The sequence below is a fragment of the Scyliorhinus torazame genome, chromosome 5 (assembly GCF_047496885.1).
Source record: "Scyliorhinus torazame isolate Kashiwa2021f chromosome 5, sScyTor2.1, whole genome shotgun sequence".
NCBI lineage: Eukaryota > Metazoa > Chordata > Chondrichthyes > Carcharhiniformes > Scyliorhinidae > Scyliorhinus > Scyliorhinus torazame.
This window is the reverse complement of record NC_092711.1, coordinates 50,052,131-50,123,760: the sequence shown is the minus strand read 5'-3', so window position 1 is coordinate 50,123,760 and position 71,630 is coordinate 50,052,131.

Sequence of the window (71,630 nt, the reverse complement as noted above, 5' to 3'; positions counted from 1 at the left end):
TAACAAGGTGCTTGTTACAGAACGGTGTCACCTCCTTCAGCACGGCCTAGAGCCTGACACCAGGCTGTGGATGGTCCTGTCAAACTGGTATAACAAGGTGCTTGTTACAGAACGGTGTCACCTCCTTCAGCACGGCCTGGAGCCTGACACCAGGCTGTGGATGGTCCTGTCAAATCTGATATAACAAGGAGTTGGTTACAGAACGGTGTCGCCTCCTTCAGCACGGCCGGGAGCCTGACACCAGGCTGTGGATGGTGCTGTCAAACCTGATACAACAAGGAGATGGTTACAGAACGGTGTCACCTCCTTCAGTTCGGTCTGGAGCCTGACACCAGGCTGTGGATGGTCCTGTCAAATCTGCTACAACAAGGAGCTGGTTACAGAACGGTGTCGCCTCCTTCAGCGCGGCCTGGAGCCTGACACCAGGCTGTGGATGGTCCTGTCAAATCTGATATAACAAGGTGCTGGTTACAGAACGGTGTCGCCTACTTCAGCACGGCCTGGAGCCTGACACCAGGCTGTGGATGGTCCTGTCAAATCTGATATAACAAGGTGCAGGTTACAGAACGGTGTCGCATCCTTCTGCACGGTCTGGAGCCTGACACCAGGCTGTGGATGGTCCTGTCAAATCTGATATAACAAGGTGCTGGTTACGGAACGGTGTCGCCTCCTTCAGCACGTCCTGGAGCCTGACACCAGGCTGTGGATGGTCCTGTCAAATCTGATATAACAAGGTGCTGGTTACAGAACGGTGTCGCCTACTTCAGCACGGCCTGGAGCCTGACACCAGGCTGTGGATGGTCCTGTCAAATCTGATATAACAAGGTGCAGGTTACAGAACGGTGTCGACTCCTTCAGCACGGCCTGGAGCCTGACACCAGGCTGTGGATGGTCCTGTCAAATCTGATATAACAAGGTGCTGGTTACAGAATGGTGTCGCCTCCTTCAGCACGTCCTGGAGCCTGACACCAGGCTGTGGATTGTCCTGTCAAATCTGATATAACAAGCTGCTGGTTACAGAACGGTGTCACCTCCTTCAGCACGGCCTGGAGCCTGACACCAGGCTGTGGATGGTCCTGTCAAATCAGAGATAACAAGGTGCTAGTTACAGAACGGTGTCGCCTCCTTCAGCACGGCCTGGAGCCTGACACCAGGCTGTGGATGGTCCTGTCAAATCTGATATATAAAGGAGCTGGTTACAGAACGGTGTCGCCTCCTTCAGCACGGCCTGGAGCCTGACACCAGGCTGTGGATGGTCCTGTCAAATCTGATATAACACGGAGCTGGTTATAGAACGGTGTAGCCTCCTTCAGCACGGCCTGGAGCCTGACACCAGGCTGTGGATGGTCCTGTCGAATCTGATATAACAAGGAGCTGGTTACAGAACGGTGTCACCTCCTTCAGCACGGCCTGGAGCCTGACACCAGGCTGTGGATGGTCCTGTCAAACTGGTATAACAAGGTGCTTGTTACAGAACGGTGTCACCTCCTTCAGCACGGCCTGGAGCCTGACACCAGGCTGTGGATGGTCCTGTCAAATCTGATATAACAAGGAGTTGGTTACAGAACGGTGTCGCCTCCTTCAGCACGGCCGGGAGCCTGACACCAGGCTGTGGATGGTCCTGTCAAACCTGATACAACAAGGAGATGGTTACAGAACGGTGTCACCTCCTTCAGTTCGGTCTGGAGCCTGACACCAGGCTGTGGATGGTCCTGTCAAATCTGCTACAACAAGGAGCTGGTTACAGAACGGTGTCGCCTCCTTCAGCGCGGCCTGGAGCCTGACACCAGGCTGTGGATGGTCCTGTCAAATCTGATATAACAAGGTGCTGGTTACGGAACGGTGTCGCCTCCTTCAGCACGTCCTGGAGCCTGACACCACGCTGTGGATGGTCCTGTCAAATCTGATATAACAAGGTGCTGGTTACAGAACGGTGTCGCCTACTTCAGCACGGCCTGGAGCCTGACACCAGGCTGTGGATGGTCCTGTCAAATCTGATATAACAAGGTGCTGGTTACAGAACGGTGTCACCTCCTTCAGCACGGCCTGGAGCCTGACACCAGGCTGTGGATGGTCCTGTCAAATCTGATATAACAAGGAGCTGGTTACAGAACGGTGTCACCTCCTTCAGCACGGCCTGGAGCCTGACACCAGGCTGTGGATGGTCCTGTCAAATCTGATATAACAAGGTGCTGGTTACAGAACGGTGTCGCCTACTTCAGCACGGCCTGGAGCCTGACACCAGGCTGTGGATGGTCCTGTCAAATCTGATATAACAAGGTGCAGGTTACAGAACGGTGTCGACTCCTTCAGCACGGCCTGGAGCCTGACACCAGGCTGTGGATGGTCCTGTCAAATCTGATATAACAAGGTGCTGGTTACAGAATGGTGTCGCCTCCTTCAGCACGTCCTGGAGCCTGACACCAGGCTGTGGATTGTCCTGTCAAATCTGATATAACAAGCTGCTGGTTACAGAACGGTGTCACCTCCTTCAGCACGGCCTGGAGCCTGACACCAGGCTGTGGATGGTCCTGTCAAATCAGAGATAACAAGGTGCTAGTTACAGAACGGTGTCGCCTCCTTCAGCACGGCCTGGAGCCTGACACCAGGCTGTGGATGGTCCTGTCAAATCTGATATATAAAGGAGCTGGTTACAGAACGGTGTCGCCTCCTTCAGCACGGCCTGGAGCCTGACACCAGGCTGTGGATGGTCCTGTCAAATCTGATATAACACGGAGCTGGTTATAGAACGGTGTAGCCTCCTTCAGCACGGCCTGGAGCCTGACACCAGGCTGTGGATGGTCCTGTCGAATCTGATATAACAAGGAGCTGGTTACAGAACGGTGTCACCTCCTTCAGCACGGCCTGGAGCCTGACACCAGGCTGTGGATGGTCCTGTCAAACTGGTATAACAAGGTGCTTGTTACAGAACGGTGTCACCTCCTTCAGCACGGCCTGGAGCCTGACACCAGGCTGTGGATGGTCCTGTCAAATCTGATATAACAAGGAGTTGGTTACAGAACGGTGTCGCCTCCTTCAGCACGGCCGGGAGCCTGACACCAGGCTGTGGATGGTCCTGTCAAACCTGATACAACAAGGAGATGGTTACAGAACGGTGTCACCTCCTTCAGTTCGGTCTGGAGCCTGACACCAGGCTGTGGATGGTCCTGTCAAATCTGCTACAACAAGGAGCTGGTTACAGAACGGTGTCGCCTCCTTCAGCGCGGCCTGGAGCCTGACACCAGGCTGTGGATGGTCCTGTCAAATCTGATATAACAAGGTGCTGGTTACGGAACGGTGTCGCCTCCTTCAGCACGTCCTGGAGCCTGACACCACGCTGTGGATGGTCCTGTCAAATCTGATATAACAAGGTGCTGGTTACAGAACGGTGTCGCCTACTTCAGCACGGCCTGGAGCCTGACACCAGGCTGTGGATGGTCCTGTCAAATCTGATATAACAAGGTGCTGGTTACAGAACGGTGTCACCTCCTTCAGCACGGCCTGGAGCCTGACACCAGGCTGTGGATGGTCCTGTCAAATCTGATATAACAAGGAGCTGGTTACAGAACGGTGTCACCTCCTTCAGCACGGCCTGGAGCCTGACAACAGTCTGTGGATAGTCCTGTCAAATCTGATACAACAAGGAGCTGGTTACAGAACGGTGTCGCCTCCTTCAGCACGGCCTGGAGCCTGACACCAGGCTGTGGATGGTCCTGTCAAATCTGATATAACAAGGAGCTGGTTACAGAACGGTGTCGCCTCCTTCAGCACGGCCTGGAGCCTGACACAAGGCTGTGGATGGTCCTGTCAAATCTGATATAACAAGGTGCTGGTTACAGAACGTTGTCACCTCCTCCAGCACGGCCTGGAGCCTGACACCAGGCTGTGGATGGTCCTGTCAAATCTGATATAACAACGTGCTGGTTACAGAACGGTGTCGCCTCCTTCAGCACGGCCTGGAGCCTGACACCAGGCTGTGGATGGTCCTGTCAAATCTGATATAACAAGGAGCTGGTTACAGAACGGTGTCGCCTCCTTCAGCACGGCCTGGAGCCTGACACCAGGCTGTGGATGGTCCTGTCAAATCTGATATAACAAGGAGCTGGTTACAGAAGGGTGTCGCCTCCTTCAGCACGGCCTGGAGCCTGACACCAGGCTGTGGATGGTCCTGTCAAATCTGATATAACAAGGAGCTGGTAACAGAACGGTGTCGCCTACTTCAGCACGGCCTGGAGCCTAACACCAGGCTGTGGATGGTCCTGTCAAATCTGATATAACAAGGTGCTGGTTACAGAACGTTGTCACCTCCTCCAGCACGGCCTGGAGCCTGACACCAGGCTGTGGATGGTCCTGTCAAATATGATATAACAACGTGCTGGTTACAGAACGGTGTCGCCTCCTTCAGCACGGCCTGGAGCCTGACACCAGGCTGTGGATGGTCCTGTCAAATCTGATACAACAAGGTGCTGGTTACAGAACGGTGTCGCCTCCTTCAGCACGGCCTGGAGCCTGACACCAGTCTGTGGATGGTCCTGTCAAATCTGATCTAACAAGGTGCTGGTTACAGAACGGTGTCGCCTCCTTCAGCACGGCCTTGAGCCTGACACCAGGCTGTGGATGGTCCTGTCAAAGCTGATATAACAAGGTGCAGGTTACAGAACGGTGTCTCCTCCTTCAGCACGGCCTGGAGCCTGACACCAGGCTGTGGATGGTCCTGTCAAATCTGATATAACAAGGAGCTGGATACAGAACGGTATCACCTCCTTCAGCACGGCCTGGAGCCTGACACCAGGCTGTGGATGGTCCTGTCAAATCTGATATAACAAGGAGCTGGATACAGAACGGTGTCACCTCCTTCAGCACGGCCTGGAGCCTGACACCAGGCTGTGGATGGTCCTGTCAAATCTGATATAACAAGGTGCTGGTTACAGAACGGTGTCGCCTCCTTCAGCACGGCCTGGAGCCTGACACCAGGCTGTGGATGGTCCTGTCAAATCTGATATAACAAGGTGCTGGTTACAGAACGGTGTCACCTCCTTCAGCACGGCCTGGAGACTGAGACCAGGCTGTGGATGGGCCTGTAAGGGGCTGTTAACGTCACAGTTCCATTGTCCGTTTCTGTAACCGGAATTTAAAAACCCGTCTCAGTAATGGTGACCATTACACTGCGGGGGTTTGAGGCAACACTGCAGGGGCTCCTTGTGTCACACGAAAGGGGATTATTGAGAAAAAGTAAATGGTTAACTATATACAGCACAGAGGTCTCTGAAACAGCTTTTTAATTGGGGGCTACCGGAGCCACACTGCCTGTCCCCTGCTCCCAGGGATTATTGAGCAGTAAATGGTTAACTGTATACAGTCACAGAGTGCAGCACAATCAATCACTCACGAGACGAGAGGAGATGAGGAGTCGAACGATTTTCTTTATTATGCTGACTTGTTCCTCCCGCATCACAGTTCCAGAATGCGGCTGCTGGGAGAACCCGGGCTCTTATGCTCCGCATTACTGGGTGGAGCCTGCAGGCGGCTGATCCAATCGGGATCCAGTGTCTATCCACCAATAGCCTTTCGGCCTCACAGGGTACCTTAATTCCCCTAATACACACCACCACATTCACCCCTTGTTGAAAAAGAACCCGGCGGGGTCGTGGGCCGTATGGTGGTCGGTGTTTACAGAGTCGGTACCTAGGATGCCGCTAACACGGCGGTTATGCTCCGATTTCTTGCTTTACTATACTGATTCGATGATTCGAATGGGTTCCCTGGTCGCCTTACCGATGGGCTTAGCCCCGGTGGTGATGCAGACGCTGGTTCGGGCCCCGTCGTCTCTGGGAACGTCGCAATGCCTCTCCCCGCTCCAATATCCCTATTCGGACCGGGGGAAGGACCGATCCACCCGGGAAGGGGACGGCTGTGGGGTGCGCCGGTGGGAGGGAGGGGTGATTGGTGTTGGGGGGGGGGGGTTGAGCTCCAGAGGGGGTGACTGGTGTTGGGGGGGGGTGCAGCTCCGGTGGGGTCGGCTGTGGGGTGCGCCGGTGCGAGGGAGGGTGTGTGTGGAGCTCCGGCGGGTGCCGGGTCCCGCAGGGAGACCGTGTCCTGTCGGCCGTCGGGCTACGCCACGTAGGCGTATTGAGGGTTCGCGTGGAGGAGATGAAGCCTCTCGACCAACGGGTCCGATTTGTGCGTCCGCACATGTTTTCGGAGCAGGATGGGTCCCGGGGCTGCCAGCCAGGTTGGAAGTGATGTTCCGGAGGAGGACTTCCTAGGGAAGACAAGGAGGAGTCCCTGAGGTGTTTGATTTGTTGTTGTACAAAGCAGCGACCGGATGGAGTGGAGGGCGTCCGGGAGGACTTCCTGCAGCGGGAGACTGGGAGATTCCTGGACCGTAGGGCCAGCAGGACGGTCTTCCAGACCGTTCCGTTCTCCCTCTCTACCTGACGAGTCCCCCGGGGGTTGTAACTGGTCGGCCTGCTTGAGGTGATGCCCATGCAGAGCAGGAAATGACGCAGTTCATTGCTCATGAAGGAGGGCCCCTATCGCTCTGTATGTCCGCGGGGAAACCGAATAGTGTAAAGATGGTGGTGAGGGCTCTAATGACCGTGGCCACGGTCATTTCGGGACAGGGAATAGCTAATGGTAACAGGGAGTACTTGACAATCACGTTCAGGAAGTACTAGTTGTGGTGGGTAGAGGGGAGGGGGCCTTTGAAGTCCAGACTGAGGCGCTCAAAGGGACGGGAAGCCTTTATCACATGTGCTTTATCTGGCCTGGAGAAGTGTGTTTTGCGCTCTGCGCAGATTTGGCAGTTCCTGGTGGCTGTCCCGACCTCCTCGATGGAGTAGGGTAGGTTGCGGGTCTTTACGAAGTGATAGAACCGGGTGACCCCCGGGTGGCAGAGGTCCTCGTGGAGGGTTCAGAGACGGTTCACTTGTGCGTTGGCACATGTGCCGTGGGATAGGGGTCCAGACGGCTCGTTCAGCTTTCTGGGACGATACAAGATCTCGAAGTTATAGGTGGAGAGTTCGACCCTCCACGGCAAGATCTTGTCGTTCTTTATCTTGCCCCGCTGTGCATTATCGAACATGAAGGCAACCGACTGTTGGTCAGTGAGGAGAGTGAATCTCCTCCCGGCCAGGTAATGCCTCCAATGCCGCACAGCTTCCACTTTGGCCTGGGCCTCCTTTTCCACTGAGGAGTGGCGGATTTCGGAAGCGTGGAGGGTGCGTGAAAAGAAGGCCACGGGTCTGCCCTCTTGTTGAGTGTTGACTCCAGAGCTACGTCGGATGCATCGCTCTCGACCTGGAAGGGGAGGGACTCGTCGATCGCGTGCATTGTGGCCTTTGCGATATCCGCTTTGATGCGGCTGAAGGCCTGGCGGGACTCTGCCGACAGGGGAAAGACCGTGGACGGGATTAGCGGACGGGCCTTGTCCGCGTAGTTGGGGAACCACTGGGCGTAATAAGAGAAAAAGACCAGGCAGTGTTTCAGGGGCTTGGAGCAGTGGGGGAGGGGGAACTCCATGAGGGGGCGCATGCGTTCGGGGTCTGGGCCTATCACTCCATTTCGCACTACGTAGCCGTGGATGGCTAGACGGTCGGGGCTAAACACGCATTTAGAACATAGAACAGAGAACGATACAGCGCAGTACAGGCCCTTCGGCCCACGATGTTGCACCGACATGGGAAATCAAAAAACAAAAGCCATCTAACCTACACTATGCCATTATCATCCATATGCTTATCCAATAAACTTTTAACTGCCCTCAATGTTGGCGAGTTCACTCCTATTGCAGGTAGGGCATTCCACGGCCTCACCACTCTTTGCGTAAAGAACCTACCTCTGACCTCTGTCCTATATCTATTACCCCTCAGTTTAAGGCTATGTCCCCTCGTGCTAGCCATTTCCATCCGCGGGAGAAGGCTCTCACTGTCCACCCTATCTAACCCTCTGATCATTTTGTATGCCTCTATTAAGTCTCCTCAACCTCCTTCTCTCTAACAAAAATAACCTAAAGTCTTTCCTCATAAGATTTTCCCTCCATACCAGGCAACATCCTGGTAAATCTCCTCTGCACCCGCTCCAAAGCCTCCACATCCTTCCTATAATGCGGCGACCAGAACTGTACGCAATACTCCAAATGCGGCCGTACCAGAGTTTTGTGCAGCTGCAACATGACCTCTTGACTCCGGAACTCAATCCCTCTACCAATAAAGGCCAACACACCATAGGCCTTCTTCACAACCCTATCAACCTGGGTGGCAACTTTCAGGGATCGATGTACATGGACACCTAGATCCCTCTGCTCATCCACATTTCCAAGAGTTTTACCATTAGCCAAATATTCCGCATCCCTGTTATTCCTTCCAAAGTGAATCACCTCACACTTCTCTACATTAAACTCCATTTGCCACCTCTCAGCCCAGCTCTGCAGCTTATCTATGTCCCTCTGTAACCTGCAACATCCTTCCGCACTTTCGACAGCACCACCGACTTTAGTGTCGTCTGCAAATTTACTCACCCACCCTTCTGCGCCTTCCTCTAGGTCATTTATAAAAATGACAAACAGCAACGGCCCCAGAACAGATCCTTGTGGTACGCCACTTGTAACTGAACTCCATTCTGAACATTTCCCATCAACCACCACCCTCTGTCTTCTTTCAGCTAGCCAATTTCTGATCCACGTCTCTAAATCACCCTCAATCCCCAGCCTCCGTATTTTATGCAATAGCCTACCGTGGGGAACCTTATCAAACGCTTTACTGAAATCCACATCAACTGCTCTACCCTCGTGTACCAGTTCAGTCACCTTCTCAAAGAACTCGATAAGGTTTGTTAGGCATGACCTACCCTTCACAAAGCCATGCTGACTATCCCTAATCATATTATTCCTATCTAGATGATGATAAATCTTGTCTCTTATAATCCCATCCAAGACTTTACCCACAACAGACGTGAGGCTCACCGGTCGATAGTTGCCGGGGTTGTCTCTACTCCCCTTCTTGAACAAAGGGACCACTTTTGCTATCCTCCAGTCCTCTGGCACTATTCCTGTAGCCAATGATGACATAAAAATGAAAGCCAAAGGCTCAGCAATCTCTTCCCTGCCCTCCCAGACAATCCTAGGAAAAATCCCATCAGGCCCCGGGGACTTATCTATTTTCAGCCTGTCCAGAATTGCCAACACCTCTTCCCTACGTACCTCAATGCCATCTATTCTAATAGCCTGGGTCTCAGCATTCTCCTCCACAACATTATCTATTTCCTGAGTGAATACTGACGAAAAATATTAATTTAGTATCGCTCCTATCTCTTCAGATTCTACACACAACTTCCCATCCCTGTCCTTGACTGGCCCTACTCGTTCCCTAGTCATTCTTTTATTCCTGACATACCTATAGAAAGCTTTTGGGTTTCCCTTGATCCTACCTGCCAAATACTTCTCATGTCCCCTTGCTCGTCTTAGCTCTCTCTTTACATCCTTCCTCGCTACCTTGTAACTATCAAGCGCCCCAACTGAAACGTCACACCTCATCTTCACATAGGCCTCCTTCTTCCTCTTAACAAGAGATTCCACTTCTTTGGTAAACCACATTTCCCTGGCTCGACGCCTTCCTCCCTGCCTGATCGGTACGTACTTATCATGAACACGCAGTAGCTGTTCCTTGAACAAGCTCCACATATCCAGTGTGCCCAACACTTGCAGCCTACTTCTCCAACCTATCCCCCCCAAGTCATGTCTAATGGCATCATAATTGCGCTTCCCCCAGCTATAACTCTTGCCCTGCGGGGTATACTTATCCCTTTCCATCACTAACGTAAACGTCACCGAATTATGGTCACTGTCCCCAAAGTGCTCAACTACCTCCAAATCTAACACCTGGTGTTTCTCCCTGTTGTATGTGAGATTCAGGGCGTTTGCGGTCTGGAGGAATTTGCGGAGGTTGGCGTCGTAGTCCTGCTGGTCGTGGCCGCAGATGATGATGTTGTCGAGGTACGGGAACATGGTCCGCAAACCGTCCCGGTCAATCATTCGGTCCATCTCCCGTTGGAAGAACGAGACCCTGTTAGTGACTCCGAATAGAGCCCTTAAAAAGTGATAGAGCCGCCCATCTGCTTCAAAAGCAGTGTATTTGCGGTCGCTCGAGCGGATGGGGAGCTGGTGGTAGGCGGACTTAAGGTCCACCGTGGAAAAGACCTTGTGCTGTGCAATCCGATTGACCATGTCGGATATGCGGGGGAGAGGGTACGCATCCAGCTGTGTGTACCTATTGATGGTTTGACTATAGTCTACAACCATCCTCTGCTTCTTCCTGATCTTTACAACTACCACCTGGGCTCTCCAGGAGCTATTGCTTGCCTTGGTTATGCCTTCCCTCAGCAGCGGCTGGGCCTCTGACCGGATAAAGGTTCGGGCCTGGGCGCTGTACCGCCTGCTCCTAGTGGCGACTGGTTTGCAATCCGGGGTGAGGTTCGCAATCAGGGACGGTGGGTCGACCTTGAGGGTCGCGAGGCCGCAGAAAGTGAGTGGGGGTACAGGGCCGCCAAATTTAAACGTTAAACTCTGGAGGTTACACTGAAAATCCAACCCCAGGAGTGTGGCAGCGCAGAGGTGGGGGAGGACTTAAAGCCGGTAGTTCTGGAACTCCCACCCCTGCACCGTGAGGTTCACGATGTAGAACCCTTTGATCTCTATGGAATGGGACCCTGCCGCCAGAACATTTTTTGATTACTCGGGTGGATCGAAACAGCATCTTACCGTATCGGGATGTATAAAACTCTCCGTGCTCCCAGAGTTGATCAGGCAGGTCCGTACCCGTTTATAAATACTGTTGTTGTTGCTGTTTGGAGCCTCCGGGGCCGCGACTGGTCCAGGGTCACAGAAGCCAGTCGTAGTTGCTGCATTGGGGCGTTTTCTTCAGGCCCCGTGGGGCCGTCCATCCCGGGGTCCATAGCCGACAGCCAAGATGGCGGCTTCCACGGGTCGCACACGGTCGGGGGTGGACAAGGTGGCACCGCCCATGGATCGCACGTTGCCAGAGGAGCACAAAATGGCGGCGCCCATCCCTCCCGCATGGAGTCAAGGACCCAAGATGGCGGCGCCGGTTGGCCGCACATGGATTGCTGGGAGGTGAGGGGGGGGGGGGTTGAGTTTGGGGTTCTCCCCCGGAGATAGCGGCTACCTCCCGGGCCTGGAACACTGCTAAAAAGTGCCCCTATTTGCCGCACCCTTTACAGGGGGCTGAGCGGGCCGGGCAACACATTCGGGGGTGTTTCCCTTGCCCACAAAAGTAGCAGCGGGGCCCCCCTGGGTGATCTGCTGCTCTGGCAGCGCAGGCCTGTGGAGGGGGGGGGGCTGCCGCGCGGTCGGCGGCGTAGGCACGGGAGTTCTGCGATGCCACATCGAACGAGGCCGCGAGGGCCCGTGCTCTTTGAGGCCTAGTGTGCCTTTTTCCAGCAAGCGCTGGCGAATTTGGGACGAAAGCATACCTGCCACGAACGCATCTCAGACCAGCAGCTCTGTGTGTTCGTTAGCCGAAACCGATGGGCAGTTGCAGTTTCTCCCCAGTATTAAGAGCGCACTGTAGAATTCGCCCAGCGATTCCCCGGGGATTTGCCGTCTCGTCGCGAGCTGGTGGCCTGTGTAGACCTGGTTGACGGGCCGAATATAGATTTCTATCAGCATGGCGATCGCCGTCGGGGAATCGTCTGCGTCCTCTATGAGAGTGTAGATTTCCGGGCTCACCCTGGCAGGACCTGCAGTTTCTGGTCTTCTGTAGTCATGCAGATGCCCGTTCGGAGGTATCCTTCGAACCACGCGAGCCAGTGTTTAAAAGTGCCCGCTGAGTCTGCCGCGTGGGGGCTGATTCGCAGACACTCCGGAGTGAGTCGGAGCTCCATGTCCTTTAAGTCTGCGTAATAAATTGCAGCACAATCAATCACTCACGAGATGAGAAGAGAAGGAGTCGATCGATGGCTTTATTACGCAGACTTGTTCCCCAGCAGCACAGTTACAGAATGCGGCTGCTGGGAGAACCCGGGCTCTTATACTCCGCCATACTGGGTGGAGCCAGTAGGCAGCTGATCCACTCGGGACCAAGCGTCTATCCACTAATAGCCTCTCGGCATCACTATATACAGCACAGAGGTCACTGAAACAGCTTTTTAATTGGGGGCACCCGAGGCCACACTGCTGTCCCCTGCACCCAGGGATTATTGAGCAGTAAATGGTTAACGATATACAGCACAGAGGTCTCTGGCACAGCTTATGAATTGGGGGCTCCTGAGGCCACACTGCCTGATCCCTGCTCCCAGGGATTATTGCGAAGTAAATGGTTAAATATATACAGCACAGAGGTCTCTGAAAGTGCTTTTTAATTGGGGCTCCCGAGGCCACACTGCCTGTCGCTTGCTCCCAGAGATTATTACGACAAAGTAAATGGTTAAATATACATAGCACAGAGGTCTCTGAAACAGCTTCTTAATTGGGGCTCATGACGCCACACTGCCTGACCCCTGCTCCCAGGGATTATTGAGAAGTAAATGGTTAACTATATACAGCACAGAGGTCTCTGAAACAGCTTTTTAATTGGGGTCTCCGGGAGCACATTGCCTGTCCCCCTGCTCCCAGGGATTATTGAGCAGTAAATGGTTAACTACGTACAGCACAGAGGTTTCTGAAACAGCGTTTTAATTGGGGGCTCCCGGGCCACACTGCCTGTCCTCTGCTCCCAGGGATTAGTGAGAGGTAAATGGTCAATTATATACAGCACAGAGGCCTCTGAAACAGCTTTTTAATCGGGGGCTCCCGAAGCCACACTGCCTGTCCCCTGCTCCCAGGGATTATTGAGCAGTAAATGGTTAACTATATACAGCACAGAGTATCTGAAACACGTTTTTAACTGTGGGCTCTCGAGGCCACACTGCCTGTCCCCTGCTCCCAGGAATTATTGAGAAGTAAATGGTTAACGATAGACTGCACAGAGGTCTCTGAAACAGCTTTTTAATTGGGGGCTCCCGGAGCCACACGGCCTGTCCCCTGCTCCCAGGGATTACTGAGCAGTAAATGGTTAACTATATACAGCACAGAGGTCTGTGAAACAGCTTTTTAATTGTGGCTCACGGACCAGACTGCATGTTTCCTGCTCCCAGGGATTATTGAGAAGCAAATGGTTAACGATAGACTGCACAGAGGTCTCTGAAACAGCTTTTTAATTGGGGCCTCCCGGGGCCGCACTGCCTGTCCTCTGCTCCCAGGGATTATTGAGCAGTAAATGGTTAACTATATACAGGCACAGAGGTCTCTGAAACAGCTTTTTAATTGGGGGCTCCCGGACCACACTGCCTGTCCCCTGCTCCCAGGGATTACTGAGAAGTAAATGGTTAACTATAAGCAGCACAGAGGACGCTGAAACCGCTTTTTAATTCGGGCTCCCGGAGCCACACGGCCTGTCACCTGCTCCCAGGGATTATTGAGCAGTATATGGTTAACTATATACAGCACAGATTATCTGAAACACCTTTTTAACTATGGGCTCCCGGGGCAACACAGCCTGTCCCCTGCTCCCAGGGAGTATTGAGCAGTACATGGTTAACAATATGCAGCACAGAGGTCTCTGGAACATGTTTTTAACTGGGGGCTCCCGAGGCCACACTGCCTGTTCCCTGCTCCCAGGGATTATTGAGCAGTAGATAGTTAACTATATACAGCACAGAGGTCTCTGAAACAGCTTTTTAATTGGGTGCTCCCGGAGCCACACTGCCTGTCCCCTGCTCCCAGGGATTATTGAGCAGTAAATGGTTAACTTTATACAGGCACAGAGGTCTCTGAAACAGCTTTTTAATTGGGGGCTCCCGAGGCCACACTGCCTGTCCCCTGCTCCCATGGATTATTGAGCAGGAAATGGTTAACTATATACAGCACAGAGGCCTCTGAAACAGCTTTTTAATTGGGGGCTCACAAGGCCACACAGCCTGTCCCCTGCTCCCAGGGATAATTGAGCAGTAAATGGTTAACTATATACAGCACAGGGGTCTGTGAAACAGCTTTTAAATTGTGGCTCACGGACCACACTGCATGTTCCCTGCTCCCAGGGATTATTGACAAGCAAATGGTTAACGATAGACTGCACAGAGGTCACTGAAACAGCTTTTTAATTGGGGGCTCCCGGAGCCACACGACCTGTCCCCTGCTCCCAGGGATTATTGAGCAGTAAATTGTTAACTATATACAGGCGCAGATGTCTCTGAAACAGCTTTTTAATTCGGGCTCCCGGAGCCACACGGCCTGTCACCTGCTCCCAGGGATTATGGAGCAGTAAATGGTTAACTATATACAGCACAGAGTATCTGAAACACCTTTTTAACTATGGGCTCCCGAGGCCACACTGCCTGTCCCGTGCTCGCAGGGATTATTGAGCAGTAAATGGTTAACAATATACAGCACAGAGTATCTGAAACACCTTTTTAACTGGGTGCTCCCGAGGCCACACTGCCTGTCCCCTGCTCCCAGGTATTATTGAGCAGTAAATGGTTAACTATATACAGGCACAGAGGTCTCTGAACCAGCTTTTTATTTGGGGCTCCAGGACCACACTGCCTGTCCCCTGCTCCCAGGGATTATTGAGAAGTAAATGGCTAAATATACACAGCACAGAAGTCCCTGAAACAGTTTTTTAATTGGGGGCTCCCGTAACCACACTGCCTGACTCATGCTCCCAGGGATTATTGAGCAGTAAATAGTTAACTATATATAGGCACAGAGGTCACTGAAACAGCTTTTTAATTGGGGGCACCCGGAGCCACGCTGCCTGTCCCCTGCTCCCAGGAATTATTGAGCAGTAAATGGTTAAATATATACAGCACAGAGGTCTCTGAAACAGCTTTTTAATTGGGGGCTCCCAAGGCCACACTGCTGTCCCCTGCTCCCAGGAATTATTGAGAAGTAAATGGTTAAATATATACAGCACAGAGGTCTCTGAAAGCGTTTTAATTGGGGCTCCCGAGGCCACACTGCCTGTCGCCTGCTCCCAGCGATTATTAAGACAAAGTAAATGGTTAAATATATACAGCACAGAAGTCTCTGAAACAGCTTTTTAATTGGGAGCTCCCAAGGCCACACTGCCTGTCCCCTGCTCCCAGGGATTATTGAGCAGTAAATGGTGTAAATGGTAAACTATATACAGGCGCAGAGGTCTCTGAAACATCTTTTTAATTCGGGCTCCCGGAGCCACACGGCCTGTCACCTGCTCCCAGGGATTATTGAGCAGTAAATGGTTAACTATATACAGCACAGAGTATCTGAAACAGCTTTTTAATTGGGGTCTCCCGAGGCCACACTGCCTGTCCCCTGCTCCCAGGGATCATTGAGCAGTAAATGGTTAACTATATACAGCACAGAGTATCTGAAACAGCTTTTTAATTGGGGGCTCCCGGACCACACTGCCTGTCCCCTGCTCCCAGGGATTATTGAGCAGTAAATGGTTAACTATATACAGCACAGAGTATCAGAAACAGCTTTTTAATTGGGTCTCCCGAGGCCACACTGCCTGTCCCCTGCTCCCAGGGATTATTGAGCAGTAAATGGTGAACAATATACAGCACAGAGGCTTCTGAAACAGCTTTTTAATTAGGGAGCTCCCGAGGCCACACTGCCTGTCCCCTGCTCCCAGGAATTATTGAGCAGTAAATGGTTAACTATATACAGGTCCAGTAGTCTCTGAAACAGCTTTTTAATTGGGGGATCCCGAGGCCACACTGCCTGTCCCCTGCTCCCACTGATTATTGAGCAGTAAATGGTTAACGATATACTGCACAGAGGTCACGGAAACAGCTTTTAAATTGGTGGCTCCCGGTGCCACATTGCCTGTCCCCTGCTCCCAGGGATTATTGAGAAGTAAATGGTTAATTATATATAGCACAGAGGCCTCTGAAACAGCTTTTTAATTGGGGGCTCCCAAGGCCACACTGCCTGTCCCCTGCTCCAAGGGATTATTGAGCAGTAAATGGTTAACTATATACAGGCGCAGAGGTCTGTGAAACCGATTTTTTTAATTGGGGGCTCCCAAGGCCACACTGCCTGTCGCCTGCTCCAAGGGATTATTGAGCAGTAAATGGTTAACTATATACAGCACAGATGTCTCTGAACCAGCTTTTTAATTGGGGGCTCCCGGAGCCACACTGCCTGTCACCTGCTCCCACTGATTATTGAGCAGTGAATGGTTAACTATATACAGGCACAGAGGTCTCTGAAACAGCGTTTTAATTGTTTTCTCCCGAGACCACACTGCCTGTCCCCTGCTCCCAGGGATTATTGAGAAGTAAATAGCTAAATATACACAGCACAGATGTCCCTGAAACAGTTTTTTAATTGGGGGCTCCCGGAACCACACTGCCTGACTCATGCTCTCAGGGATTATTGAGCAGTAAATAGTTAACTATATATAGGCACAGAGGTCACTGAAACAGCTTTTTAATTGGGGGCACCCGGAGCCACGCTGCCTGTCCCCCGCTCCCAGGAATTATTGAGCAGTAAATGGTTAAATATATACAGCACAGAGGTCTCTGAAACAGCTTTTTAATTGGGGGCTCCCAAGGCCACACTGCTGTCCCCTGCTCCCAGGAATTATTGAGAAGTAAATGGTTAAATATATACAGCACAGAGGTCTCTGAAAGTGTTTTAATTGGGGCTCCCGAGGCCACACTGCCTGTCGCCTGCTCCCAGCGATTATTAAGACAAAGTAAATGGTTAAATATATACAGCACAGAAGTCTCTGAAACAGCTTTTTAATTGGGAGCTCCCAAGGCCACACTGCCTGTCCCCTGCTCCCAGGGATTATTGAGCAGTAAATGGTGTAAATGGTAAATTATATACAGGCGCAGAGGTCTCTGAAACATCTTTTTAATTCGGGCTCCCGGAGCCACACGGCCTGTCACCTGCTCCCAGGGATTATTGAGCAGTAAATGGTTAACTATATACAGCACAGAGTATCTGAAACAGCTTTATAATTGGGGTCTCCCGAGGCCACACTGCCCGTCCCCTGCTCCCAGGGATCATTGAGCAGTAAATGGTTAACTATATACAGCACAGTGTATCTGACACAGCTTTTTAATTGGGGGCTCCCGGACCACACTGCCTGTCCCCTGCTCCCAGGGATTATTGGGCAGTAAATGGTTAACTATATACAGCACAGAGTATCAGAAACAGCTTTTTAATTGGGTCTCCCGAGGCCACACTGCCTGTCCCCTGCTCCCAGGGATTATTGAGCAGTAAATGGTTAACAATATACAGCACAGAGGCCTCTGAAACAGCTTTTTAATTAGGGAGCTCCCGAGGCCACACTGCCTGTCCCCTGCTCCCAGGAATTATTGAGCAGTAAATGGTTAACTATATACAGGTCCAGTAGTCTCTGAAACAGCTTTTTAATTGGGGGCTCCCGAGGCCACACTGCCTGTCCCCTGCTCCCAGGGATTATTGAGCAGTAAATGGTTAACTATATACAGCACAGAGGTCTTTGAAGCAGCTTTTTATTTGTGGCTCACGGGCCACACTGCCTGTCCCCTGCTCCCAGGGATTATTGAGCAGTAAATGGTTAACAATATACAGCACAGAGTATCTGAAACACCTTTTAACTGGGGGCTCCCGAGCCCACACTGCCTGTCCCCTGCTCCCAGGAATTATTGAGCAGTAAATGGTTAACTATATACAGGCCCAGTTGTCTCTGACACATCATTTTAACACCTGCTCCTGGGGATTATTGAGCAGTAAATGGTTAACTAAATACAGGGACAGAGGTCTCTGAACCAGCATTTTATTTGGGGCTCCCGGACCACACTGCCTGTCCCCTGCTCCCACTGATTATTGAGCAGTAAATGGTTAACGATATACTGCACAGCGGTCACTGAAACAGCTTTTTAATTGGGGGCTCCCGGAGCCACACTGCCTGTCCCCTGCTCCCACTGATTATTGAGCAGTAAATGGTTAACGATATACTGCACAGAGGTCACTGAAACAGCTTTTTAATTTGGGGCTCCCGGAGCCACACTGCCTGTCCCCTGCTCCCAGGGATTATTGAGAAGTAAATGGTTAATTATATATAGCACAGAGGCCTCTGAAACAGCTTTTTAATTGGGGGCTCCCAAGGCCACACTGCCTGTCCCCTGCTCACAGCGATTATTGAGCAGTAAATGGTTAACTCTATACAGAACAGAGGTCTGTGAAACAGCTTTTTAATTGGGGGCTCCCGAGGCCACACTGCCTGACCCCTGCTCCGAGGGATTATTGAGCAGTGAATTGTTAACGTTATACAGCACAGAGGTCTCTGAACCAGCTTTTTAATTGGGGGCTCCCAGACCACATTGCCTGTCCCCTGCTCCCACTGATTATTGACCAGTAAATGGTTAGCGATATACAGGCACAGAGCTCTCTGAAACAGCTTTTTAACTGGGGGCTCCCGGACCACACTGCCTGTCTCCTGCTCCCAGGGATTATTGAGCAGTAAATGGTTAACTCTCTACAGCACAGAGGTCTCAGAAACAGCTTTTTAATTGGGGGTTCCCGGACACACTGCCTGTCCCTTGCTCCCAGGGATTATTGAGCAGTAATTGGTTAACTATATACAGGCACAGAGGTCTCTGAAACAGCGTTTTAATTGTTTTCTCCCGAGACCACACTGCCTGTCCCCTGCTACCGGGGATTATTGAGAAGTAAATGGTTAAATATACACAGCACAGAGGTCTCTGAAACAACTTTATAATTGGGGGCTGCCGAGGCCACACTGCCTGTCCCCTGCTCCTAGGGATTATTGAGCAGTAAATGGTTAACTATATACAGCACAGAGGCCTCTGAAACAGCTTTTTAATTGGGGGCTCCCGGAGCCACACGGCCTGTCCCCTGCTCCCAGGGATTATTGAGAAGTAAATGGTTAACGATAGACTGCACAGAGGTCGCTGAAACAGCATTTTAATTGGGGGGTCCCGGAGCCACACGGCCTGTACCCAGGTCCCAGGGATTATTGAGCAGCAAATCATTAATTATATACAGCACAGAGGCCTCTGAAACAGCTTTTTAATTGGGGGCTCCCTAGGCCACACTGCCTGTCCCCTCCTCCCAGGGATTACTGAGCAGTAAATGGTTAACTATATACAGCACAGAGGTCACTTAAACAGCTTTTAAATTGTGGATCACGGACCACACTGCCTGTCCCCTGCTCCCAGGGATTATTGAGCAGTAAATGGTTAACTATATACAGGCACAGAGGTCTCTGAAAAAGCTGTTTAATTGGGGGCTCCCGGGACCGCACTGCCTGTCCCCTGCTCCCAGGGATTATTGAGCAGTAAATGGTTAACTATATACAGGCGCAGAGGTCTCTGAAACAGCTTTTTAATTGGGGGCTCCCGGGGCCACACTGCCTGTCCCCTGCTCCCAGGGATTATTGAGCAGTAAATGGTTAACAATATACAGCACAGAGTGTCTGAAACACCTTTTTAACTATGGCTCCCGAGGCCACACTGCCTGTCCCCTTCTCCAAGGTATTATTGAGCAGTAAATGGTTAACAATATACAGCACAGAGTATCTGAAACACCTTTTTAACTGGGGGCTCCCGAGGCCACACTGCCTGTCCCCTGCTCCCAGGGATTATTGAGCAGTAAATGGTTAACTATATACAGGCGCAGTGGACTCTGACACAGCATTTTAACCCCTGCTCCCAGGGATTATTGAGCAGTAAATGGGTAACTATATACAGGGACAGAGGTCTCTGAACCATCATTTATTTGGGGCTCCCGGACCACACTGCCTGTCCCCTGCTCCCACTGATTATTGAGCAGTAAATGGTTAACGATATACTGCACAGAGGTCACTGAAACAGCTTTTTAATTGGGGGCTCCCGGAGCCACACTGCCTGTCCCCTGCTCCCAGGGATTATTGAGAAGTAAATGGTTAACTATATACAGCACAGAGGTCTCTGAAACTGCTTTTTAATTGGGGGCTCCCGGACCACACTGCCTGTCTCCAGCTCCCAGGGATTATTGAGCAGTAAATGATTAACTATATACAGCACAGAGGTCTCAGAAACAGCTTTTTTATTGGGGGTACCCGTACACACTGCCTGTCCCCTGCTCCCAGGGATTATTGAGCAGTAATTGGTTAACTATATACAGGCACAGAGGTCTCTGAAACAGCGTTTTAATTATTTTCTCCCGAGACCACACTGCCTGTCCCCTGCTCCCAGGGATTATTGAGAAGTAAATGGGTAAATATACACAGCACAGAGGTCACTGAAACAGCTTTTTAATTGGGGGCACCCGGAGCCACACTGCCTGTCCCCTGCTCCCAGGGATTATTGAGAAGTAAATGGGTAAATATACACAGCACAGAGGTCACTGAAACAGCTTTTTAATTGGGGACTCCCGAGGCCACACTGCCTGTCGCCTGCTCCCAGGGATTATTGAGCAGTAAATAGTTAACTATATATAGGCACGGAGGTCACTGAAACAGCTTTTTAATTGGGGGCTCCCGGACCACACTGCCTGTCTCCAGCTCCCAGGGATTATTGAGCAGTAAATGGTTAACTATATACAGCACAGAGGTCTCAGAAACAGCTTTTTTATTGGGGGTACCCGTACACACTGCCTGTCCCCTGCTCCCAGGGATTATTGAGCAGTAATTGGTTAACTATATACAGGCACAGAGGTCTCTGAAACAGCGTTTTAATTGTTTTCTCCCGAGACCACACTGCCTGACTCCTGCTCCCAGGGATTATTGAGCAGTAAATAGTTAACTATATATAGGCACGGAGGTCACTGAAACAGCTTTTTAATTGGGGGCACCCGGAGCCACGCTGCCTGTCCCCTGCTCCCAGGGATTATTGAGAAGTAAATGGTTAAATATATACAGCACAGAGGTCTCTGAAAGTGTTTTTAATTGGGGCTCCCGAGGCCACACTGCCTGTCGCCTGCTCCCAGAGATTATTAAGACAAAGTAAATGGTTGAATATATACAGCACAGAAGTCTCTGAAACAGCTTTTTAATTGGGGGCTCCCAAGGCCACACTGCCTGTCCCCTGCTCCCAGGGATTATTGAGAAGTAAATGATTAACGATAGACTGCACAGAGGTCGCTGAAACAGCTTTTTAATTGGGGGCTCCCGGAGCCACACGGCCTGTCCCCTGCTCCCAGGGATTATTGAGCAGTAAATGATTAATTATATACAGCACAGAGGCCTCTGAAACAGCTTTTTAATTGGGGGCTCCCAAGGCCACACTGCCTGTCCCCTCCTCCCAGGGATTATTAAGCAGTAAATGGTTAACTATATACAGCACAGAGGTCACTGAAACAGCTTTTAAATTGTGGATCACGGACCACACTGCATGTTCCCTGCTCCCAGGGATTATTGAGAAGCATTTGGTTAACGATAGACTGCACAGAGGTCACTGAAACAGCTTTTTAATTGGGGGCTCCCGGAGCCACACTGCCTGTCCCCTGCTCCCAGGGAATATTGAGCAGTAAATGGTTAACTATATACAGGCGCAGAGGTCTCTGAAGCAGCTTTTTAATTCGGGCTCCCGGAGCCACACGGCCTGTCACCTGCTCCCAGGGATTATTGAGCAGTAAATGGTTAACAATATACAGCACAGAGTATCTGAAACACCTTTTTAACTATGGGCTCCCGAGGCCACACTGCCTGTCCCCTGCTCCCAGGTATTATTGAGCAGTAAATGGTTAACAATATACAGCACAGATTATCTGAAACACCTTTTTAACTGGGGGCTCCCGAGGCCACACTGCCTGTCCCCTGCTTCCAGGGATTATTGAGCAGAAAATGGTTAACTATATACAGGCCCAGTGGTCTCTGACACAGCATTTTAACCCCTGCTCCCAGGGATTATTGAGCAGTAAATGGGTAACTATATACAGGGACAGAGGTCTCTGAACCAGCATTTTATTTGGGGCTCCCGGACCACACTGCCTGTCCCCTGCTCCCACTGATTATTAAGCAGTAAATGGTTAACGATATATAGGCACAGAGGTCACTGAAACAGCTTTTTAATTGGGGGCTCCCGGAGCCACACTGCCTGTCCCCTGCTCCCAGGGATTATTGAGAAGTGTGGTAGTATGGATTGGGGGTCATGTGGGACTGGAAGCCCTAATGTCATTGGCTGACAGATCCCGGGTCCTGGTTGGCCGTTGACCTCAAGCTCCGCCCTGAAGGCGGAGTAAAAGAAGCCGGAGTCTTCCCCCGCAGGCCAGTTTACTATCGAGCTGCGGGGGAACAGACACGCTTAATAAAACCTCATCGACTTCACTCTATTCGTCTCACGGCGTCTTTGTGCACTACAATTTATTAAGCGTGCCTAAAAAAAAAAAAGGACTATGGAGCTCAGGATCATTCCGGAATGCCTGAGGATCAGCCCCCACGCAGTGAACGCGGCAGCAGCCTTCAAGCACTGGCAGACTTGCTTCAAGGCCTACCTCAGAACGACCACCGGCCGAGTCTCAGAAGACCAAAAACTCGAGGGTGAGCACGGAGATTTTCTCCCTCATTGAAGACTCGGACGATTTCCAGACGGCGTTCGCAGCACTGAAAAGTCTCTATGTCCGCCCAGTTAACCAAATCTATGCTCGCTACTAGCTCGCGACGAGACGGCAAGCTCCCGGAGAATCGATGGACGAGTTCTACGCCGCGCTGCTGATTTTGGGACGAGCCTGCAGCTGCCCGTCGGTGAACGCAAACGAACACACGGACATGTTAATGCGCGATGCTTTTGTGGCAGGTATGCAATCCTCCCAAATCCGCCAAAGACTTCTAGAAAAAGAGTCGCTGGGACTCTCAGAGCCACGGGCCCTAGCAGCCTCCCTAGACGTGGCCGCGCGTAATACCCCCGCCTACGGCCCCGACCGCGCGGCAACCCATTGGGCCCCGTACGTACCCGTCACGGCAAACCTCCCCCCCCGGACACCCCACAGGCTTGCGCGGTCCAAACGCCGAGTCGCACCGGGGGCGCCCGCTGTTATTTCTGCGGCCAGGCGAAACACCCCGACAGCGCTGTCCGGCCCGCGCAGCCATCTGCAAAAGCTGCGGGAAAAAGGGCCATTATGTGGTTGTGTGCCGGTCCCGTGAGGTCGCCGCCGTCCCGGGAGCACAGGGAGCCCTGCAAGCAGTTTACACGCCCCAACCCCCCCAGCACGCCATGTACGACCCGTAGGCGCAGCCGCTCTGGGTCCCGACCACCGCGGTCCTGGGAGAACTGGGAGCTCTGCACGCCGCCTACGCTCCCCAACCCCCCTCCCCGCAGCCCATGTATGACCCGCCGCCGGCACTACCGCTTTGGGTCCCGGCCAACACTCTCCACGGAGAGGAGGGAGTTTTGCGCATCCCTAACGCCACCCTAACCCCCACCCCGCGCCCCACGCCTGACCCGCCGGCGCCACCTACTTGGGCCCCGACCACCGCTGTCCCCGGTGAGGGAGCTCCGCGCGGTCCTAGCGCTCGCGGTCCTAGCGCTCGCGGTCCTAGCGCTCCCCAGCCCCCCCAGCACACCATGTGCGACCCGCAGACGCCGCCATTTTGGGTCCCGGCCACCACGAGTGGAGGAGGGGCGCCGAAGTGCGACCCGCAGACGCCGCCATTTTGGGTCCCGGCCACCATGAGGGGAGGAGGGGCGCCGCCATCTTGGACCGCCCCAGACCTGTACGACGCATGGGGCGGCCATTTTGTCCACCCCGCCGCCATCTTGTGACCCCCCCAGCCACGTGCGATGTATGGGGGCGGCCATTTTGTCCATCCCCGAAGCCATCTTGGACGGCAACAACGGACCCCACTCCGCTACTACAACCACGGCTCGCTTCGATTACGCTCAATCAAGCTCGGCCCCGGACACTCCAGACGACGACGACAATGGTCTTAATTAACGGCCACGAGACGCCATGCCTAGTCGACTCCGGGAGCACGGAAAGCTTTATCCACCCCGACACGGTAAGACGCTGTTCCTTGACCACCTATCCCAGCGCACAAAAGATTTGCCTAGCTGCAGGATCCCACTCCGTACAGATCCAGGGATTCTGCATAGTTACCCTAACGGTGCAGGGGAGGGAGTTCAAAAACTACAAACTAAACGTCCTTCCCCAACTCTGTGCCCCCACCTTGCTGGGATTAGATTTCCAATGCAATCTACAGAGCCTTACGTTCAAATTTGGCGGCCCCATACCCCCACTCACCATCTGCGGCCTCGCTACCCTCAAGGTGCAACCCCCTCCTTGTTTGTGAACCTCACCCCGGATTGCAAACCCGTCGCCACTAGGAGCAGACGGTACAGCGCCCAGGACCGGACCTTCATTCGGTCCGAAGTCCAGCGGCTACTAAAGGAGGGCATAATCCAGGCCAGCAATAGTCCCTGGAGAGCGCAGGTGGTAGTAGTGAAGACAGGGGAGAAACAAAGGATGGTCATTGACTATAGCCAGACCATCAACAGGTACACACAACTAGACGCGTACCCTCTCCCCCGCATATCCGACATGGTCAATCGGATTGCCCAAAATAAAGTCTTCTCCACCGTGGACCTCAAGTCCGCCTACCATCAGCTCCCCATCCGCCCAAGTGACCGCAAGTACACAGCCTTCGAGGCAGACGGGCGATTAAACCATTTCCTACGGGTCCCTTTTGGCGTCACAAACGGGGTCTCGGTCTTCCAACGGGAGATGGACCGAATGGTTGATCAACATGGGTTGCGGGCCACGTTCCCGTATCTCGACAATGTAACCATCTGCGGCCACGATCAGCAGGACCACGACGCCAACCTCCAAAAATTCCTCCAGACCGCCAAAGCCTTGAACCTCACGTACAACGAGGACAAGTGCGTTTTTAGCACCGACCGGCTAGCCATTCTGGGCTACGTAGTGCGCAATGGGATAATAGGCCCCGACTCCGAACGTATGCGCGCACTCATGGAATTTCCCCTCCCGCACTGCCCAAAAGCCCTGAAACGCTGCCTGGGGTTCTTTTCGTACTACGCCCAGTGGGTCCCCCAGTACGCAGACAAGGCCCGCCCCCTAATACAGACCACGACCTTCCCTCTGTCGACAGAGGCTCACCAGGCCTTCAGCCGCATCAAAGCGGATATCGCAAAGGCCACGATGCGCGCCATCGACGAGTCCCTCCCCTTCCAGGTCGAGAGCGATGCCTCCGGTGTAGCTCTAGCGGCCACCCTTAACCAAGCGGGCAGACCCGTGGCCTTTTTCTCCCGGACCCTCCACGCCTCAGAAATCCGCCACTCCTCAGTGGAAAAGGAGGCCCAGGCCATAGTGGAATCTGTGCGACATTGGAGGCATTACCTGGCCGGCAGGAGATTCACTCTCCTCATTGACCAACGGTCGGTAGCCTTCATGTTCGATAGTGCACAGCGGGGCAAAATCAAAAACGACAAAATCTTAAGGTGGAGGATCGAGCTCTCCACCTTCAACTATGAGATTTTGTATCGTCCCGGAAAGCTGAACGAGCCGTCCGATGCCCTATCCCGCGGCACATGTGCCAACGCACAAATTAACCGCCTCCAAACCCTCCACGAGGACCTCTGCCACCCGAGGGTCACTCGGTTTTACCACTTCATCAAGTCCCGCAATCTCCCATACTCTTTAGAGGAGGTCCTTACAGTCACAAGGGACTGCCGCATCTGCGTGGAATGCAAGCCGCATTTTTTCAGGCCAGATGGAGCGCGCCTGATTAAGGCTTCCCGCCCCTTTGAACGCCTCAGTCTCGATTTCAAAGGGCCCTTCCCCTCCACCGACCGCAACGCATATTTTCTTAATGTAGTGGACGAATACTCCCGCTTCCCTTTTGCCATTCCCTGCTCTGACATGACCGCGGCCACAGTCATTAAAGCCCTGAACAGCATCTTCACACTGTTCGGTTACCCCGCATACGTCCACAGCGACAGGGGGTCCTCCTTTATGAGTGACGAGCTGCGCCAGTTCCTGCTCAGCAAGGGCATAGCCTCAAGCAGGACGACCAGCTACAACCCCCGGGGGAACGGGCAAGTAGAAAGGGAGAACGGCACGGTCTGGAAGGCCGTCCTACTGGCCCTACGGTCCAGGGACCTCCCAGTTTCACGGTGGCAGGAGGTCCTCCCGGACGCTCTCCATTCCATCCGGTCGTTATTATGTACAAGCACTAATCAAACGCCTCACGAGCGTCTCCTTGTCTTCCCTAGGAGGTCCCCCTCTGGAACGTCGCTGCCGACCTGGCTGGCGGCCCCAGGACCCATCTTGCTCCGAAAGCATGTGCGGGCACATAAGGCGGACCCGTTGGTCGAAAGGGTTCACCTCCTCCACGCGAACCCCCAGTGCGCCTACGTGGAGTACCCCGACGGCCGACAGGACACGGTCTCGCTGCGGGATCTGGCGCCCGCCGGCAACATGCACCCCCCCCCCCGACACCATCAACCCAACCGCCCCCCTTCCTGCCACCGCCGCACCCCGCGACCGCCCCCTTCCCAGGAGGATCGGTTCCCCTCCCCTCAGCACCGACCAAGAATCAAGCCCGAGCTGAAACCGTACGGCTCCTGGAGGCGACAACACTGGTACAAGCACCACCACCGGGGCCGAGGCGATCGACACGGACGACCACACCGCCCGTCCGACTCGTGGCGTTGATGTAAAACAAATATGGACTGTTCACAAGAACATTTTGCTTTTCTTCCTATGCCCTCTGTAAATAGTTGCAACAGGACGAAATTGTCCAATACTGTATTGCCATGTGAATGTTTTGTCCTCCCAGGACCAGCCCTTACCACCATACGAAGCATCACCCCGCCGGGTTCATTTTTGACAAGGGGTGAATGTGGTAGTATGTATTGGGGGTTATGTGGGACTGGAAGCCCTAATGTCATTGGCTGACAGATCCCGGGTCCTGGTTGGCCGTTGACCTCAAGCTCCGCCCTGAAGGCGGAGTAAAAGAAGCCGGAGTCTTCCCCCGCAGGCCAGTAACTATCGAGCTGCGGGGGAACAGACACGCTTAATAAAGCCTCATCGACTTCACTCTATTCGTCTCACGGAGTCTTTTTGAGCTACAAGAAGTAAATGGTTAATTATATATCGCACAGAGGCCTCTGAAACAGCTTTTTAATTGGGGGCTCCCAAGGCCCCACTGCCTGTCTCCAGCTCCAAGCGATTATTAAGACAAAGTAAATGGTTAAACATATACAGCACAGTTGTCACTGAAACTGCTTTTTAATTGGGGGCTCCGGACCACACTGCCTGTCCCCTGCTCCCAGGGATTATTGAGCAGTAAATGGTTAACTATATACAGCACAGAGGTCTCTGAAACAGCTTTTTAATTGGGTGCTCCAGGAACACACTGCCTGTCTCCTGCTCCCAGGGATTATTGAACAGTAAATGGTGAACTATATACAGCACCGAGGTCACTGAAACAGCTTTTAATTGGGGGCTCCCGGAGTCACGCTGCCTGTCCCCTGCTCCCAGGGATTATTGAGCAATGAATGGTTAACTATATACAGCACAGACGTCTCTGAAACAGCTTTTTAATTGGGGGCTCCCATGGCCACACTGCCTGTCCCCTGCTCCCAGGGATTATTGAGAAGTAAATGGTTAAATATACACAGCACAGAGGTCACTGAAACAGCGTTTTAATTGGGGGCTCCCAAGGCCACACTGCCCGTGTCCTGCTCCCAGGGATTATTGAGCAGTAAATGGTTAACTATATACAGCACAGAGATCTCTGAAACAGCTTTTTAATTGGGGGCTCACGACGCCACACTGCCTGTCCCCTGCTCCCAGGGATTATTGAGAAGTAAATGGTTAACAATATACAGGCACAGAGGTCTGAGAAACAGCGTTTTAATTGTTTTCTCCCGAGACCACACTGCCTGTTCCCTGCTCTCAGGGATTATTGAGAAGTAAATGGTTGAATATACACAGCACAGAGGTCCCTGAAACAGCTTTTTAATTGGGGGCTCCGAGGCCACACTGCTGTCCCCTGCTCCCAGGGATAATTGAGAAGTAAATGGTTAACTATATACAGCACAGAGGTCATTGAAACAGCTTTTTAATTGGGGGATCCCGAGGCCACACTGCCTGTCCCTTGCTCCCAGGGATTATTGAGCAGTAAATGGTTAACTATATACAGGCACAGAGTATCTGAATCACCTTTTTAACTGGGGGCTCCGGAGGCCACACTGCCTGTCCCCTGCTCCCAGGGATTATTGAGCAGTAAATGGTTAAGTACATACAAGGACAGAGGTCTCTGAACCAGCATTTTAATTGGGGATTCCGGACCACACTGCCTGTCCCCTGCTCCCACTGATTATTGAGCAGTAAATGGTTAACGATATACTGCACAGAGGTCACTGAAACAGCTTTTTAATTGGGGGCTCCCCAGGCCACACTGCCTGTCCCCTGCTCCCAGGGATTATTGACCAGTAAATGGTTAACTATATACAGCACAGAGGTCTCTGAAATAACTTTTGAATTGGGGGCTCACGGACCACACTTCCTGTCCCCTGGTCCCAGAGTTTATTGAGCATTAAATGGTTAACTATATACAGCACAGAGTATCTGAAACAGCTTTTTAACTGGGGGCTCCCGGACCACACTGCCTGTCCCCTGCTCACAGGGATTATTGAGAACTAAATGGTTAACGATATACAGGCGCAGAGGTCTCTGAAACACCTTTTTAATTGGGGGCCCCCGGACCACACTGCCTGTCCCCTGCTCCCAGGGAATATTGAGCAGTAAATGGTTAACTATATACAGGCGCAGTGGTCTCTGAAACACCTTTTTAATTGGGGGCCCCCGGACCACACTGCCTGTCCCCTGCTCCCAGGGAATATTGAACAGTAAATGGTTAACTATACACAGGCGCAGAGGTCTCTGAAACACCTTTTTAATTGGGGGCTCCGGAGGCCACACTGCCTGTCCCCTGATCCCAGGTATTATTGAGCAGTAAATGGATAACTATATACAGCATAGAGGTCTCTGAAACAGCTTTTTAATTGGGGGATCCCGGAGCCACACTGCCTGTCACCTGCTCCCAGGGATTATTGATCAGTAAATGGTTAACTATATACAGCACAGGGGTCTCTGAAACAGCTTTTTAATTGGGGGCTCCAGGAGCCACACTGCGTGTCCCCTGCTCCCAGGGATTATTGAGCAGTAAATGGTTAACTATATACAGCACAGAGGTCTCTGAAACAGCTTTTTAATTGGGGGCTCCCGGACCACACTGCCTGTCCCTGCTCCCAGGGATTATTGAGCAGTAAATGGTTTACGATATACTGCACAGAGGTCACTGAAACAACTTTTTAATTGGGGGCTCCCGAGGCCACACTGCCTGTCCCCTGCTCCCAGGGATTATTGAGCAGTAAATGGTTAACTATATACAGCACAGAGGTCACTGAAACAGCTTTTTAATTGGGGGCCCCTGAGGCCACACTGCCTGTACCCTGCTCCCAGGGATTATTGAGCAGTAAATGGTTAACTATATACAGGCACAGAGGTCTCTGAAACAGCTTTTTAATTGGGGGCTCCCGGAGCCACACTGCCTGTCCCCTACTCCCAGGGATTATTGAGAAGTAAATGGTTAACTATATACAGCACAGAGTTCTGTGAAACAGCTTTTTAATTGTGGCTCACGGACCACACTGCATGTTCCCTGCTCCCAGGGATTATTGAGAAGCAAATGGTTAACGATATACTGCACAGAGGTCTCTGAAACAGCATTTTAATTGGGGGCTCCCGAGGCCACACTGCCTGTCCCCTGCTCCCAGGGATTATTGAGCAGTAAATGGTTAACTATATACAGCACAGAGGTCTCTGAAACAGCTTTTTCATTGGGGGCTCCCGGACCACACTGCCTGTCCCTTCTCCCAGGGATTATTGAGCAGTAAATGGTTAACTATATACAGCACAGAGGTCTCTGAAACAGCTTTTTTATTGGGGGCTCCCGGACCACACTGCCTGTCCCTGCTCCCAGGGATTATTGAGCAGTAAATGGTTAACTATATACAGCACAGAGGTCACTGAAACAGCTTTTTAATTGGGGGCCCCTGAGGCCACACTGCCTGTATCCTGCTCCCAGGGATTATTGAGCAGTAAATGGTTAACTATATACAGGCACAGAGGTCTCTGAAACAGCTTTTTAATTGTGTGCTCCCGGAGCCACACTTCCTGTCCCCTGCTCCCTGGGATTATTGAGAAGTAAATGGTTAACTATATACAGCACAGAGTTCTGTGTAACAGCTTTTTAATTGTGGCTCATGGACCACACGGCATGTCCCCTGCTCCCAGGGATTATTGAGAAGCAAATGGTTAACGATACACTGCACAGAGGTCTCTGAAAAAGCTTTTTAATTGGGGGCTCCCGGACCACACTGCCTGTCGCCTGCTCCCAGGGATTATTGAGCAGTAAATGGTTAACTATATACAGCACAGAGGACTCTGAAACAGCTTTTTAATTGGGGCTCCCGAGGCCACACTGCCTGTCCCCTGCTACCAGGTATTATTGAGCAGTAAATGGTTAACTATATACAGCACAGAGGTCTCTGACACAGCATTTTAATTGGGAGCTCCCGAGGCCACACTGCCTGTCCCCTGCTCCCAGGGATTATTGAGCAGTAAATGGTTAACTATATACAGCACAGAGGTCTCTGAAACAGCTTTTTAATTGGGGGCTCCCGGACCACACTGCCTGTCCCTGCTCCCAGGGATTATTGAGCAGTAAATGGTTTACGATATACTGCACAGAGGTCACTGAAACAGCATTTTAATTGGGGGCTCCCGAGGCCACACTGCCTGTCCCCTGCTCCCAGGGATTATTGAGCAGTAAATGGTTAACTATATACAGCACAGAGGTCTCTGAAACAGCTTTTTAATTGGGGGCTCCCGGACCACACTGCCTGTCCCTTCTCCCAGGGATTATTGAGCAGTAAATGGTTAACCATATAAAGGCACAGAGGTCTCTGAAACAGCTTTTTAATTGAGGGCTCCCAGAGCCACACTGCCTCTCCCCTGCTCCCAGGGATTATTGAGCAGTAAATGGTTAACTATATACAGCACAGAGGCCTCTGAAACAGCTTTTTAATTGGGGGCTCCCGGAGTCACACTGACTGTACCCTGCTCCCAGGGATTATTGAGCAGTAAATGGTTAACTCTTTACAGGCACAGAGGTCTCTGACACAGCTTTTTAATTGGGGGCCCCTGAGGCCACACTGCCTGTCCCCTGCTCCCAGGGATTATTGAGCAGTAAATCGTTAAATATATAGAGGCACAGAGGTCTCTGAAACAGCTTTTTAGTTGGGGGCTCCCGGAGCCACACTGCCTGTCCCCTGCTCCCAGGGATTATTGAGCAGTAAATGGTTAACTATATACAGGCACAGAGTTCTGCGAAACAGCTTTTTAATTGTGGCTCACGGACCACACTGCATGTTCCCTGCTCCCAGGGATCATTGAGAAGCAAATGGTTAACGATATACTGCACAGAGGTCTCTGAAACAGCATTTTAATTGGGGGCTCCCGAGGCCACACTGCCTGTCCCCTGCTCCCAGGGATTATTGAGCAGTAAATGGTTAACTATATGCAGCACAGAGGTCTCTGAAACAGCTTTTTCATTGGGGGCTCCCGGACCACACTGCCTGTCCCTTCTCCCAGGGATTATTGAGCAGTAAATGGTTAACTATATACAGCACAGACGTCTCTGAAACAGCTTTTTAATTGTGGGCTCCCGGAGCCACACTGCCTGTCCCCTGCTCCCAGGGATTATTGAGCAGTAAATGGTTAACTATATACAGCACAGAGGTCACTGAAACAGCTTTTTAATTGGGGGCCCCTGAGGCCACACTGCCTGTACCCTGCTCCCAGGGATTATTGAGCAGTAAATGGTTAACTATATACAGGCACAGAGGTCTCTGAAACAGCTTTTTAATTGGGGGCTCCCGGAGCCACACTGCCTGTCCCCTGCTCCCAGGGATTATTGAGAAGTAAATGGTTAACTATATACAGCACAGAGTTCTGTGTAACAGCTTTTTAATTGTGGCTCATGGACCACACGGCCTGTCCCCTGCTCCCAGGGATTATTGAGAAGCAAATGGTTAACGATACACTGCACAGAGGTCTCTGAAAAACTTTTTAATTGGGGGCTCCCGGACCACACTGCCTGTCGCCTGCTCCCAGGGATTATTGAGCAGTAAATGGTTAACTATATACAGGCACAGTGGTCTCTGAAACAGCTTTTTAATTGAGTCTCCCGGACCACACTGCCTGTCCCCTGCTCCCAGGGATTATTGAGCAGTAAATGTTTGACTATATACAGCACAGAGGTCTCTGAAACATCTTTTTAATTGGGGGCTCCCGGAGCCACACTGCCTGTCCCCTGCTCCCAGGGATTATTGAGCAGTAAATGGTTGACAATATACAGCACAGAGGTCACTGAAGCAGATTTTTAATTGGGGGCTCCCGGACCACACTGCCTGTCCCCTGCTCCCAGGGATTATTGAGCAGTAAATGGTTAACTATATACAGGCACAGAGGACTCTGAAACAGCTTTTTAATTGGGGGCTCCCGGAACACACTGCCTGTCCCCTGCTCCCAGGGATTATTGAGCAGTAAATGGTTAACTATATACAGCACAGAGGTCACTGAAACTGCTTTTTAATTGGGGGCTCCCGGACCACACTGCCTGTCGCCTGCTCCCAGGGATTATTGAGAAATAAATGGTTAACTATATACAGCACAGAGGTCACTGAAACTGCTTTTTAATTGGGGGCGCCTGAGGCCACACTGCCTGTCCCCTGCTCCCAGGGATTATTGAGCAGTAAATGGTTAACTATATACAGCACAGAGGTCTGTGAAACAGCATTTTAATTGGGGGCTCCCGAGACCACACTGCATGTCCCCTGCTCCCAGGGATTATTGAGCAGTAAATGGTTAACTATATACAGCACAGAGGTCTCTGAAACAGCTTTTTAATTGGGGCTCCTGAGGCCACGCTGCCTGTACCCCTACTCCCAGGGATTTTTAAAAAATATATATACCTTATTCAAATTTTCGGCCAAAAACAGTACAAAGGTTTTTCCCTTTTTACAGCAACAAAACAATATAAATAACAGCGACCGTTTTTTAACAAATCAGTAGATATGATATATACTAAATGGCAACTGCCATAATAAAAATAATAACTCTCCAAAATAATAAAATCAAACAATCCAATATACATAACCAAGTACAAATATCTATACATAAACACCCCTGAGGACCCGCTCGAGCCTTCCCCCTCCCCTCCCCCTGGGTTGCTGCTGCTACCTTCCCATTTCCTTTATCGTTCTGCGAGGTAGTCAATGAACGGTTGCCACCGCCTGGTGAACCCTTGAGCCGAACCCCTTACTGCAAACTTTATCCGTTCTAGTTTTATAAACCCTGCCATGTCATTTATCCAGGTCTCCACCCCCGGGGGCTTGGCTTCTTTCCACATTAACAATATCCTGCGCCGGGCTACTAGGGACGCAAAGGCCAAAACATCAGCCTCTCTAGCCTCCTGCACTCCCGGCTCTTCTGCAACCCCAAATATAGCCAACCCCCAGCCTGGCTCGACCCGGACCCCCACCACCTTCGAAAGCACATTCGCCACCCCCACCCAGAACCCCTGCAGTGCCGGACATGACCAGAACATGTGGATGTGATTCGCTGGGCCTCTCGAGCATCTCCCACACCTATCCTCTACCCCGAAAAATTTACTGAGCCTTGCTCCGGGCATATGCGCCCTGTGCAAAACCTTGAATTGTATCAGGCTTAGCCTGGCGCACGAGGACGATGAGTTTGCCCTGCGTAGGGCATCTGCCCACAGCCCCTCTTCAATCTCTTCCCCCAGCTCTTCTTCCTATTTCCCCTTCAGCTCATCCACCATTATCTCCCCCTCATCTCTCATTTCCCTGTATATATCTGACACCCTACCATCCCAACCCATGTCTCTGAGATCACTCTATCCTGAATCTCCTGCGTCGGGAGCTGCAGAAATTCCCTCCCCTGTTGCCTCGCAAAAGCCCGCAGTTGCATGTACCGAAATTCATTCCCTTGGGGCAACCCATATTTTTCCGTCAGTGCTCCCAGACTCGCAAATGTCCCGTCCAAGAACAGATCCCTCAGTTGCACAATCCCTGCTCTCTGCCATGCTCCAAATCCCCCGTCTATTCTCCCCGGGACAAACCTATGGTTATTTCTTATCGGGGACCGCACCGAGGCTCCCGTCATTCCCCTATGCCGTCTCCACTGCCCCCAAATTTTCAGTGTTGCCACCACCACTGGACTTGTGGTGTATTTCTTCGGGGAGAACGGCAACGGCGCCGTCGCCAGTGCTTGTAGGCTGGTTCCTTTGCAGGACACCATCTCCAATCTCTTCCACGCCGCTCCCTCCCCTTCTTCCATCCACTTACACACCATTGAGATATTGGCGGCCCAGTAGTATTCACTTAGGCTCGGTAGTGCCAGTCCCCCCCCCCCCCCTATCCCTGCTACGCTCCAAACCCCCTCCTCACTCTCAGGGTCTTCCCAGCCCACACAAAACTCATGACACTTTTCTCGATTCTCTTGAAAAAGGCCTTCGTGACCATCACCGGAAGGCACTGAAACACAAAAAGAAATCTCGGGAGGATACCATTTTAACCGCCTGCACCCTACCCACCAGTGACAGGGGCACCATGTCCCACCTCTTAAAATCCTCCTCCATCTGTTCCACCAATGGTGTTAGATTAAGCCTATGTAAGGTTCCCCAACTCCTGGCTATCTGAATCCCTAAGTACCGGAAATCTCTTGTTACCTTCCTCAGCGGTAAATCATCTATTCCCCTGCTCTGCTCCCCCGGATGCACCACAAACAACTCACTCTTCCCCGTATTCAATTTGTACCCTGAGAATTCCCCAAACTCCCTGAGTGTCCGCATTATCTCAGGCATCCCCTCCACCGGGTCCACAACATACAGCAATAAATCATCTGCATACAGATTCCCGGTGTTCTTCTCCTCCCCTGAGCACTCCCCTCCACTTCCTGGAGCCCCTCAATGCTATGGCCAGGGGCTCAATCGCCAATGCAAACAGTAATGGAGACAGGGGACACCCCTGCCTCGTCCCTCTATAAAGACGGAAGTAGTCAGATCTCTGCCTGTTCGTGACCAAACTTGCCACCGGGGCCCTAGAGAGCAGCTGTACCCATCCAATAAACCCTTATCCAAAGCCAAATCTCCTCAACACTTCCCACAGACAGTCCCACTTCACTCTGTCGAATGCTTTCTCGGCGTCCATCGCCACCACTATCTCTGCCTCCCCCTCTGGTGGGGGCATCATCATCACCCCTAGCAGCCTCCGTATGTTCGTGTTCAGCTGTCTCCCCTTAACTAACCCAGTTTGATCCTCGTGGACCACCCCCGGGACACAATCCTCTATCCTCGTCGCCATCACCTTGGCCAGGAGCTTAGCATCTACGTTCAGAAGGGAAATGGGCCTGTAGGACCCACACTGCAGCGGGTCTTTTTCCTTCTTCAAAAGGAGCGATATCGTCGCCTCCGACATAGTCGGGGGCAACTTCCCCCTTTCCCTGGCCTCATTAAAGGTTCTCGTCAAAAGCGGGGCCAGTAGGTCCATATATTTCCTATAAAATTCCACCGGGAACCCATCCGGTCCCGGGGCCTTCCCCGCCTGCATGCTCCCAATCCCCTTTACCACCTCCTCCATCTCAATCTGTGCTCCCAGTCCCGCCCCCTCCTGCTCCTCCACCTTCGGGAATTCCAGCTGATCCAGGAAACACATCATTCCCTCCTTCCCTTCCGGGGGCTGAGACTTATATAACCTCTCATAGAATGCCTTGAACACCCCGTTCACTCTCTCCGCTCCCCGTTCCATCTCTCCCTCCTCATCTCTCACCCCACCTATCTCCCTCACCGCTCCCCTCTTCCTCAATTGTTGGGCCAGTAGCCGGCTCGCCTTCTCTCCATACTCATACTGTACACCCTGTGCCCTCATCCACTGTGCCTCTGCCTTACCCATGGTCAGCAGGTCAAATTCCACATGTAACCTTTGTCTTTCCCTGTACAGTCCGTCCTCCGGTGACTCTGCATATTGCCTGTCCACCCTCAGAAGTTCTCTCAACAATCGTTCCCTTTCTTTACCCTCTTGCTTCCCTTTATGTGCCCTTATGGATATCAGTTCCCCTCTGACCACCGCCTTCAACGCCTCCCAGACCACTCCCACCTGAACCTCTCCATTGTCATTAAGCTCCAAGTACCTTTCGATGCACCCCCTCACCCTTAGACATACCCCCTCATCCGCCAATAAGCCCATATCCATTCTCCAGAGTGGGTGTTGTTCTTTTTCCTCTCCTACCTCCAGGTGTACCCAATGTGGAGCGTGGTCCGAAATGGCTATGGCCGTATACTCCATCCCTGTCACCTTCGGAATCAGTGCCCGTCCCAAGACAAAAAAGTCTATCCGTGAGTATACCTTGTGAACATGGGAGAAAAATGAGAACTCCTTACTCCTAGGCCTACTAAATCTCCAGGGGTCTACCCCTCCCATCTGCTCCATGAAGTCCTTGAGCACCCTGGCCGCTGCCGGCCTCCTCCCGGTCCTGGACCTCGACCGGTCCAGCCCTGGATCAAGCACCGTATTGAAATCTCCCCCATTACCAACTTTCCCGCCTCCAGGTCCGGGATACGTCCCAACATACGCCTCATAAAGTTTGCATCATCCCAGTTCGGGGCGTATACGTTCACCAGAACCACCTCCTCCCCTTGCAATCTGCCACTCACCATCACATATCTACCCCCACTATCCGCCACTATGGACTTTGCCTCAAACAGTACCCGTTTCCCCACTAAGATAGCCACCCCCCTATTCTTCGCATCTAAACCCGAATGAAAGACCTGTCCCACCCATCCTTTATGTAGTCTGACCTGGTCTATCAGTTTCAGATGCGTCTCCTGCAAAATAACCACATCTGCCTTTAATTTCTTTAGGTGTGCGAGTACCCGTGCCCTTTTAATCGGCCCGTTCAGCCCTCTCACGTTCCACGTGATCAGCCGGGTTGGGGAGCTCTTTACCCCCCCCCCCCCCTTGTCGACTCACCATCCCCTTTTTTAACCCAGCTCCTCACCCGGTTCCCACGTACCCGTATATCCCCCCGACGGTGCCCCCCCACCTCGACCATCCTGTCCCATAACAGCTCCCCCTTCTCCTTAGCAGCAGCAACCCAGTTGACCCCCCCCCACTCCGCTAGATCCCCCTCTAGCGTAGTTGCACCCCCCATGTTGCTCCCAGAAGTCAGTGAACTCTGGCTGACCTCGGCTTCCCCCTTGTCCTCGGCCCCTCACTGTGCGAGGCCCCCTCCTTCCTGCGTCCCCGTTACCGCCACAATTACCATAGCGCGGGAACAAAGCCCGCGTTTCACACTCGGCCCCGCCCCTACTGGCGCATTTCCCTTCTCCTTCCCCTTTCCTTCCCACGGTGTCCACAGTTCCTCATACTCCCCCCCCCCCACCCCCACCCCCAACGAGGGGAAGAGAGAAAAGTTACAGGGTCGAAGAATTAACAAATTGAAAAATCATCCCCCCCCCTTCCCCCTCCTCGTCCCACATAGTCACCCCACCACTTTATCCCAGAAGCTCTTTCTCTCGCCAGACTATTCCAGCTTCTCGTCCACTATGAATGTCCACGCCTCTTCTGCCGTCTCAAAGTAGTGGTGCTTCCCTTGGTATGTGACCCACAGTCTCGCCGGTTGCAGCATTCCAAATTGAACCTTTTTGTGAAGCACCGCCTTAGCCCGATTGAAACTTGCCCTCCTTCTCGCCACCTCCGCACTCCAATCCTGGTATACGCGGATCACCGCATTCTCCCACCTACAGCCCCGAGTTTTCTTGGCCCATCTTAGGACCGTCTCTCTGTCGTTGTAGCGGTGAAACCTCACCACTATAGCTCGAGGTATTTCTCCAGCCTTTGGTCTTCGCGCCAGAACTCGATAAGCTCCCTCCACCTCCAAGGGGCCCGTCGGGGCCTCCGATCCCATTAGTGAGTGAAGCATCGTGCTTACATATGCCCCGACGTCCGCCCCCTCAGCACCTTCGGGAAGACCCAGAACTCTTACATTCTTCCTCCTCGAATTATTCTCCAGTGCTTCCAACCTCTCCACACACCTTTTGTGCTGTGCCTCGTGCGTCTCTGTCTTCACCACCAGGCCCTGTATTTCATCTTCATTTTCAGCAGTCTTTGCCTTCACGACCCGAAGCTCCCGCTCCTGGGTCCTCTGCTCCTCCTTTAGCCCTTCAATCGACTGTAATATCGGGGCCAACAGCTCCTTCTTCAGCTCCTTCTTCAGCTCTTCCACACAGCGCCTTAGGAACTTTTGTTGCTCCGGGCCCCATAACAAGCGGCCACCTTCCGACGCCATCTTGCTTCGAGCTTCCCTTCCTTGCCGCTGCTCCAGAGGATCTTCTGCAATCCGGCCGCTCCTCCCAGGGATTATTAAGCAGTAAATGGTTAACTATATACAGCACAGAGGTCTCTGAAACAGCTTTTTGATTGGGGGCTCCCAAGGCCACACTGCCTGTCCCCTGTTCCCAGGGATGATTGAGCAGGAAATGGTTAACTGTCTGCAGGCACAGAGGTCTCTGAAACAGCTTTTAATTGGTCGCTCCCAAGGCCACACTCTCTGTCCCCTGTTCCCAAGGATTATTGAGCAGTAAATGGTTAACTATATACAGGCACAGAGGTCACTGAAACAGCTTTTAAATTGGGGTCTCCCGAGACCACACTGCCTGACCCCTGCTCCCAGGGATTATTGAGCAGTAAATGGTTAACTATACACAGCTCAGAGGTCACTCAAACAGCTTTTAAATTGGGGGCTCCAGGACACACTGCCTGTCCTGTGTTCCCAGGGATTATTGAGCAGTAAATGATTAATTATATACAGCACAGAGGTCTCTGAACCAGCTTTTTTATTCGGGGCTCCCGGACACACTGCCTGTCCCCTGCTCCCAGGGATTATTGAGCAGTAAATGGTTAACTATATACAGCACAGAGGTCACTGAAACAGCTTTTTAATCGGGGGCTGCCGGAGCCACACTGCCTGGCCCCTACTCCCAGGGATTACTGAGCAGTAAATGGTTAACTATATACAGGCCCAGAAGTCTCTGAAACAGCTTTTTAATTGGGAGCTCCCGAGGCCAAACTGCCTGTTTCCTGCTCCCAGGGACTATTGAGCAGTAAATGGTTAACAATATACAGGCACAGAGGTCTCTGACACAGCTTTTTAATTGGGGGCTCCCGAGGCCTCACTGCCTGTCCCCTGCTCCCTGGGATTATTGAGCAGTAAATGGTTAATTTTATACAGCACAGAAGTCTCTGAAACAGCTTTTTAATTGGGGGCTCCAGAGGCCTCACTGCCTGTCCCCTGCTCCGAGGGATTATTGAGCAGTAAATGGTTAACTAAATACAGGCTCAGAGGTCTCTGAAACAGCTTTTTAATTGGGGACTCCCAAGGCCACACTGCCTGTGCCCTGCTCCCAGGGATTATTGAGCAGTAAATGGTTAGCTATATGCAGGCGCAGAGGTCTCTGAAACAGCTTTTTAATTGGGGCTCCCGAGACCACACTGCCTGTCCCCTGCTCCCAGGGATTATTGAGCAGTAAATGGTTAACTATTTCCAGCACAGAGGTCTCTGAAACAGCTTTTTAATTGGGGGCTCCCGGACCACACTGCCTGTCCCCTGCTCCGAGGGATTATTGAGCAGTAAATGGTTAACTATATACAGGCGCAGAGGTCACTGAAACAGCTTTTTGATTGGGGGCTCCCGGACCACACTGCCTGTCCCCTGCTCCCAGGGATTATTGAGAAGTAAATGGTTAATTATATGCAGTACAGAGGTCTCTGAAACAGCTTTTTAATTGGGGGCTCCCGCGACCACACTGCCTGTCCCCTGCTCCCAGGGATTATTGAGCAGTAAATGGTTAAATATACACAGCACAGAGGTCACTGAAACAGCTTTTTAATTGGGGGATCCCGGAGCCACACTGCCTGTCCCCTGCTCCCAGGGATTATTGAGAAGTAAATGGTTAATTATATACAGCACAGAGGTCTCTGAAACAGCTTTTTAATTGGGGGCTCCCGGACCACACTGCCTGTCCCCTGCTCCCAAAGGTTATTGACAAGTAACTGGTTAACTACATACAGCACAGAGGTGTCCGAAACAGCTTTTTAATTGGGGCTCCTGAGGCCACACTGCCTGTCCCCTGCTCCCAGGGATTATTGAGAAGTAAATGGTTAACTATACAGGCGCAGAGGTCTCTGAAACAGCTTTTTAATTGGGGGCTCCCGAGGCCATACTGCCTGTACACTGCTCCCAGGGATTATTGAGAAGTAAATGGTTAACGATATACAGCACAGAGGTCTCTGGAACATCTTTTTAATTGGGGGCTCCCGAGGCCACACTGCCTGTTCCCTGCTCCCAGGGATTATTGAGAAGTAAATGGTTAACGATATACAGCACAGAGGTCTCAGAAACAGCTTTTTAATTGGGGGCTCCCGAGGCCACACTGCCTGTACCCTGCTCCCAGGGATTATTGAGAAGTAAATGGTTAACTATATACAGGCACAGAGGTCTCTGAAACAGCTTTTTAATTGGGGGATCCCGGACCACACTGCCTGTCCCCTGCTCCGAGGGATTATTGAGCAGTAAATGGTTAATTATATACAGGCACAGAGGCCTCTGAAACAGCTTATTAATTGGAGGCACCCGAGGCCAAACTGGCTGTCCCCTGCTCCCAGGGATTATTGGGAAGTACACGGTTAACTATATACAGCATAGAGGTCTCTGAAACAGCTTTTTAATTGGGGGCTCCCGAGGCCACACTGCCTGTCCCCTGCTTCCAGGGATTATTGAGAAGTAAATGGTTAATTATATACAGGCGCAGAGGTCTCTGAAACAGCTTTTTAATTGGGGGCCCCGAGGCCAGACAGCCTACCCCTGCTCCCAGGGATTATTGAGCAGTAATTGGTTAACTATATACTGCACAGAGGTCACTCTGACAGCTTTTTAATTGGGAGCTCCCGAGACCACACTGCCTGACCCCTGCTCCCAGGGATTATTGAGCAGTAAATGGTTAACCATATACAGCAAAGACGTCTCTGAAACAGCTTTTTAATTGTAGCTCACGGACCACACTGCCTGTTCCCTGCTCCCAGGGATTATTGATAATTAAATGGTGAACCATATACAGCACAGAGGTCTCTGAAACAGCTTTTTAATTGGGTTTCTCGAGGCCACACTGCGTGACCCCTGCTCCCAGGGATTATTGAGCAGTAAATGGTTAAATACGTACAGCACAGAGGTCTCTGAAACAGCCTTTTAATTGGTGGCTCCCGAGGCCACACTGCCTGTCCCCTGCTCCCAGGGATATTGAGCAGTAAATGGTTAACTATATACAGCACAGAGGTCTCTGACACAGCATTTTAATTGTGGGCTCCCGAGGCCACCCTGCCTGCCCCCTGCTCCCAGGGATTGTTGAGCAGTAAATCGTTAACCATATACAGCAAAGACGTCTCTGAAACAGCTTTTTAATTGGGGGCTCACGGACCACACTGCCTGTTCCCTGCTCCCAGGGATTATTGCGAAGTAAATGGTTAACTATATACAGGCACAGAGGTCTCTGTAACAGCTTTTTAATTCGGGGCTCCCAGAGCCACACTGCCTGTCCCCTGCTACTAAGGATTATTGAGCAGTAAATGGTTAACTATATACAGCACAGAGGTCTCTGAAACAGCTTTTTAATTGGGGTTCTCGAGACCACACTGCCTGACCCCTGCTCCCAGGGATTATTGAGCAGTAAATGGTTAAATACTTACAGCACAGAGGTCTCTGAAACAGTCTTTTAATTGGGGGCTCCCGAGGCCACACTGCCTTTCCCCTGCTCCCAGGGATTATTGGGAAGTAAATGGTTAACTGTATACAGCACAGAGGTCACTGAAACAGCTTTTTAATTGGGAGCTCCCGAGACCACTCTGCCTGACCCCTGCTCCCAGGGATTATTGGGAAGTAAATGGTTAACTGTGTACAGCACAGAGGTCTCCCAAACAGCTTTTTCATTGGGTGTATTTGTTGCGGAGGTTAGTGTGTGTGGGGTTAGTGTGTGTGTAGTGGGGATGTTAGTGTGTGAGGGGGTATCCTTGTGTGGGGTGTTAGTGTTTGTATGTGTGTGTGTGTGTGGGAGGGATAGTGTGTGCGGAGGGGGTTAGTGTGTGTGGGCGGTGAGTTAGTGTGTGTGGGGGGAGGAGTTTATAGTGTGTGTGTGGGGGGCTAGTGTGTGTGTGGCAGGGGTTAGTGTGGGTTGGGTGTGGTTAGTGTGTGTTGGGGGTTAGTGTGTGGGGGGGGGTTAGTGTGTGTGGGGGTGTTAGTGTGTGTGGTGGGGGTTAGTGTGTGTTGGGTGTGGTTAGTGTGTGTTGAGTGTGTTAGTGTGTGTGGGGGTGTTAGTGTGTGTGGTGTGTGTTAGTGTGTGTTGGGTGTGGTTAGTGTGTGTTGGGTGTGTTAGTGTGTGTGGGGGGGTTAGTGCGTGCGTGGTGGGGGTTAGTGTGTGTTGGGGTGGTTATTGTGTGTGTGGGGGATAGTGTGTGTGGGGGTGTTAGTGTGTGTGTTTATTTGGGAGTTTTGGTGTGGGGGGTTTAGTGTGTGTGAAGGGGCTCGTGTGTGTGAGGGGTGGGGATTAATGTGTGTGTGGGTGGGTTAGTATGTATGTTTGTGTGGGTGGGGTAGTTAGTGTGTGTGAGGGCGGTTAGTGTGTGTGTGGTGGGGGTTAGTGTGTGTGTGGGGGGTTAGTGTGTGTGTGGTGGGGGTTAGTGTGTGTGTGGGAGGGCGGTTAGTGTGTGTGAGGGAGGGTTAGTGTGTGTGGGGGGGGTTAGTGTGTGTGTGGTGGGGTTAGTGTGTGTGTGGGAAGGTTAGTGTGTCTGGGGTGGGGGAGTGTGTGTGTGGTGGGTTAGTGTGTGTGGGGTGGGGGAGTGTGTGTGTGGGGGGTTAGTGTGTGGGGTGGGGGAGTGTGTGTGTGGGGGGTTAGTGTGTATGTGGGGGGATTAGTGTGTGTCAGGGTGTATGGGTGTGGTTTAGTGTGTGTGGGTGGGAGGGGGAACAGTGTGTGTGGGTGTTAGTATGAGTGGGGGTGTTAGTGTGTGTGGGGGGTTAGTGTGTGTGTGGAAGGGGGTCAGTGTGTGTTGGGTGGGGTCAGTGTGTGGAGGGGTTAGTGCGTGTGGAGGGGTTAGTGTGTGTGAGGGAGGGTTAGTGTGTGTGTGGGGGGGTTAGTGTGTGTGTGGGGGGGTTAGTGTGTGTGTGGGAGGGTTAGTATGCCTGGGGTGGGGGAGTGTGTGTGTGGGGGGTTAGTGTGTGTGGGGGTGGGTTAGTGTCTGTGGGGGGTTAGTATGTCTGTGGTTGAGGGGGTTAGTGTGTGTGGGGGGGGGGGGTAGTGTCTGTCGAGGGGGTAGTGTGTGTGTGGAGGGTGGTGTGTGTGTGGAGGGACGTTTGAGTGTGTGTATTAGAGTCTGTGTGTGTCTGTATTTCTGTGTATATTAGTGTATCTGTAAGTGTCGGTATGTGTGTGAGAATGTGTGCATTAGGCTGTGTGTGTGAGTGTATTAGTGTCTATGTGTGTGTCTCTATTAGTGTGTGTGTGTCTGTGAATGTGTCTTAGTGTCTCTCTGTGTGTATTAGTGTCGCTGTGTGTGTGTGAGTGTATGCATTAGAGTCTCCCTGTGTCTGTGAGTGTGTATATTATTGTCTCTGTGTCTCACTGTGTGTGTATTACTATCTGTGTCTGTGCGTTAGTGTATGTGTGTGTGTGTATTAGTGCCAGTGTGAGTTTGTGAGTGTGTGTATTAGTGTCTGTGTGTGTGAGTGTGTATGTGTGTATTGGTGCCAGTGTCTGTCTGTCTGTGAGTGCGTGTATTGTTGTCTGTGTATGTGAGTGTGTGTATTAGTGTCTGTATGTGTGTCTGCGAGTGTGTGTATTAGTGTATCTATGTGTCAGTGAGTGTGTGTACTAGTGTCTCTGTGTGTGTGAGTGTGTGTATTAGTGTCTGTGTGTGTCTGAGTGTGTGTGAGAATGTGTGCATTAGTGTCTGTTTGTGTGAGTGCATTAGTGGCTATGTGTGTGAGTGTCTCTATTAATGTGTGTGTGTTTGTGTATTAGTGTCTCTGTCAGTCTGTGAGCTGTGTACTAGTGCTCTCTGTGTGTGAGTTGGTGTATTAGTGTATCTGTGTGTCTTTGAATGTGTATTAGTGCCTCTGTGTGTTAGTGTGTGTATTAGTGTCTGCGTGTGACTGTGAGTCTGTGTATTAGTGTCTGTGTGGTGTGTGTATTAGTGTCTGCTTGTGTCTGTGAGTGTGTGTATTAGTGTCTCTGTGTGCCTGTGTGTGTGCATTACAATCTCCCTGTGTCTGTGAGTGTGTATATTGTTGTCTCTGTGTATCAGTGAATGTGTGTAATAGTTTATGTGTGTGTGTGTGTGTGTTAGTGCGTGTATTAGTGCATGTGTGTGTGACTGTGTGTATTAGTGTCGCTGTGTGTGAGTGTATGCATTCGAGTCTACCTGTGTCTGTGAGTGTGTATATTACTGTCTCTGTGCATCGTTAGAGTGTGTATTAGTATCTGGTGTGTGTGTGTTAATGTTTGTGTGTATTAGTGCCAGTTTGTGTCTGTGAGTGGGTGTATTAGTGCCTGTGTGTGTGTAATAGTGTCTGTATGTGTTTCTGTGAGTGTGTATTAGTGTCTCTGTGTGTCTGCGAGTGTGTATTAGTGTTTCTTTGAGCCTCTGAGTGTGTATTAGTGCCAGCGTGTGTCTGTGAGAACATAAGAACTAGGAGCAGGAGTAGGCCATCTGGCGCCTCGAGCCTGCTCCACCATTCAATGAGATCATGGTTGATCTTTTGTGGACTCAGCTCCACTTTCCGGCCCGAACACCATAACCCTTAACCCCTTCATTCTTCAAAAGACTATCTATCTTTATCTTAAAAACATTTAGTGAAGGAGCCTCTACTGCTTCACTGGGCAAGGAATTCCATAGATTCACAACCCTTTGGGTGAAGACGTTCCTCCTAAACTCAGTCTAAATCTACTTCCCCTTATTTTAAGGCTATGCCCCCTAGTTCTGCTTTCACCCGCCAGTGGAAACAACCTGCCCGCATCTATCCTATCTATTCCCTTCATAATTTTATATGTTTCTATAACATCAACCCTCATCCTTCTAAATTCCAACAAGTACAGTCCCAGTCTCCTCAACCTCTCCTCGTAATCCAACCCCTTCAGCTCTGGGATTAACCGAGTAAATCTCCTCTGCACACCCTCCAGTGCCAGTACGTCCTTTCTCAAGTAAGGAGACCAAAACTGAACACAATATTCCAGGTGTGGCCTCACTAACACCTTATACAATTGCAGCATAACCTCCCTAGTCTTAAACTCCATCCCTCTAGCAATGAAGGACAAAATTCCATTTGCCTTCTTAATCACCTGTTGCACCTGTAAACCAACTATTTGCGACTCATGCACTAGCACACCCAGGTCTCTCAGCACAGCAGCATGTTTTAATATTTTATCATTTAAATAATAATCCCTTTTGCTGTTATTCCTACCAAAATGGATAACCTCACATTTGTCAACATTGTATTCCATCTGCCAGACCCTAGCCCATTCACTTAGCCTATCCAAATCCCTCTGCAGACTTCCAGTATCCTCTGCACTTTTTGCTTTACCACTCATCTTAGTGTTGTCTGCAAACTTGGACACATTGCCCTTTGTCCCCAACTCCAAATCATCTATGTAAATTGTGAACAATTGTGGGCCCAACACTGATCCCTGAGGAACACCACTAGCTACTGATTGCCAACCAGAGAAACACCCATTAATCCCCACTCTTTGCTTTCCATCAAGTAACCAATCCTCTATCCATGCTACTACTTTCCCCTTAATGCCATGCATCTTTATCTTATGCAATAACCTTTTGAGTGGCACCTTGTCAATGGTATTCTGGAAATCCAGATATACCACATCCATTGGCTCCCCGTTATCTACCGCACTGGTCATGTCCTCAAAAATTCCACTAAATTAGTTAGGCACGACCTGCCCATTATGAACCCATGCTGCATCTGCCCAATGGGACAATTTCCATCCAGATGCCTCGCTATTTCTTCCTTGATGATAGATTCCAGCATCTTCCCTCCTACCGAAGTTAAGCTCACTGGCCTATAATTACCCGCTTTCTGTCTACCTCCTTTTTTAAACAGTGGTGTCACGTTTGCTAATTTCCGATCCGTGTATTAGTGTCTATGTGTGTGAGTGTGTGTATTAGTGACTGTATGTGTGTCTGTAAGTGTGTATTAGTTTATCTATGTGTCAGTGAGTCAGTGTATTAGTGTGTCTGTGTGTGTGTGTTTTAGTGTCTGTGTGTGTGTGTGTCTGTGTCTCTGTGTGTGTCTTTGGGTTTGTGCATTAGTGTATGTGTGTGGCTGTGTGTGTTTGTGAGTTTGTGTGTTAGTATCTGTCTGTGTCTTTGAGTGTGTGTATTACTATATGTGCGTGTGTGTGTATTAGTGTCTCTGTGTGTTGTGCGAGTGTGTGTTTTAGTGCATCTGCGTGCCAGTGAGTGAGTGTATTAGTGTCTGTGTGTGAGTGGTGTATGCGTGACTCTGTGTGTCTGTGTGTGTGTATTAGTGTCTCTATGTGTGTATTTGAGTTTGTGCATTAGTATATGTGTGTGTCTGTGTGTGTCTGTGTGTGTATTAGTGTCTGTGTTTGTGTGAGTGTGTGTATTAGATTACCTGCATGTCAGTGTGTGTGTGTATTAGTGTCTGTGTGTGAGTGGTTGTATTAGTTTCTCTGTGTGTGTGTATTAGTGTCTCTGTGTGTATCTTTGAGTTTGTGCATTGTGCATGTGTGTGTCTGTGTGTATGTATTAGTGTATGTGAGTGTGTGCATTAGTGTCTGAGTTGTGTGAGTGAGTTGATTAGTGTCTCTGTGTGTATCTGAGACTGGGTATATTAGTGTCTCTGTGTGTCAGTGAGTGTCTGTCTTATTGTCTGGGAGAGTGTGTGAATATTCGTGTCTCTGCGTGACTGTGAGTGTGTGTGTCAGTGTCTCTGTGTGTTTGCGAGTGTGTAATAGGGTCTCGGTGTGACTGTGAGTGTGTGTCTTTGTGTGTATGTGAGCGTGTGTAATTGTGTGTCTGCGAGTGTGTGTATTAGTGTCTCTGTGTGTCTGCGAATGTGTGTTAGTGTCTCTGTGTGTATGTGAGTGTGTGTATTAGTGTCTCTGTGTGTCTGTGAGTGTGTGTATTAGTGTCTCTGTGTGTCTGCGAGTGTGTGTATTAGTGTCTCGGTGTATCTGTGAGTGTGTATATTAGTGTCTCTGTGTGTATGTGAGTGTGTGTATTAGTGTCTCTGTGTGTCTGTGAGGGTGTGTTTGTGTGTCTGCGAGTGTGTGTCAGTGTCTCTGTGTGTCTGTGAGCGTGTGTATTAGTGTCACTGTGTATCTGTGAGTGTGTGTATTAGTGTCTCTGTGTGTCTGTGAGTGTGTGTATTTGTGTTATGGGCCAGGGTTTAGAGAACCACAAAGTGTATCTTGGAGTTCCCCTGACCCACAAATGTTAATAGATTGTGTTATGGGGAGCACATGGCCCACACTAGTGGGGTACAGCAGAAATGGAAACGTATTTTTCGAAGCAAAACAATGTTTATTCTATAAACTCAAGTTCACCTTTTTAAAACATACAGTGAACAACTTAGGAACCATTAATTCAAATTCAACCCCCAAAGAATACAACACTAAGTAATCCGAAAGCTGTCCTTTTGACACCCAGAAGACTTCAGACACATTTTACCAGAGGGATATTAGGTTTACATTCACTACTGAGAACATTTATAATTCTGAATTCACCAAATGATCAAGGGATAGTTTCTCATGGCAGAGAGATCAACAGTACACCTGCTCTGTCTGGCTTCAGCTCCAACACTGAAAACAAATCTAAAACACACCCTGGAGCAAACAGCCAAAATGAAAGAAAAAGCGGACAGACAGCCCATCTCCACCCACTCTCTGACATCACTGCAGTAATAAACACCCATTTCTGTAAGGTACTTCACTATAGATATTTATATACACACCCATTTATAAACATCCATTTCTTACAGGTACTCGCACATGACAGTGTCTGTGTGTGTGTGTGAGAGTGTGTGCATTAGAGTCTCCATGTGCCTGTGGGTGTGTGGATGTATGTCTCTGTGTGTCTGTGAGAATGTGAATAAGTGTGTGTGTATTAGTGTCTCTATGTGTGTCTGTGAGTGTGTGTATTAGTGTCTCTGTGCCTGAGAGTGCGTTAGTGTCTCTGTGTGTATGTAAGTGTGTGTATTTGTGTGTCTGTGAGTGTGTGTATTAGTGCCTCTGTGTGTTTGTGAGTGTGTGTATTAGTGTTTCTGTGTGTCTGTGAGTGTGTGTGCTACTGTCTGTGTGAGTCTGTGAGTGTATATATTAGTGTCTGTGTGTGCGTCTGTGAGTGTGTGTATTAGTGTTTCTGTGTGTGTGTGTGTGCTAGTGTCTGTGTGAGTCTGTGATTGTGTTTATTACTGTCCCTATGTGTGTAACATTGTATCTGTGTGTGTCTGTGTGTGTGTTTTAGTGTCTCTGTGTATGTAAGTGTGTATATTAGTGTCTCTATGTGTCAGTCAGATAGTGTATTAGTGTCTCTGTATGTCTGTGAGTGTGTGCATTAGTGTGTGTGTGTGTGATTGTGTGTATTAGTGTCCCTGTGTGTTTCAATTTATCTATCAATGTATCTGTGTATTTCTGTGTGTGTGAGTTTTGTGTCTCTGGGTCTGTAAGTGAGTACATTAGTGTCTCTGTGTGTCAGTGAGTGTGTGAATTAGTGTCTCTGGGTGTCTGTGAGTGTGTGTATTAGTGTCTGTGTGTGACTGTGAGTGTTTGTATTAGTGCACCTGTGTGTGTGTGTATTCGTGTCTGTGTGTGTCTGTGAGTGTGTGTATTAGTGTATCTGTGAGTCTGTGAGTGTGTATTAGTGCCTATGGGTGAGTATGTGTATTATTGTGTCTGTGTCTCTGAGTGTGTATATTACTGTCTCTATGTGTCAGTGAGTGTGTGTAATAGCGTCTGTGTGTGCATGTGGATTATTGTCTATGTGTGCCTGTGAGTGTGTGCATTAGTGATTGTGTGTGAGAGCGTGTGTATTAGTGTGCATGTGTGTGTGTCTGTGAGTGTCTGTTTGTGTGTGTCTTTGTGTGTGTGTGTCTGAGTATGTATTAGTGTATCTGCTTGTCAGTGAGTGTGTGTATTAGTGTCTCTGTGTGTCGTTGAGTGTGTGTATTAGTGTCTGTGTGTGGCTGTGTGTGTTTATGCGTTTGTGTATCCGTGCCTCTGTCTGTGTCTGTATTAGTGCCTATGTGCGTGAGTGTGTGTATTAATGTCTGTGTTTGTGTCTGTGAGTGTGTGTATTATTGTCTCTGTGTGAGTGTGTGTGTATTTGTGTCTCTGTGTCTGTGAGTGTGAATTAGTGTCCCTGTGTGTGTCTGTTTTGTGTGAGTGTGTGTATTAGTGTTTCTGTGTGTGTGTGCGTATTGCTGTCTGTGTGTTTGTCTGTGAGTGTGTGCATTAGTGTATCTGTGTGTGTGTATTAGTGTCTGTGTGTGAGTGTGTGTGTGTATTAGAGTCTCTGTTTAGGCCTGTGAGTGGATGTGTATTAGTGCATCTGTGTGTGAGATTGTGCCCATTGGTGTCTTTGTGTGTATGAGTGAGTGTGTGTATTAGGTTCTATCTGTGTGTCTGTGAGTGTGTGTATTTGTGTTTGCGTGTGTGACTGTGTGTGTGTGTGTGTGTGTGTGTATTACTGTCTCTGTGTGAGTGTGTATTTGTGTCCCTGTGTGTGTATGTGAGTGTGTGTATTACTGTCTGTGTGCATTAGTGCTTGTGTGTATTACTGTGCATGTGCGTGTGCCTGTGAGTATGTATTAGTGAATCTGCGTGTCAGTGCGTGTGTGTATTAGTCTATCTACAGGTCGGCGCAACATCGAGGGCTGAAGGGCCTGTACTGCACTGTAATGTTCTATGTTCTATGTTCTATCTGTGTGTCTGAGAGTGTGTGTATTTGTGTGTGTGTGAATGTGTGTATTAGAGTCTTTGTGTGCGGCTGTGTGTGTGTCTATTAGTTTCTGTGTGTGTGTATTTGTGTCTCTCTGTGTCTGTGTGTGTATGTATTAATGTCTGTGTGAGTCAGTGATTGTGTGTATTAGTGTATCTGTGTGTGAGTGTGTGTATTAGTGTCGCAGTCTGTCTGTGAGTGTTTATTAGAGTCTGTGTGTGAGTATGTGTATTATTGTCTCTGTGCCGGTGAGTGGGTTTATCTGTGTCAGTGTGTGTGTGTGAGTGTGTATTAGTGTCAGTGTGTGTCTGTGAGTGTGTATATTTCTTTCTCTATGTGTCTGTGTGTGTGTGAATTATTGTCTGTGTGTGTGTATTAGTGTCGGTGAGTTTGTATTAGTGTATCTGCGAGTCAGTGAGTGTGTGTATTAGTGTCTCTGTGTGTCTTTGAGCATGTGTATTAGTGTCTCTGTTTCTGTGAGTGTTTGTATTAGTGTATCAGTGTCAGTGAGTGTGCGTCTTTGTGTCTGTTTGCGTGAGTGTGTGCATTAGTGTATCTGTGAGTGTGCATTAGTGCCTTTGTGCCTGAGTATATTACTGTCTCTGTGTGAGTGTGTTAGTGTCTGTGTGGGTGTGAGTGTATTACTGTCTCTGTATGTGTGTGTGTGAGTGTATTACTGTCTCTGTATGTGTGTGTGTGAGTGTGTTAGTGTCTGTGTGAGTGTGAGTGTATTACTGTCTCTGCATGTGTGTGTGTGAGTGTATTACTGTCTCTGTATGAGTGTGTGAGTGTGTAGTGTATGTGTGTGTGTGAGTGTATTACTGTCTCTGTATATGTGTGTGTGAGTGTGTTAGTCTCTGTGTGAGTGCATTACAGTCTCTGTCTGTGCGTGTGTGTGCATTACTGTGTGTGTGTTAGTATCTGTGTGAGTGTGAGTGTATTACTGTATCTGTTTGTGTGTGTGTGAGTGTATTACTGTATGTGTGTGTGAGTGTGTTAGTGTCTGTGTGAGTATGCGAGTGTATTGCTGTCTCTGTATGTGAGTGTGTGAGTGTGTTAGTCTGTGTGTGAGTGTATTACTGTCTCTGTGAGTGTGAGTGTATTACTGTCTCTGTATGTGTGCGTGAGTGTATTACTGTCTCTGTATGTGTGTATGTGTGTGTTAGTGTCTGTGTGTGTGTGAGTGTATTACTGCCTCTGGATGTGTGTGTGAGTGTGTGTCAGAGTCTGTGAGTGTGAGTGTATTACTGTCTCTGTCTGTGTGTGTATGAGAGTGTGTTACTGTATGCATGTGTGTGGTTCAGTGTCTGTGTGAGTGTGAATGCATACCTGTCTCTGTCCGTGTGTGTGTGTGTGAGTGTATTACTGTATGTGTGTCGGTGTGTCTGTTACTGTCTGTGTGAGTGTGAGGGTATTACTGTCTCTGTATGTGTGTGTCAGTGTGTGTTAGTGTCTGTGTAAGTGTGAGTGTATTACTGTCTCTGTATGTGCGTGTGAGGGTGTTAGTGTCTGTGTGAGTGTGAGTGTATTACTGTCTGTGAGTGTGATAGTGAGTGTGTTAGTGTCTGTGTGTGTGTTAGTGTCTGTGTTTGTGAGTGTGTTAGTGTCTGTGTGTGAGTGAGTGTATTACTGTCTGTGTGTGAGTGTGTTAGTGTGTGTGTGTGTTATTGTGTGTGTTAGTGTCTGTGTGTGTGTGTATTACTGTCTGTGTGTGAGTGTTAGTGTGTGTGTGTTAGTGCCTGTGTTTGTGTGTGTGTTAGTGTCTGTGTGTGAGTGTGTGTGAGTGTATTACTGTATGTGTGTGAGTGTGTGTGAGTGTATTACTGTCTGTGTGTGAGTGTGTTAGTTTGTGTGTTAGTGCCTGTGTTTGTGTGAGTGTGTTAGTGTCTGTGTGTGAGTGTGAGTATGTTAGTGTCTGTGTGTGTGTGTGTGAATGTATTACTGCCTGTGTGTGAGTGTGTGTGTGTGAGTGCATTACTGTCTGTGTGTGAGTGTGTTAGTGAGTGTGTGTGTGTTAGTTTGTGTGTGTGTGTGTGTTACTGTCTGTGTGTGTGTGTGTGTGTGCGTGTGAGTGTGTGTATTAGTATATATTTATTTGACTCCCTCCACACCACGCCGACCATACTTGTGATGTCTTTCCCAGGCTGATGTATAATTCCATTGTGTATTTCCCTCCCTCACAGTGAACCTCATCACAATTGTGATCCTGAAGAGAAGAAACTGTGGGCTGTCCAAATGTGTGACTTGTTACCTGTTGGCCATGGCAGTGGGGGATCTACTAGTCGTTATTCTCGACCTGATATTCAGACACATTCCCATTGTTTTTAAGGAACAGTTTATTTTCCTGATGTCCATCCCCGTGTGTAATATCCACGCCGCCCTGCTTTTTGCAGCCACTGACTGTTCTGTCTGGTTCACCGTCACTTTCACCTTTGATCGATTTGTGGCCATTTGTTGCACGAGGCTGAAAAGTAAATATTGCAGCGAGAAAGCGGCGGCTGTGGTTCTTGGGACAGTGGCTGTGCTGAGCTGTCTGAAGGACATTTCCTGGGGGGTGATGCTGTCCGGTCGGTATCGGCTGGGGAACGTCCCCTGGTATTGTGATGTCACAATGGATGTTGTGTTGTCTCCGGTCTGGGGACCAATCGAGTTCCTCCACCACATTCTAACCCCGTGTGTTCCATTCGCCCTGATTCTGCTGCTCAATGTTCTCACCGTCAGACACATTGTCCTGAGCAGCAGGGCCCGCAGGAGACTCCGGGCTCACAGCAGTGGGCACAGTGCCAGAGACCCAGAGATGGAGAGTCGGAGCAAATCCATCATTTTACTCTTCGTTATCTCCGCCAACTTCATCCTGTTATGGTCAACGTTAATGGTTTATTCTATATGGTACCGGATGTGGTATCTGGGGTATCGGTCTGTATGGTTAGATTATTATGGTCGGGAATTGGGATTCATGCTGCAGCTCCTGAGCTGCTGCACAAACACTGCGATTTACGCCGTGACACAGACTCAGTTCAGGCAGCAGCTGAAGAATGTGCTGAATGTTCCCTTTAGTTCAATTCTTCAATTCATTAAATCCTGAGAGGAAACCCCACCCACACGGCATCTCTCTCCTCGCACTGCCGGTAAAACTGACCCGCCCCAGCCAGCCTCACCCTGATTTACCATTCTGCATGACCAGGACTATCGGTGGGTGGGTGTGACTTCCCCCATTGCCGATCAGCTGGGAGTGTCCTTCCCCCCATTGCCGATCAGCTGTGTGTGCTTCCCCCCATTGCCGATCAGCTGGGAGTGTGCTTCCCCGCTTTGCCGATCAGCTGGGTCTGTCCTTCCCCCCCATTGCCGATCAGCTGGGTCTGTCATTCCCCCCCCCATTGCCGGTCAGCTGGGTGTGTGCTTCCCCGCATTGCCGATCAGCTGGGTGTGTGCTTCCCCCCCCCCATTGCCGATCAGCTGGGTGTGTCCTTCCCCCCATAACCGATCAGCTGGGTGTGTCCTTCCCCGCATTGCCGATCAGCTGGGAGTGTGCCTCCCCGCATTGCCGATCAGCTGGGCGTGTCCTTCCCCCCATTGCCGATCAGCTGAGTGTGTGCTTCCCCCCATTGCCGATCAGCTGGGTGTGTGCTTCCCCCCATAGCCGATCAGCTGAGTGAGTCCTTCCCACCAATGCCAATCAGCTGGGAGTGTGCTTCCCCCCATTGCCGATCAGCTGGGTGTGTCCTTCGCCCCATAGCCGATCAGTTGGGTGTGTCCTTCCCCGCATTGCCGATCAGCTGGGAGTGTGCCTCTCCGCATTGCCGATCAGCTGGGCGTGTTCTTCCCCCCTTTGCCGATCAGCTGGGAGTGTCCTTCCCCGCATTTCCGATCAGCTGGGTGTGTCCTTCCACCCATTGCCGATCAGCTGGGTGTGTGCTTCCCCCCCCCCATTGCCGTTCAGCTGGGAGTGTGCTTCCCCCCCATTGACAATCAGCTGGGCGTGTGATTCCCCCCATTGCAGATCAACTGTGTGTGTGCTTCCCCCCATTGCCGATCAGCTGGGTTTGTGCTTCCCCCCATTGCCGATCAGCTGGGAGTGTGCTTCCCCCCATTGCCGATAAGCTGGGTCTGTCCTCCCCCCCATTGCCGATCAGCTGGGTTTGTCCTTCCCCCCATTGCCGATCAGCTGGGTGCGTCCATCCCCCATTGCCGATCAGCTGGGTGTGTGCTTCCCCGCATTGCCGATCAGCTGGGTGTGTGCTTCCCCCCATTTCCGATCAGCTGGGTGTGTCCTTCCCCCATTGCCGAATAGCTGGGTGTGTCCTTGCCCCCCATTGCCGATCAGCTGGGTCTGTTCTCCCCCCCATTGCCGATCAGCTGTGTTTGTGCTTCCCCCCATTGCCGAACAGCTGGGTGTGTGCTTCCCCCCATTGCCGACCAGCTGGGAGTGTGCTTCCCCTCATTGCCGATCAGCTGGGTCTGTCCTTCCCCGCATTGCCGATCAGCTGGGTGTGTGCTTCCCCCCATTTCCGAACAGCTTGGTCTGTGCTTCCCCGCATTGCCGATCAGTTGGGTGTGTCCTTCCCCGCATTGCCGATCAGCTGGGAGTGTGCCTCCCCGCATTGCCGATCAGCTGGGCGTGTTCTTCCCCCCTTTGCCGATCAGCTGGGAGTGTGCTTCCCCCCATTGCCGATCAGCTGGGAGTGTCCTTCCCCCCCCCCCATTGCCGATCAGCTGGGTCTGTCCTCCCCCCATTGCCGACCAGCTGGGTTTGTCCTCCCCCCCATTGCCGATCAGCTGGGTGTGTACATCCCCCATTGCCGATCAGCTGGGTGAGTGCTTCCCCGCATTGCCGATCAGCTGGGTGTGTGCTTCCCCCCATTTCCGATCAGCTGGGTGTGTCCTTTCCCGATTGCCGACCAGCTGGGTGTGTACTTGCCCCCCCATTGCCGATCAGCTGGGTCTGTTCTCCCCCCCATTGCCGATCAGCTGTGTTTGTGCTTCCCCCCATTGCCGAACAGCTGGGTGTGTGCTTCCCCCCATTGCCGACCAGCTGGGAGTGTGCTTCCCCTCATTGCCGATCAGCTGGGTCTGTCCTTCCCCGCATTGCCGATCAGCTGGGTGTGTGCTTCCCCCCATTTCCGATCAGCTTGGTCTGTGCTTCCCCGCATTGCCGATCAGCTGGTAGTGTGCTTCCCCGCATTGCCGATCAGCTGCGTGTATGCTTCCCCCCATTGCCGATCAGCTGGGTATGTGCTTCCCCCCATTACCGATCAGCTGGGTATGTCCTTCCCCCCCATTGCCGATTATCTGGGTGTGTCCTTCCCCCCATTGCCGATCTGCTGGGTGTGTGCATCCCCCCATTGCCGATCAGCTGGGAGTGTCCTTCCCCGCAATGCCGATCAGCTGGGTGTGTGCTTTCCACCATTGCCGATCAGCTGGGTGTGGGCTTCCCCCCATTGCCGATCAGCTGGGTGTGTGCTTCCCCCCATTGCCGATCAGCTGGGTGTGTGCTTCCCCCCATTGCCGATCATCTGGGTCTGTCCTTCCCCCCCCCATGCCGATCAGCTGGGTGTGTGCTTCCCCCCATTGCCGATCAGCTGGGAGTGTCCTTCCCCCCATTGCCGATCAGCTGGGTGTGTGCTTCCCCCCATTGCCGATCAGCTGGAAGTGTCCTTCCCCCCATTGCCGATCAGCTGGGTGTGTCCATCCCCCATTGCCGATCAGCTGGGTGTGTGCTTCCCCGCATTGCCGATCAGCTGGGTGTGTGCTTCCCCCCATTTCCGATCAGCTGGGTGTGTCCTTCCCCCATTGCCGATCAGCTGGGTGTGTGCTTCCCCCCATTGCCGATCAGCTGGGTGTGTGCTTCCCCCCATTGCCGATCATCTGGGTCTGTCCTTCCCCCCCCATGCCGATCAGCTGGGTGTGTGCTTCCCCCCATTGCCGATCAGCTGGGAGTGTCCTTCCCCCCATTGCCGATCAGCTGGGTGTGTGCTTCCCCCCATTGCCGATCAGCTGGAAGTGTCCTTCCCTCCATGGCCGATCAGCTGGGTGTGTCCATCCCCCATTGCCGATCAGCTGGGTGTGTGCTTCCCCGCATTGCCGATCAGCTGGGTGTGTGCTTCCCCCCATTTCCGATCAGCTGGGTGTGTCCTTCCCCCATTGCCGATCAGCTGGGTGTGTCCTTGCCCCCCATTGCCGATCAGCTGGGTCTGTTCTTCTCCCCATTGCCGATCAGCTGTGTTTGTGCTTCCCCCCATTGCCGATCAGCTGGGTGTGTCCTTCCCGGCATTGCCGATCAGCTGGGTGTGTGCATCCCCTCATTGCCGATCAGCTGGGTCTGTCCTTCCCCGCATTGCCGATCAGCTGGGTGTGTGCTTCCCCACATTGCCGATCAGCTGGGTGTGCTTCCCCCCATTGCCGATTAGCTGGGTCAGTCCTTCCCCCCATTGCCGATCAGCTGGGTGCGTGCCTCCCCCATTGCCGATCAGCTGGGTCTGTGCTTCCGCCCATTGCCGATCAGCTGGGTGTGTGCTTCCCCCCATTGCCGATCAGCAGGGTCTGTCCTTCTCCCCCATTGCCGATCAGCTGGGTGTCTGCCTCCCCGCATTGCCGATCAGCTAGGTGTGTGCTTCCCCCCCATTGCCGATCAGCTGGGTCTGTCCTTCTCCCTCATTGCCGATCAGCTGGGTCTGTCCTTCCCCCTCATTTCCGATCAGCTGGGTGTGTCCTTCCCCCCACTGCCGATCAGCTGGGTCTGTCCTTCCCCCTCATTTCCGATCAGCTGGGTGTGTGCTTCCCCGTATTGCCGATCAGCTGGAGTTGTGCTTCCCCGTATTGCCGATCAGCTGGAGTTGTGCTTCCCCCCATTGCCGATCAGCTGGGTGTGTGCTTCCCCCCATTGCCGATCAGCTGGGTGTGTGCTTCCCACCCATTGCCGATCAGCTGGGAATGTGCTTCCCCCATTGCCGATCAGCTAGGTGTGTCCTTCCCCCCATTGCCAATCAGCTGGCAGTGTGCCTCCCCCATTGTCGATCAGCTGGGTGTGTCCTTCCCCCCATTGCCGATCAGCTGGGTGTGTGCTTCGCCACATTGCCGATCAGCTGGGAGTGTGCTTCCCCCCATTGCCGATCAGCTGGGAGTGTCCTTCCCCCCATTGCCGATCAGCTGGGTGTGTGCTTCCCCCCATTGCCGATCAGCTGGGTGTGTGCTTCCACCCATTGCCGAGCAGCTGGGTGTGTGCTTCCCCCCATTGCCGATCAGCTGGGAGTGTGCTTCCCCGCATTGCCGATCAGCTGGGTGTGTCCTTCCCTCCATTGCTGATCAGCTGGGTGTATGCTTCACCCCATTCCCGATCAGCTGGGTGTGTGCATCCCCCCATTGCCGATCAGCTGGGTGTGTGCCTCCCCGCACTGCCGATCAGCTGGGTGTGTGCTTCCCCGCATTGCCGATCAGCTGGGTGTGTCCATCCCCACATTGCCGATCAGCTGTGTTTGTGCTTCCCCCCATTGCCGATCAGCTGGGTGTGTGCTTCCCCGCATTGCCGATCAGCTGGGTCTGTCCTTCCCCCCATTGCCGATTAGCTGGGTCTGTCCTTCCCTCCATTGCCGATCAGCTGGGAGTGTCCTTCCCCCCATTGCCGATCAGCTGGGTGTGTGCTTTCCCGCATTGCCGATCAGCTGGGTCTGGCCTTCCCCGCATTGCCGATCAGCTGGGAGTGTGCTTCCCGGCTTTGCCGATCAGCTGGGTGTGTGCTTCCCCCCATTGCCGATCAGCTGTATCTGGCCTTCTCCCATTGCCGATGAGCTGTGTCTGTCCTTCCCCCCCATTGCCGATCACCTGTGTGTGTGCTTCCCCCCATTGCTGATCAGCTGGGTGTGTCCTTCCTCCCATTGCCGATCAGCTGGGTGTGTGATTCCCCACATTGCCGAACAGCTGGGTGTGTCCTTCCCCCCATTGCTGATCAGCTGGTTGGATGCTTCCCCCCGTTGCCGATCAGCTGGGTGTGTGCTTTCCCGCATTGCCGATCAGCTGGGTCTGGCCTTCCCCGCATTGCCGATCAGCTGGGTGTGCTTCCCGGCTTTGCCGATCAGCTGTGTCTGTCCTTCCCCCCCCATTGCTGATCATCTGGGTGTGTCCTTCCCCCCATTGCCGATCTGCTGGATGTGTGCTTCACCCCATTGCCGATCAGCTGGGAGTGTCCTTCCCCGCATTGCCGATCAGCTGGGTGTGTGCTTTCCACCATTGCCGATCAGCTGGGTGTGGGCTTCCCCGCATTGCCGATCAGCTGGGTGTTTGCTTCCCCCCATTGACGATCAGCTGGGTGTGTCCTTGCCCCCAATTACTGATCAGCTGGATGTGTGCTTCCCCCCATTGCCGACCAGCTGGGAGTGTGCTTCCCCTCATTGCCGATCAGCTGGGTCTGTCCTTCCCCGCATTGCCGATCAGCTGCGTGTGTGCTTCCCCCCATTTCCGATCAGCTTGGTCTGTGCTTCCCCGCATTGCCGATCAGCTGGGAGTGTGCTTCCCCGCATTGCCGATCAGCTGGGTCTGGCCTTCCCCGCATTGCCGATCAGCTGGGAGTGTGCTTCCCCGCTTTGCCGATCAGCTGGGTGTATGCTTCCCCCCATTGCCGATCAGCTGGGTCTGGCCTTCCCCCCATTGCCGATCATCTGGGTGTGTCCTTCCCCCCATTGCCATTCAGCTGGGTGTGTGCTTCTCCCCATTGCCAATCAGCTGGGTGTGTCCATCCCCCATTGCCGATCAGCTGGGTGTGTGCTTCCCCGCATTGCCGATCAGCTGGGTGTGTCCATCCCAACATTGCCGATCAGCTGGGTGTGTGCTTCTCCACATTGCTGATCAGCTGGGTGTGTGCTTCCCCGCATTGCCGATCAGCTGGGTGTGTGCTTCCCGGCTTTGCCGATCAGCTGGGTGTGTGCTTCCCCCCATTGCCGATAAGCTGGGTCTGGCCTTCCCCCATTGCCGATCATCTGGGTGTGTCCTTCCACCCATTGCCGATCAGCTGGGGGTGTGCTTCCCCCCATTGCCGATCAGCTGGGTGTGTGCTTCCCCACATTGCCGATCAGCTGGGTGTGTCCTTCCCCCCATTGCTGATTAACTGGGTGGATGCTTCCCGCCATTGCCGATCAGCTGGGTATGTGCTTCCCCCCATTGCCGATCAGCTTGGTCTGTGCTTCCCCGCATTGCCGATCAGCTGGGAGTGTGCTTCCCAGCATTGCCAATCAGCTGCGTGTATGCATCCTCCCATTGCCGATCAGCTGGGTATGTCCTTCCCCCCCATTGACGATCATCTGGGTGTGTCCTTCCTCCCATTGCCGATCTGCTGGGTGTGTGCTTCCCCCAATTGCCGATCAGCTGGGTGTGTGCTTCCCACCATTGCCGATCAGCTGGGTGTGTGCTTTCCACCTTTGCCGATCATCTGGGTGTGTCCTTCCTCCCATTGCCGATCTGCTGGGTGTGTGCTTCCCCCAATTGCCGATCAGCTGGGAGTGTCCTTCCCCGCATTGCCGATCAGCTGGGTATGTGCTTTCCACCTTTGCCGATCAGCTGGGTGTGGGCTTCCCCCCATTGCCGATCAGCTGGGTGTGTGCTTCCCCCCATTGCCGATCAGCTGGGTGCGTGCTTCCCCCATTGCCAATCAGCTGGGAGTGTCCTTCCCCCCATTGCCATTCAGCTGGGTGTGTGCTTCTCCCCATTGCCGATCAGCTGGGTGTGTGCCTCCCAGCATTGCCGATCAGCTGGGTGTGTGCTTCCCCGCATTGCCGATCAGCTGGGTGTGTCCATCCCAACATTGCCGATCAGCTGGGTGTGTGCTTCCCCACATTGCTGATCAGCTGGGTGTGTGCTTCCCCGCTTTGCCGATCAGCTGGTTCTGTCCTTCCCCCATTGCCGATCAGCTGGATCTGTCCTTCCCCCCCATTGCCGATCAGCTGGGTGTGTGCTACCCCCAATTGCCGATCAGCTGGGTGTGTCCTTCCCCCCATTGCCGATCAGCTGGGTGTGTGCTTCCCCACATTGCCGATCAGCTGGGAGTGTGCTTCCCCGCATTGCCGATCAGCTGGGTGTGTGCTTCCCCGCATTGCCGATCATCTAGGTCTGTCCTTCCCCCCCCAATGCCGATCAGCTGGGTGTGTGCTTCCCCCCATTGCCGATCAGCTGGGAGTGTCCTTCCCCCCATTGCCGATCAGCTGGGTGTGTGCTTCCCCCCATTGCCGATCAGTTGGGAGTGTCCTTCCCCCCATTGCCGATCAGCTGGGAGTGGCCTTCCCCCCATTGCCGATCAGCTGCGTGTATGCTTCCTCCCATTGCCGATCAGCTGGGTCTGTCCTTCCCCGCATTGCCGATCAGCTGCGTGTATGGTTCCTCCCATTGCCGATCAGCTGGGTGGGTGCTTCCCCGCATTGCCGATCGGCTGGGTTTGTGCTTCCCCGCATTGCCGATCAGCTGGGTTTGTGCTTCCCCGCATTGCCGATCAGCTGTGTGTGTGCTTCCCCGCATTGCCGATCAGCTGGGAGTGTGCTTCCCCGCATTGCCGATCAGCTGGGTTTGTCCTTCCCCCCTTTACCGATCAGCTGGGTGTGTCCTTCCCCCCATTGCCGATCAGCTGGGTGTGTGCTTCCCCCAATTGCCGATCAGCTGGGTGTGTCCTTCCCCCCATTGCCGATCAGCTGGGTGTGTGCTTCCCCACATTGCCGATCAGCTGGGAGTGTGCTTCCCCGCATTGCCGATCAGCTGGCTGTGTCCTTCCCCGCATTGCCAATTAGCTGGGTGTGTGCTTCCCCGCATTGCCGATCAGCTGGGTGTGTGCTGCCCCCATTGACGATCAGCTGGGTGTGTGCTTCCCCCCATTGCCGATCAGCTGGGTGTGTCCTTCCCCGCATTGCCGATCAGCTGGGAGTGTGCTTCCCCGCATTGCCGATCAGCTGGGTATGTGCTTCCCCCCATTGCCGATCAGCTGGGCGTGTGCTTCCCCCCATTGCCGAAAAGCTGGGTGTGTGCTTCCCCCATTGCCGATCAGCTGGGTGTGACCTTCCCCCCATTGCCGATCAGCTGGGAGTGTGCTTCCCCCCATTGCCGATCAGATGGCAGTGTGCTTCCCCGCATTGCCGATCAGCTGGGTGTGTCCTTCACCCCATTGCTGATCAGCTGGGTGTGTGCTTCCCCCTGTTGCCGATCAGCTGGGAGTGTGCTTCCCCCCATTGCCGATCAGCTGGGTGTGTGCTTCCCCCCATTGCCGATCAGCTGGTTGTGTACTTCCCCCCATTGCCGATCAGCTGGGTGTGTGATTCCCCCCATTGCCGATCAGCTGGGTGTGTCCTTCCCAGCATTGCCGATCAGCTGGGTGTGTGCTTCCCCCCATTGCCTATTAGCTGGGCGTGTCCTTCCCCCCATAGCCGATCAGCTTGGTGTGTGCCTCGCCGCATTGCCAATCAGCTGGGTGTGTGCTTCCCCCCATTGCCGATCAGCTGGGTGTGTCCTTGACCCCATTGCCGATTAGCTGGGTGTGTCCTTCCCCCCATTGCCGATCAGCTGGGTGTGTGCTTTCCCGCATTGCCGATCAGCTGGGTCTGGCCTTCCCCGCATTGCCGATCAGCTGGGTGTGTGCTTCCCCCCATTGCCTATTAGCTGGGCGTGTCCTTCCCCCCATAGCCGATCAGCTTGGTGTGTGCCTCCCCGCATTGCCAATCAGCTGGGTGTGTGCTTCCCCCCATTGTCGATCAGCTGGGTGTGTCCTTGCCCCCATTGCCGATCAGCTGGGTGCGTCCTTCCCCCCATTGCCGATCAGCTGGGTGTGTGCTTTCCCGCATTACCGATCAGCTGGGTCTGGCCTTCCCCGCATTGCCGATCAGCTGGGAGTGTGCTTCCCCCAATTGCCGATCAGCGGGGTCTGGCCTTCCCCCATTGCCGATCAGCTGTGTCTGTCCTTCCCCCCCCCCATTGCCGATCATCTGGGTGTGTCCTTCCCCCCATTGCCGATCAGCTGGGTGCGTGCTTCCCCCAATTGCCGATCAGCGTGGTCTGGCCTTCCCCCATTGCCGATCAGCTGTGTCTGTCCTTCCCCCCCCATTGCCGATCATCTGGGTGTGTCCTTCCCCCCATTGCCGATCAGCTGGGTGTGTGCTTCGCCCCATTGCCGATCAGCTGGGAGTGTGCTTCCCCCATTGCCGTTCAGCTTGGTCTATGCTTCCCCGCATTGCCGATCAGCTGGGAGTGTGCTTCCCCGCATTGCCGATCAGCTGCGTGTATGCTTCCTCCCATTGCCGATCAGCTGGGTATGTCCTTCCCCCCCATTGCCGATCAGCTGGGTCTGTCCTTCCCCCGCATTTTCGATCAGCTGGGTGTGTGCTTTCCACCATTGCCGATCAGCTGGGTGTTGGCTTCCCCCCCATTGCCGATCAGCTGGGTGTGTGCTTCCCCACATTGCCGATCAGCTGGGTGTGTCCTTCCCCCCATTGCTGATTAACTGGGTGGATGCTTCCCCCAATTGCCGATCAGCTGGGTATGTGCTTCCCCCCATTGCCGATCAGCTTGGTCTGTGCTTCCCCGCATTGCCGATCAGCTGGGAGTGTGCTTCCCAGCATTGCCAATCAGCTGCGTGTATGCATCCTCCCATTGCCGATCAGCTGGGTATGTCCTTCCCCCCCATTGCCGATCATCTGGGTGTGTCCTTCCTCCCATTGCCGATTATCATAGAATTTACAGTGCAGAAGGAGGCCATTCGGCCCATCGAGTCTGCACTGGCTCTTGGAAAGAGCACCCTACCCAAGGTCAACACCGCCACCCTATCCCCATAACCCAGTAACCCCATAACCCAGTAACCCCATAAGCCAGTAACCCCACCCAGCACTAAGGGCAATTTTTGGACACTAAGGGCAATTTATCATGGCCAATCCACCTAACCTGCACATCTTTGGACTGTGGGAGGAAACCGGAGCACCCGGAGGAAACCCACGCACACACGGGGAGGATGTGCAGACTCCGCACAGACAGTGACCCAAGCCGGGAATCGAACCTGGGACCCTGGAGCTGTGAAGCAATTGTGCTATCCACATGGCTACCGTGCTGCCCCACGATCTGCTGGGTGTGTGCTTCCCCCAATTGCCGATCAGCTGGGTGTGTGCTTCCCACCATTGCCGATCAGCTGGGTGTGTGCTTTCCACCTTTGCCGATCATCTGGGTGTGTCCTTCCTCCCATTGCCGATCTGCTGGGTGTGTGCTTCCCCCAATTGCCGATCAGCTGGGTGTGTCCTTCCCCGCATTGCCGATCAGCTGGGTGTGTGCTTTCCACCTTTGCCGATCAGCTGGGTGTGGGCTTCCCCCCATTGCCGATCAGCTGGGTGTGTGCTTCCCCCCATTGCCGATCAGCTGGGTGCGTGCTTCCCCCATTGCCAATCAGCTGGGAGTGTCCTTCCCCCCATTGCCATTCAGCTGGGTGTGTGCTTCTCCCCATTGCCGATCAGCTGGGTGTGTGCCTCCCAGCATTGCCGATCAGCTGGGTGTGTGCTTCCCCGCATTGCCGATCAGCTGGGTGTGTCCATCCCAACATTGCCGATCAGCTGGGTGTGTGCTTCTCCACATTGCTGATCAGCTGGGTGTGTGCTTCCCCGCTTTGCCGATCAGCTGGTTCTGTCCTTCCCCCATTGCCGATCAGCTGGATCTGTCCTTCCCCCCCATTGCCGATCAGCTGGGTGTGTGCTTCCCCCAATTGCCGATCAGCTGGGTGTGTCCTTCCCCCCATTGCCGATCAGCTGGGTGTGTGCTTCCCCACATTGCCGATCAGCTGGGAGTGTGCTTCCCCGCATTGCCGATCAGCTGGCTGTGTCCTTCCCCGCATTGCCAATTAGCTGGGTGTGTGCTTCCCCGCATTGCCGATCATCTAGGTCTGTCCTTCCCCCCCCAATGCCGATCAGCTGGGTGTGTGCTTCCCCCCATTGCCGATCAGCTGGGAGTGTCCTTCCCCCCATTGCCGATCAGCTGGGTGTGTGCTTCCCCCCATTGCCGATCAGTTGGGAGTGTCCTTCCCCCCATTGCCGATCAGCTGGGAGTGGCCTTCCCCCCATTGCCGATCAGCTGCGTGTATGCTTCCTCCCATTGCCGATCAGCTGGGTCTGTCCTTCCCCGCATTGCCGATCAGCTGCGTGTATGGTTCCTCCCATTGCCGATCAGCTGGGTGGGTGCTTCCCCGCATTGCCGATCGGCTGGGTTTGTGCTTCCCCGCATTGCCGATCAGCTGGGTTTGTGCTTCCCCGCATTGCCGATCAGCTGTGTGTGTGCTTCCCCGCATTGCCGATCAGCTGGGAGTGTGCTTCCCCGCATTGCCGATCAGCTGGGTTTGTCCTTCCCCCCTTTACCGATCAGCTGGGTGTGTCCTTCCCCCCATTGCCGATCAGCTGGGTGTGTGCTTCCCCCAATTGCCGATCAGCTGGGTGTGTCCTTCCCCCCATTGCCGATCAGCTGGGTGTGTGCTTCCCCACATTGCCGATCAGCTGGGAGTGTGCTTCCCCGCATTGCCGATCAGCTGGCTGTGTCCTTCCCCGCATTGCCAATTAGCTGGGTGTGTGCTTCCCCGCATTGCCGATCAGCTGGGTGTGTGCTGCCCCCATTGACGATCAGCTGGGTGTGTGCTTCCCCCCATTGCCGATCAGCTGGGTGTGTCCTTCCCCGCATTGCCGATCAGCTGGGAGTGTGCTTCCCCGCATTGCCGATCAGCTGGGTATGTGCTTCCCCCCATTGCCGATCAGCTGGGCGTGTGCTTCCCCCCATTGCCGAAAAGCTGGGTGTGTGCTTCCCCCATTGCCGATCAGCTGGGTGTGACCTTCCCCCCATTGCCGATCAGCTGGGAGTGTGCTTCCCCCCATTGCCGATCAGATGGCAGTGTGCTTCCCCGCATTGCCGATCAGCTGGGTGTGTCCTTCACCCCATTGCTGATCAGCTGGGTGTGTGCTTCCCCCTGTTGCCGATCAGCTGGGAGTGTGCTTCCCCCCATTGCCGATCAGCTGGGTGTGTGCTTCCCCCCAATTGCCGATCAGCTGGTTGTGTACTTCCCCCCATTGCCGATCAGCTGGGTGTGTGATTCCCCCCATTGCCGATCAGCTGGGTGTGTCCTTCCCAGCATTGCCGATCAGCTGGGTGTGTGCTTCCCCCCATTGCCTATTAGCTGGGCGTGTCCTTCCCCCCATAGCCGATCAGCTTGGTGTGTGCCTCGCCGCATTGCCAATCAGCTGGGTGTGTGCTTCCCCCCATTGCCGATCAGCTGGGTGTGTCCTTGCCACCATTGCCGATCAGCTGGGTGTGTCCTTCCCCCCATTGCCGATCAGCTGGGTGTGTGCTTTCCCGCATTGCCGATCAGCTGGGTCTGGCCTTCCCCGCATTGCCGATCAGCTGGGTGTGTCCTTCCCAGCATTGCCGATCAGCTGGGTGTGTGCTTCCCCCCATTGCCTATTAGCTGGGCGTGTCCTTCACCCCATAGCCGATCAGCTTGGTGTGTGCCTCCCCGCATTGCCAATCAGCTGGGTGTGTGCTTCCCCCCATTGCCGATCAGCTGGGTGTGTCCTTGCCCCCATTGCCGATCAGCTGGGTGTGTCCTTCCCCCCATTGCCGATCAGCTGGGTGTGTGCTTTCCCGCATTACCGATCAGCTGGGTCTGGCCTTCCCCGCATTGCCGATCAGCTGGGAGTGTGCTTCCCGGCTTTGCCGATCAGCTGGGTGCGTGCTTCCCCCAATTGCCGATCAGCGGGGTCTGGCCTTCCCCCATTGCCGATCAGCTGTGTCTGTCCTTCCCCCCCCCCATTGCCGATCATCTGGGTGTGTCCTTCCCCCCATTGCCGATCAGCTGGGTGCGTGCTTCCCCCAATTGCCGATCAGCGGGGTCTGGCCTTCCCCCATTGCCGATCAGCTGTGTCTGTCCTTCCCCCCCGATTGCCGATCATCTGGGTGTGTCCTTCCCCCCATTGCCGATCAGCTGGGTGTGTGCTTCGCCCCATTGCCGATCAGCTGGGAGTGTGCTTCCCCCATTGCCGTTCAGCTTGGTCTATGCTTCCCCGCATTGCCGATCAGCTGGGAGTGTGCTTCCCCGCATTGCCGATCAGCTGCGTGTATGCTTCCTCCCATTGCCGATCAGCTGGGTATGTCCTTCCCCCCCATTGCCGATCAGCTGGGTCTGTCCTTCCCCCGCATTTTCGATCAGCTGGGTGTGTGCTTTCCACCATTGCCGATCAGCTGGGTGTTGGCTTCCCCCCCATTGCCGATCAGCTGGGTGTGTGCTTCCCCCCATTGCCAATCAGCTGGGAGTGTCCTTCCACGCATTGCCGATCATCTGGGTCCGTCCTTCCACCCAATGCCGATCAGCTGGGAGTGTGCTTCCCCGCATTGCCGATCAGCTGGGAGTGTGCTTCCCCGCATTGCCGGTCAGCTGGGTGTGTCCTTCCCCCCATTGCCGATCAGCTGGGTCTGTCCTTCCCCCCATTGCCGATCAGCTGGGTCTGAGCTTCCCCCCATTGCCGATCAGCTGGGTGTGTCCTTCCCCGCATTGCCGATCAGCTGGGTGTGTGCTTCTCCCCATTGCCGATCAGCTGGGTGTGTCCTGCCCCCCATTGCCGATCAGCTGGGTGTGTGCTTCCCCCCATTGCCGATCAGCTGGGAGTGTGCTTCCCCGCATTGCCGATCAGCTGGGTGTGTGCTTCCCCCCATTGCCGATCAGCTGGGTGTGTCCTTCCCCCCCATGCCGATCAGCTGGGAGTGTCCTTCCCCGCAGTGCCGATCAGCAGGGTGTGTCCCTCCCCCCATTGCCGATCAGCTGGGAGTGTGCTTCCCCCATTGCCGTTCAGCTTGGTCTATGCTTCCCCGCATTGCCGATCAGCTGGGAGTGTGCTTCCCCGCATTGCCGATCAGCTGCGTGTATGCTTCCTCCCATTGCCGATCAGCTGGGTATGTCCTTCCCCCCCATTGCCGATCAGCTGGATCTGTCCTTCCCCCGCATTTTCGATCAGCTGGGTGTGTGCTTTCCACCATTGCCGATCAGCTGGGTGTTGGCTTCCCCCCCATTGCCGATCAGCTGGGTGTGTGCTTCCCCCCATTGCCAATCAGCTGGGAGTGTCCTTCCACGCATTGCCGATCATCTGGGTCCGTCCTTCCCCCCCAATGCCGATCAGCTGGGAGTGTGCTTCCCCGCATTGCCGATCAGCTGGGAGTGTGCTTCCCCGCATTGCCGGTCAGCTGGGTGTGTCCTTCCCCCCATTGCCGATCAGCTGGGTCTGTCCTTCCCCCCATTGCCGATCAGCTGGGTCTGAGCTTCCCCCCATTGCCGATCAGCTGGGTGTGTCCTTCCCCGCATTGCCGATCAGCTGGGTGTGTGCTTCTCCCCATTGCCGATCAGCTGGGTGTGTCCTTCCCCCCATTGCCGATCAGCTGGGTGTGTGCTTCCCCCCATTGCCGATCAGCTGGGAGTGTGCTTCCCCGCATTGCCGATCAGCTGGGTGTGTGCTTCCCCCCATTGCCGATCAGCTGGGTGTGTCCTTCCCCCCATTGCCGATCAGCTGGGAGTGTCCTTCCCCGCAGTGCCGATCAGCAGGGTGTGTCCCTCCCCCATTGCCGATCAGCTGGGAGTGTGCTTCCCCCCATTGCCGATCAGCTGGGTGCATTGCCGATCAGCTGGGAGTGTCCTTCCCCCCATTGCCGATCAGTTGGGTGTGTGCTTCCCCCCATTGCCGATCAGGTGGGTGTGTGCTTCCCCGCATTGCCGATCAGCTGGGTCTGTCCTTCCCCCCATTGCTGATCAGCTGGGTGTGTCCTTCCCCCATTGCCGACCAGCTGGGTTTGTCCTTCCTCCCCATTGCCGATCAGCTGGGTGTGTCCTTCCCCCATTGCCGATCAGCTGGGTCTGTCCTTCCCCCCATTGCCATCAGCTGGGTCTGTCCTTCCCCCCATTGCCGATAGCTGGGTGTGTCCTTCCCCGCATTGCCGATCATCTAGGTGTGTGCTTCCCCGCATTGCCGATCAGCGGGGTCTGTCCTTCACCGCATTGCCGATCAGCTAGGAGTGTGCTTCCCCGCATTGCCATTCAGCTGGGTGTGTGCTTCCCCCCATTGCCGATCAGCTGGGAGCGTGCTTACCTCCATTGCCGATCAGCTGGGTCTACCCATCCCCCCATTGCCGATCAGCTGGCTCTGTCCTTCACCGCATTGCCGATCAGCTTGGAGCGTGCTTCCCCCCATTTCCGATCAGCTGGGTCTACCCATCCCCGCATTGCCAATCAGCTGGGTGTGTGCTTCCCCCCATTCCCGATCAGCTGGGAGTGTCCTTCCCCCCATTGCCGATAGCTGGGTGTGTCCTTCCCCGCATTGCCGATCAGCTGGGTGTATGCTTCCCCCATTGACGATCAGCTGGGTCTGTCCTTCCCCGCATTGCCGATCAGCTGGGTCGATCCTTCCCCGCATTGCCGATCAGCTGGGTGTATGCTTCCCCCATTGACGATCAGCTGGGTCTGTCCTTCCCCACATTGCCGATCAGCTGGGTTTATGCTTCCCCGCATTGCCGATCAGCTGGGTCTATCCTTCCCCGCATTGCCGATCAGCTGGGTGTGTGCTTCCCCCCATTACCGATCAGCTGAGAGTGTCCTTCCCCCCATTGCCGATCAGCTGGGTGTGTGCTTCACCCCATTGCCGATCAGCTGGGAGTGTCCTTCCCCCCATTGCCGATCAGCTGGGAGTGGCCTTTCCCCCTTTGCCGATCAGCTGCGTGTATGCTTCCTCCCATTGCCGATCAGCTGGGTCTGTCCTTCCCCGCATTGCCGATCAGCTGCGTGTATACTTCCTCCCATTGCCGATCAGCTGGGTGTGTGCTTCCCCGTATTGCCGATCGGCTGGGTTTGTGCTTCCCCGCATTGCCGATCAGCTGTGTGTGGGCTTCCCCGCATTGCCGATCAGCAGGGAGTGTGCTTCCCCGCATTGCCGATCAGCTGGGTTTGTCCTTCCCCCCATTGCCGATCAGCTGTGTGTGTCCATCCGCCCCCATTGCCGATCAGCTGGGTGTGTGCTTCCCCCCATTGCCGATCAGCTGGGTGTGTCCTTCCCCCCATTGCCGAACAGCTGGGTGTGTGCTTCCCCACATTGCCGATCAGCTGGGAGTGTGCTTCCCCGCATTGCCGATCAGCTGGCTGTGTCCTTCCCCGCATTGCCAATCAGCTGGGTGTGTGCTTCCCCGCATTGCCGATCAGCTGGGTGTGTGCTGCCCCCATTGACGATCAGCTGGGTGTGTGCTTCCCCCCATTGCCGATCAGCTGTGTCTGTCCTTCCCCGCATAGCCGATCAGCTGGGAGTGTGCTTCCCCGCATTGCCGATCAGCTGGGTATGTGCTTGCCCCCATTGCCGATCAGCTGGGAGTGTGCTTCCCCCAATTGCCGAAAAGCTGGGTGTGTGCTTCCCCCCATTGCCGATCAGCTGGGTGTGACCTTCCCCCCATTGCCGATCAGCTGGGAGTGTGCTTCCCCCCATTGCCGATCAGCTGGGTGTGTCCTTCCCCCCATTGCTGATCAGCTGGGTGTGTGCTTCCCCCCATTGCCGATCAGCTGGGAGTGTGCTTCCCCCCATTGCCGATCAGCTGGGTAAGTGCTTCCCCCCATTGCCGATCAGCTGGGTGTGTGCTTCCCCCCATTGCCGATCAGCTGGGTGTGTGCTTCCCCCCATTGCCGATCAGCTGGGTGTGTGATTCCCCCCATTGCCGATCAGCTGGGTGTGTCCTTCCCAACATTGCCGATCAGCTGGGTGTGTGCTTCCCCCCATTGCCTATTAGCTGGGCGTGTCCTTCCCCCCATAGCCGATCAGCTGGGTGTGTGCCTCCCCGCATTGCCAATCAGCTGGGTGTGTGATTCCCCCCATTGCCGATCAGCTGGGTGTGTCCTTCCCAACATTGCCGATCAGCTGGGTGTGTGCTTCCCCCCATTGCCTATTAGCTGGGCGTGTCCTTCCCCCCATAGCCGATCAGCTGGGTGTGTGCCTCCCCGCATTGCCAATCAGCTGGGTGTGTCCTTGCCCCCATTGCCGATCAGCTGGGTGTGCCCTTCCCCCCATTGCCGATCAGCTGGGCGTGTGCTTTCCCGCATTGCCGATCAGCTGGGTCTGGCCTTCCCCGCATTGCCGATCAGCTGGGAGTGTGCTTCCGGGCTTTGCCGATCAGCTGGGTGTGTGCTTCCCCTCATTGCCGATCAGCTGGGTGTGGCCTTCCCCGTATTGCCGATCAGCTGGGTGTGTGCTTCCGGGCTTTGCCGATCAGCTGGGTGTGTGCTTCCCCCAATTGCCGATCAGCTGGGTCTGGCCTTCCCCCATTGCCGATCAGCTGTGTCTGTCCTTCCCCCCCATTGCCGATCATCTGGGTGTGTCTTTCCCCCCATTGCCGATCAGCTGGGTGTGTGCTTCCCCCCATTGCCGATCAGCTGGGTGTGTGCTTCCCCACATTGCCGATCAGCTGGGTGTGTCCTTCCCCCCCATTGCTGATCAGCTGGGTGGATGCTTCCCCCCATTGCCGATCAGCTGGGTATGTGCTTTCCCCCCATTGCCGATCAGCTTGGTCTGTGCTTCCCCGCATTGCCGATCAGCTGGGAGTGTGCTTCCCCGCATTGCCGATCAGCTGCGTGTATGCTTCCTCCCATTGCCGATCAGCTGGGTATGTCCTTCCCCCCCCCCATTGACGATCATCTGGGTGTGTGCTTCTCCCTATTGCCAATCATCTGGGTGTGTCCTTCCCCCCATTGCCGATCTGCTGGGTGTGTGCTTCCCCCCATTGCCGATCAGCTGGGAGTGTGCTTCCCCGCATTGCCGATCAGCTGGGTGTGTGCTTTCCACCATTGCCGATCAGCTGGGTGTGGGCTTCCCCCCATTGCCGATCAGCTGGGTGTGTGCTTCCCCCCATTGCCGATCAGCTGGGTGTGTGCTTCCCCCCATTGCCAATCAGCTGGGAGTGTCCTTCCACGCATTGCCGATCATCTGGGTCCGTCCTTCCTCCCCAATGCCGATCAGCTGGGTGTGTGCTTCCCCCCATTGCCGATCAGCTGGGAGTGTGCTTCCCCGCATTGCCGATCAGCTGGGAGTGTGCTTCCCCGCATTGCCGGTCAGCTGGGTGTGTCCTTCCCCCCATTGCCGATCAGCTGGGTCTGTCCTTCCCCCCATTGCCGATCAGCTGGGTCTGAGCATCCCCCCATTGCCGATCAGCTTGGTGTGTCCTTCCCCGCATTGCCGATCAGCTGGGTGTGTGCTTCTCCCCATTGCCGATCAGCTGGGTGTGTCCTTCCCCCCCATTGCCGATCAGCTGGGTGTGTGCTTCCCGCCATTGCCGATCAGCTGGGAGTGTGCTTCCCCGCATTCCCGATCAGCTGGGTGTGTGCTTCCCCCCATTGCCGATCAGCTGGGTGAGGGCTTCCCCCCATTGCCGATCAGCTGGGTGTGTGCTTCCCCCCATTGCCGATCAGCTGGGTGTGT